At 36.9% G+C, this 72,089-nt stretch overlaps 1 protein-coding gene and 1 long non-coding RNA gene across 6 annotated transcripts; both read right to left on the bottom strand.

Annotated features, from left to right (window-relative positions):
- Positions 1 to 38,231: 38,231 nt before the first annotated feature.
- On the bottom strand, positions 38,232 to 42,139 carry LOC140855642 (uncharacterized). 4 transcript variants are annotated; one of them, XR_012138595.1, is made up of 4 exons: positions 40,554 to 42,139; positions 40,358 to 40,461; positions 39,641 to 39,831; positions 38,232 to 39,561 (listed from the first exon to the last, which is right to left on the bottom strand). It is a non-coding gene; the product is annotated as an uncharacterized lncRNA (long non-coding RNA). The 4 variants fall into 4 exon arrangements; XR_012138594.1 differs by having other exon boundaries at positions 39,918 to 40,461; XR_012138593.1 differs by having other exon boundaries at positions 40,358 to 42,139.
- A 1,522-nt stretch (positions 42,140 to 43,661) lies between these two features.
- On the bottom strand, positions 43,662 to 45,936 carry LOC105057700 (uncharacterized). 2 transcript variants are annotated; one of them, XM_010940397.3, is made up of 6 exons: positions 45,453 to 45,921; positions 45,238 to 45,366; positions 45,052 to 45,117; positions 44,800 to 44,865; positions 44,646 to 44,696; positions 43,662 to 44,531 (listed from the first exon to the last, which is right to left on the bottom strand). In XM_010940397.3, the coding sequence occupies exons 1-6, from the start codon at positions 45,741 to 45,743 to the stop codon at positions 44,370 to 44,372; spliced, it is 765 nt and encodes a 254-aa protein (XP_010938699.2). In that variant the 5' UTR covers positions 45,744 to 45,921; the 3' UTR covers positions 43,662 to 44,369. The 2 variants fall into 2 exon arrangements, with proteins under 2 accessions (XP_010938699.2, XP_073107969.1); XM_073251868.1 differs by lacking the exon at positions 43,662 to 44,531 and adding an exon at positions 44,535 to 44,576 and having other exon boundaries at positions 45,453 to 45,936.
- Positions 45,937 to 72,089: the final 26,153 nt, after the last annotated feature.

Below are 72,089 nucleotides of genomic sequence, written 5' to 3' on the forward strand. Positions count from 1 at the left end.
CGGGGCGGGCCAATGGAAGATCTTGTCTCAATTCCTTTGAATGATGGGAATGAAGAACACATGGTGAAGATCGGCTCCAACTTGGGGAAAGAGGTGCGGACGCAGCTTATCAATTTCCTACAAAAGAATGCGGATATTTTTGCTTGGGTTCCGACGGACATGCCAGGGATCGATGCGAAAGTTATGGAACACCGTCTGGCCATCGATCCCAAACTCTAGCCGATGAAGGAAAAAGTTTGAAGTCATGCACCGAAAAGACAAGTGGCAATAGCCGAGGAGGTTGATAAACTTCTGAAAGTCAGGTTCATCAGAGAGGTCAACTATCCGAGCTGGGTTTCCAATGTGGTCCTGGTTAAGAAGGTGAACGGCAAATGGAGGATGTCTATAGACTTCAAAAAACTGAATAAAGCCTGCCCGAAGGATAGTTATCCTCTGCCCATAATCGACCAACTAGTAGATGCAACCTCGGGCCACGAGCTTCTCACCTTCATGGATGCATTCTCCGGCTACCATCAGATCAAGATGGCGCCAGAAGATGAAGAAAAAATTACTTTTATTACTAACCATGGCCTTTATTGTTACAGGGTCATGCCTTTTGGTCTCAAAAATGCAGGGGCGACGTATCAGCGGCTAGTGAACAAGATCTTCAAAGAGCAGATCGGCCGCAACATGGAGGTCTACGTGGACGACATGCTCGTAAAGAGCAAATCCTCGATGAACCATGTCGCCAATCTTGAGGAGACCTTCAGCGCCCTTCGAAAATACAAGATGAAGCTGAACCCAGCCAAATACGCTTTTGGAGTAACCTCAGGAAAATTTCTGAGCTTCATGGTATCGGAGCACAAGATCAAGGCAAATTCAAAAAAAATTCACGCCATCCAGGAGACGACCGCCCCAAGGTCAATAAAGGAGGTTCAGCACCTTACCGGGAGAGTAGCAGCTCTAAATCACTTCATCTCGAGATCGGCCGAGCGAAGCCTACCTTTCTTTCGGACCCTCAAGCAGCAAAGAACTTCTGTTGGACCACTGGATGTTAGCAGGCATTTGAGGAGCTGAAGAACTACCTCGGCTCATCACCACTATTGGCAAAGCCGAGCTTGGAGAGGAATTGTTCCTATACCTAGCGGTCTCCCCTGTAGCCCTCACTGCAGTTCTGATTAAGGAAGAAGCAAAAATTCAACGGCCGATCTACTACATCAGCCGAGTATTGAGAGATACCGAAACCAGGTATACTAAGTTAGAGAAACTAACTTATGCCTTATTGATTGCAACTCGAAGGCTCCGACCTTACTTCCAAGGACACACCATAATGCTGCTCACCGACCAACCGATCAAGGCGGTTCTGCATCGAGCAGACGCCTCTGGGAGAATCACGAAATGGACAGTCGAGCTCACGGAGTTCGACATCAGCTATCGACCTCGGCCAACGATCAAAGCCCAGATATTTGCGAACTTTGTGGTGGAATGTACTATCTCAGAGGAGGCCGAACTTGGATAAGATGAAACTGATAATCCAGAGCCCCGATCGAACTCCCTCGAAGAAAGAGCCGATCTCCCTAATGGTTCTTGGGCCCTCTACGTGGATGGTTCCTCCAACATGTCAGGCGCAGGTGCGGGCCTGATCTTGGTCAATCCAGATGGAGTTATCGCGGAGTATGCACTGCACTTCGAGTTTTCCGCACAAATAACAGAGCAGAATATGAGGCTCTGATTGCAGGACTAAAAGTCACCAAAGAATTAGAAGTAGATCAGCTTCAAGCCTACAGTGATTCTCAATTAGTAGTGGGACAGGTCAGCAGAAATTATGAAGCTCGGGAGGGCAGTATGGTCAGGTATCTCGAAAGGGTAAGGGAGATCATCTCTACCTTTGGCAGCTTCAACATCAGGCAGATCCCGAGATCGAAAAATATCAGGACCGATCTTCTCTCCAAGTTGGCTACGCTAGCTCCAGCCGAACTGCCTAAAGAAGACTTCTTCGAGGTTCTGAAATGCCCAAGCATGGAAGAATCATAGTCCGTGATGGAGATCAGCTATGAACCTAGTTGGATCGACCCACTAGTTACATACCTCTGGGATGGGGTTTTTCCTCCTGATGCAAAAGAAGCTCAGAAGCTTAAGAACCAGACCGTCCGATATATCCTCTACGAAGGCAAGCTATACAAGAGGTCGTATTCCTTGCCCCTCTTGAAATGTCTCTGACCTTCGAGGCCGACTTCGCCTTGAAGGAGGTACATGAGGGAGTCTATGGAAGTCATCTAGGGGCCAGGTCTTTATCCCACAAGCTACTCCGACAAGGTTATTACTGGCCTACCTGTACCATGACTCCGTCGAATATGTCCGAAGATGTGACAGGTGTCAGAGATATGCAAATATACAAAGGCAACCTGCCTCCAAACTTACACCATTAAGTGCCCCATTGCCGTTCGCGCAATGGGGGATGGATATCCTCAGACATTTTCCCATGGCATCAGGGCAGCAGAAGTTCCTTCTGGTGGCAATAGACTATTTCACCAAGTGGATCGAAGCTGAACCTTTGGCAAAAATCACGGAAGCTAAAGTACAAGACTTCGTCTGGAAGTCAATTGTCTGTAGGTTCGGCTTACCCAGAACCCTCATTACTGATAACGGACAATAATTTGCTGGAACAAAGTTTGTCAAATTTTTGAGGGCCTAAATATCTCCCACAACTTCACTTCAGTGGCCCATCCTCAGGCAAATAGCAAGGCCGAGGTGACTAACAGGACTGTTGCAAGGCATCAAAGCGAGACTTGAAAAGGCAAAAAAACTTGGGCAGACGAGCTTTATCATGTGTTATGGGCATACCGAACTACTTATAGATTGCCCATGGGGGAGACCCCTTTGCCTTAGCTTTCGAGACAGAGGCCATGATCTCAATAGAACTCAAGCTTTCATCAGCACGAGTCATGGTATTCGACGAACAGCACAATCCACAGGATCTCAAGGCCAACCTCGACTTGTTGGAAGAAAAGCGGGAGACAGCTCAAGTTCGGATGGCGGCTTACAAATAGAAAGTAGTCCGCTACTACAACTCCCAGGTCAAAAGCAAAGCCTTCAGAGTGGGGGACTTGGTGCTGCGGCGAGCCGCTGCCTCACAACCGCAGAATCAAAAAAAACTTGCCCCAAACTAGGAAGGCCCGTATGAGGTCAAGGAGGTGGTCCGGCCCGGAATGTACTATCTAAAAGAGCTCGGAGGAGCAGAGCTTTCACGATCATGGAACTCAAAAAATCTACGAATGTATTACCAATAGCTTCGCCTTAAATAAAAGTTTCATATTTGCATATTTTTCTTTTAGCATGAACTTATAACGACAGGAAATAACTCTCTCATGCAATTAAAATTAAGCATATTAGGAACAGAAGGAGAACCTCGTCCTAACATGAGCAAAGTCGAAGGCCTAATTTTCTAAAGATCGGATGGGGGGAGAGGCCCTTACAACGGCCCTTATGTGTCCCCACAGTCTTGTTAGGAACAGGAGGAGAACCTCATCCTAACATGAGCAAAGTCGAAGGTCCGATTTCTTAAAGATCGGATGGGGGGAGAGGCCCTTACAACGGCCCTTATGTGCCCCCACAGCCTTGTTAGGAACAGGAGAAGAACCTCATCCTAACATGAGCAAAGTCGAAGGTCCGATTTCTTAAAGATCGGATGGGGGGAGAGGCCCTTATGATGGCCCTTATGTGCCTCCATAGCCTTGTTAGGAATAGGAGGAGAACCTCGTCCTAACATGAGCAAAGTCAAAGGCCCAATTTTTTAAAGACCGAATGAGGGGAGAGGCCCTTACAACGGCCCTTATGTGCCCCCACAACCTTGTTAAAAATAGGAGGAGAGCCTCGTCCTAACATGAGCAAAGTCGAAAGCCCGGTTTCTTAAAGATCGGATGGAGGGAGAGGCCCTCACAACGGCTCTTATGTGCCCCCACAGTCTGTTAGGAATAGGAGGAGAACCTCATCCTAACACAAGCTGAAACCGATTGTCGAAAATAAGGGGAGGACCTCGTCCCGACGTAAACAAAGATCCGGTTGATCAACAAGGAGGAAAGCTTGCTCAACGACTCCTCTACACTCTCACGACTCCGTCAAGAATAGAGAGAAGACCCTCACTCGAACACAGAAGAAAAGGAGATACGAGAAGAAAAAGTGATGAACTACACTGGCAATAGGTGAAAAATGAACTACATCAAAGCACCAGGGACTTCGTCTCGACGAGAGAAAATACCCTTGGCGAAAATCTCCAGTCCCTAAGGGCGAATCGACACAGCAACGATCAGGAACCCTCAAATAGCGTCGACATCAAACACGACAAAAGACAAAAGGAGTCCGGTAAACAATCGGTTAATACCAGAATGGGCGAGGTAATAAACAATTTCATTTTCATCTCATTGGTGAAGTATACATTACAAAGCTTTGAAGGCCAAAAAAAAAGAGAAGAAGAGAAAAGAAGGGACGAGGTAACAGAAAATTCCTTTTCATTTCATTGGCGAAGTGCACGTTACAAAGCCTTTAAAAAAAAAACAAACAAACAAACAACATGAATAGCTCTAAAGAGGCTCGGCTTCGTAGACTTCGAACTCCCAGCTCCGGCCATCGTCGAGAATTACCTTAAGTACCTGGCTTCTTCTTCCAGTCCCCCTTTTCGGATCAGCAATTACTCCAGCATTATCTTCAAAGTACATGTAGATGCCACCTTTTCCGTACCATGGTTTCCACTGCCTCACGATGACGGCGGGCATGACCTTCTTTCTGAGGTCAGGTTCTCCCTCACAGTGACGGCGAGCATGACCTTCTTCCTGAGGTTAGGTTTCCCCTCACGATGACGCACACCGAGAAGCACTCACGGTCGAAGATATGCCATAAGCACGGGCTTTGGGCGCTCAAGGCGAAACACGACCGGATCTGTCTCTTCTATCCTCACCTTCTTCGCCAACCCGGAAGTTGCAGCGCCTTCCCGCTCGTGGGCTTTCAGACTCTACGCTAACATCTGAGCCACGTCTGCGCCCATATCCGCAACGAAGGAAGACCAGCACAGTCTATAAACGGGGCCGCGAAAGCAGAGAAAGTTTTGGGGCTAACCCAAGCTGGTCTGAGGGATGCGGGGATACAGAGATGAGGACAACTCAACGGATGCCTAAGGTCAGGAAGGAAAGACCGAAGAAACTCCTGTGCAAAGGGAGATCCCGAAGGGAGGAGGCAGGTTTAAATAGACGACGGGGTCCGGTGCAATAATGACTGCAGGACTCCTCAGACCAGTCCATAACCGCCGCATGGCCCACTCACCATGGCAAGCGGCTGGAGGTGGCCGACAATTAGTAAAACCATTATGGCACTGTACCTAGGACTGCACTCCGACAAAAATTTCGAAAAGAAAAAATCTTTTTCGAAAAGGCTCCAGTACCAGCATGTCGAACGTCAAAATATCTGACAACCATCGAGTGTGAAAATCAGGGGAGCAGCTTCAGTCATGTGAATTTCTCTGTACTTCCTTCATTCAGAACCTGAACTCGAAAGTAGGAGGACTAGTGTTGGGTATAAAATACCCCCCGATCGAAGTTTGTAAAAGACCGATCCTTTCAGGACTCTTTCGGCTCCCGACCTTATGTGTGGCGTCTCTCCGAACCCCCTCGACTGTCCGGACTTCTCCGATAATGAACTTCTGCACTCATCCACTGGGCCACCCCAAATACCCTCTGGGCCCCACTGTTAGCCAACCTTCTACAGCAACCAACTATTTTTCGAATTTTTTCCAGACTTCGTCTGCATCCGAGCTTCTCCGACAGTGAGATTTCTACGGTAACCAGACTCCATCCAAGTTTTACGACGATCGACCGCCTTCTGGATCCCATTCAAGCTCCCGCGAGAGCCGAACTTCTACTACGAACGGTCTACTCCATACTCCTACAGCGGGCTGTCTATCCCAAACATCTACTATAAGTAAATTTCATTCAAGCCTCTACTGTAAACGAATCTCCTCCGAACTTCTATTACAAGTAGACTTCAGTCGAGCTACTCCGGCGGATGGATTCCGGACGAGCTCCAGCAGCTGGGTCCCTACGATAGCCGATTGCCTCCAAAGTCTGCCGAGCCTCCCCAGCGCTATCCGAAGTCCATCACCGGCTGACCTCCTACCAAGCTTCCCATAAAATCGGATTTCCCTGACAGACGATCTTCGGATGAGCTTCCACATCAGATAAATCCCAGACAAACTTCTCTAGCGATCGGACTTCCCCAAACTTCACCAATAGAAAATCTTCGAGCTCCTACAGCAGGTGACTCCCACCTGAGATGTCAGCACCCGAAGCATCCGACAATAGTAGATTCGTCAGCGACCTTGGAACATCCGAGCCTTTCCTAGAACGATGATGTAAAGGGCCATTCTACTCCATCAGGCATCCCAACCGAGCTTCAGCCGACGGATCCAAGCTCTCTGGCAAGCCACGACAAGGGCCACTACCTTACTCCACTCACTGCAATGGATTCCACGCGGCTCCACCACTCTCTGACAAGCCACGACAAGAACCGCACCCTGCTCCACTCTCTACAACGGATTCCACGCAGCTCCACCACTCTCTGGTAAGTCACGACAACGGACACCACTCCACTCTCCGCAACAAGCTCCACATGGCCCTAAATGACCTCTGACGCCACTACTCTCCGTAACAAACTCGCATGGCTCTGAATGGCCCACTACCAGACGGTTACAGACGTCGCTGTCAGTCAGTTACGCTCTCCATCTATAAATAAGGATCTCCAGATACATTCTTTTCTAAGCTCAAAAACTCTATCTCGAAACTCTGCCAAAATTTTTGCTCGAGCACTCCATTTCTGTTGAAGCAAAGTACTGACTTGAGCATCAGAGGGTCTTGTCGGAGCACCCCCAACTCTGATTTAGACTTTCCTTGCAGGTCCCGACGGCGGCCATGGTCTTCTCGACTCCAGCAACTCCGACTTCGGTGGAATTCTGCACCAACAGGTTTGTTCTCACTTCCTTCAACTAGCCAGGTAAGAGGTGGGATCATGGGGGTCCCCCCGTTGCTTGTCTTAGACACCAATTGAATTGGCCAGATAAACTAACGAAACCAATTAAATAACTATAAATCTACTTAGACCGAGTCTTTATAATCTCTAGCCTTAGACACAGTTTCAGGAGTGAGTCCGGACTTACTTTGCACTTGACTTGACCACAATACTCAGAACTGAACTTGATTAATACTAGGGGCCAATGTCTACTTGATTTTAGTTAGGCTAGGGTTAATGTCGGATGCTGGTTGGTTGTTTTTGGACCAAGAAAGGATGATGAAATCTCCATCTTATCTTGTTATGGGTGTTGCCCTTAAATTGATTTGAGATGAATATGCACAACTAATTTCAAACAAGAGGTTCTATGTAACTAAATTAGATAAATGAAACTAATAAAACTTGAAAGCTTATCTTGTCTCCAACGATCACCAAAAATAAATCTATAATGATGAATATTCTAAAAATTAAGTTTATACTCTTGTCATGTAATTTTTATTAAGTTTATGTGGATAAATTTTAGGTTAATTTAAAAAAAATAATTAATACTAAAAAAATAGTTAAGGCTAAGGTTAGGATTGATCTCACCAATTTGGAAGCTTTCTATCTCCTTTTTTTTTGAATTTTTGAATTTTTTTATAAAAAGATAAAAAGGTTAGTAAGCAATAGTCATAAAAAAATTAAAAAAAATAAATATTAAAATTGATGCCTTCTCTGATAATGACTCCAAAAATTGATACGATCACGATGCTGTCGTTAGGACATCGTGATTATCAATCAAATTTCAAATTCAATAAAAATTAAAAATATATGGAAAGTAGTGACTCGGATCGAATCCATAGAGAAGGTAGGATTTTGACTTGAAATTTTTGATTTTACAAAAAAAAATAAAATTTTGAAGAAAATAATTTAAGTCAAAAAATAAAAATTAAAAGTATAAAAAATAAATCAGATACTAAGATCTACTAACTAGATCCTAGCATTTACTTACGATAAAAATAAATAATAAAAATTTAAAAATATAAAATAAATCAGGTACTAAGATCTACTAACTAGATCTAGCATCTACTTATGAAAAATAAAAGATAAGAATTTAAAGTACAAAAAAATAAATTTTATATTAATTAAAATTAAAATTTAAATATAAAAAATTTAAAAAAAATAATAAAATAAAATAAAATTGTAACAAAGATCTAAGTTGATCAGTCAAGCCTCGTCGGAAAGATGGTTGATGACCTCTTCATCTTCTGTCGTACTCCGTAGAGTGAACTGGCTTCTCTCCTTCTTTTCTTTGGATCCCTAAAGCTATTTTATTTTTTTTTATTTTTTTCTTACTTTTTATTAAATTTTTCTACCCTCAAAGCTTATTCCCGGATCTCCTATTTATAGATGAATTTTTCATAATTTTTTGATAGAAAAAGGAGTCTTAAAACCCTTAGAAATCATATTAATCTTCTTAAAAATATTTTTAGCCATCGGATGAAGCTTGAACCACATAGATCTGCCCAAAATTCATAGTTTTAATCCTTATCAAAATTGGATCAACCACAGCCGTTCAATCGCATCTGGGATTGGTTCTGGACCGTCGGATCATGCTGATAATCTCTTATTCTTAGTCGGGAGCATCCTCAACAATCGGATCTCATGATGGATTCATTTTTGGCCATCCGATCATACAAAAATCCCTCTTTATAAACCGACAATGGATGCTGACCGTCGGATCTGGATCGGGATAAATTTCAGTCGTTGGATCGTGCAAAATAGCTTTCGTTGCCCGTAGACCATGCTGTGGACCACGTAGCATTTTTAATGGATCGCGCCCTGGCTCTGTGGATCGAGGACCGATCCACCGTGCATCGAAGGTAATATTTTTTATTTTTTAAGATATTTTGGCTCCATTTTTACTCTAATTTTTGCCTAAAAAATAGAAAAAAATATGTATTAAATTTTTCAAAAATTTTTCATCATTTTGGTACTTAAATTACTAATTAAATTAACATATATTTTTCATAGATATGCTCTAATTTTATTTTTTTCAAAATCACTTATTTTTTAAAAAAAATTCAATAAATTCATGAAATTAGGATTTTTAAGAAGATGTTAGCATCATAAATTACCAAAAATATCTTTAATAAATATAAAAATATACCACTTATCAAAATATAAATATCTAATTAAAATCTCTACTCTTCCAGATAAATAATGTCGACCTCTAATCCACTAGCTCTCATCCTTGAAACCAACCATTTGACTGGTACAAATTTTAAGGATTGGCTCAAAAATCTCAAGATAGTTCTAACATCTGAGAAGATTGAATGTACTCGATCAGGATGCCTCAACCTTACCAACCCATCTTACAGTAGAGCAAAAAGCTACTCTGGACAAGTGGGCAAATGATGACCTTAGAGTGAAGTGCTATATGCTAGCTTTCATGTCAAACGAGTTACAGAGTCAGCATGAGCACATGTCCACCGTCCATGCTATGATCACTCGCCTGCAAAAGTTATATAGTGAGCAGAGCTAGACCGTGTGCTTCAAATTATCTAAGTGGTTGTTCAATATGAAGATATGTGACGGGCAGTCAATCCACGATCATTGTATGACAATGATCAAGGATCTTAAGGAGCTTGAAAAGCTTGATTTTACTATACATAGGAAGTTAAAGGTTGATTTTATCCTCCAATTCCTGACTAGTTCATTTGAACAGTTTATTATAAACTACCATATGAATAATTAGACTACAACTTACCGAAGTTGATTAATATGCTGGTCACTATTGAGGATATCTTAAAAAATTTAAGAGGCTCTGTTCTTGCTGTTGAGCGGGCACCTTCCAAGAGAAAGCCTCAAGGGAAGAAAAAGAATAAGCCTACAAAGAAGCAAAAGAAAGAAAGTAAACCTAAGAAAGACACTCTGAAGAAAGCTGTGGAGAAGGAAAAGTATTTTCACTATAACTCCGACGGTCATTAGAGGAAAAACTATCCCTCTTATCTAGAGAGTCTGAAGATAAAAAAAAGTGAACAACCTTCTGAAGATATGCTTATAATAGAATCTAACCTAATGATTTCTTCTACTTCTGGTTAGGTATTAGACTCTGATTCTAGTGCTCATATATGTACTTCAATGAAGGATTTAATAGGAAGTAGAAGATTGAGAGAAAATGATATAATACTTCGGATCAGTAGTGGAGCAAAAGTTACTGCAGAAGTCATTAAAACCTATCCTCTTCTATTACCGTCAGGCTTTAGATTAGATTTAAAAGACTATTGTTTTATTTCTATAGCTAGCCAAAATTTGATTTCGATTTCTATACTAGCACAAAATAAATTTATTTTTTAATTTAATAAAGACTATTATTCTATTTATTTACAAAATAAATTGATTGTATCTGATTTTTTGATTGACAGTCTTTATCACTTACATGTTGATGCTAATATGAACCTAAATAAGTAAGTAGTCAGTACCATAGGCCAAAAGAGACTCAGAGATGAGTTTAACCATAAATACTTGTGGCACTATAGGCTTGGTCATATTAGAGAGGACAGGATAAATAGGCTGAAAAAGGATAGGATCCTTAACTTGGTTAAATCTGAATCAATTGTAGCCTGTGAATCATGCCTTCAAAAAAAAATGACTAGATTATCCTTTGTGGGACAAGAAAAAAGGGCCACTGAGTTACTAATCCTAGTATACACTGACATGTGTGGCTCATTTGATGTGCAGATCAAGGTTGGTTATAGCTACTTCATCACCTTTACTAATGATCTGTCACGATATGGATATGTGCTTCTCATGAAACATAAGTTTGAAATCTTTGAAAGATTTAGAAAATTTAGGCATGAGGTAAAGAAACAAATAGGTAAATCCATCAAAATCTTTTAATCTAATCGAAAAGGAGAGTACCTAAGTATTGAATTTCTAGAATATCTTAAAGAGAACAGCATAGTCTCTCAATGGACTCCTCTTAGCACACCTCAACTCAATGGGATATCCGAAAGGAGAAATAGGATCTTATTAGATATGGTCTGATCATGATGAGCTTCACTGATTTATCCATATTTTTTTGGGGACACGCCTTTCTTATCACGATGCATATTCTAAATAGGATTCTTTCTAAATCTATTCTTACCATATAATATGAGATATGGCATGGTAAGAAATCAAGTCTGAGTTACCTTGAGACTTACAGATGTCTAGCCTATGTCAAAAGATAGAAAGCTGATAAGTTAGAGGATAGATCTATTATAGCTTGATTTATAGGATATCTCAAGAAATCTATGAGGTACTATTCTTACTTTCCACATGATCACAATATGATTGTGAGTCGCAATGCTACATTCTTAAAAAAATAGTTTATGCAGGATGGTGATAGTGAAAGGTTAGTTAAGCTCGATGAGAATGTCTCTGAAGAGCAACGAGCTATAGATTCTTAAAAATTCATTCATAATGAGTCCGTAGTTAATGTTCCACCTCCACCTCATAGATCAAATAGAATCTTCTATCCTTCTGAAAGATACATGGATATGCTAAAAAAAGATATAGAGGAAGCATTCCTTGTGAGAGATGAGGGTCATGGTGATGATTCTAGTACTTTTGATTAGACGATGTCTGATATCAATTTTAAAAAATGATTAGATGTAATGAAATCAGAAATTGACTCAATGCACTCGAACTAGGTATGGACCTTTGTGAATCCATCTGAGAGAATTATTTTCATTAGGTGTAAATAGATCTACAAAAAAAAATTAGGTACTGATGGTAAAGTAGAGATCTATAAGGTAAGGTGAAGGATTATAGTTAGCGTGAAGATATTGATTATAATGACATGTTTTTATCTGTAGCCATACTAAAATCTATCCATATATTGCTTGCTGTTGTAGCTTACTATGATTATAAAATCTGACAGATGGATGTAAAAACTACTTTTCTGAATGGATATCTTGAGAAAGATATCTATATGGAGTAATCTCTGGATTTCACGTCTAATAATAGTGATCACCGAGTCTGCAAATTACAAAGGTCCATCTATAGACTAAAGTTGGCTTCTCGAAGTTAGAATTTTTATTTCGATGATACGATCAAATCATTTGGTTTCATCAAAAATAAAAAAAAAATTATGTTTATAAAAAAATCAGTGGGAGCACACTTATCTTTCTCGTATTGTATGTAGATAATATCCTCCTCATTAGGAATGATATTCCTACATTGATCTCAGTCAAAACTTAGGGGAAGCATTCTATATCTTTGGGATAAAAATCTATAGAGAAAGATCTAGAAGGATGCTTGGCCTGTCATAAAAGTTGTATATAAAGAAAATGCTAAAGCGATTCAGCTTGGAAAACTCAAAAAGAAGTTTGCTACCCCTTAGGTATGGTATTTGACTCTCCAAGATGATGTGTCCAACCACTTCTGAGGAGATCGAGTGCATAGATAGGATCCCTTATTCTTCGACAATAGGGAGCCTCATTTACGTCATGCTATATATTCGACCTGATATTATCCTTGCTGTGAGTGTCACGAGTAGATATGAGTCAAATTCAGACGAAGAGCACTAGATAGCTGTAAAGAACATCCTTAAGTACTTACGAAGGACTAAAGATTTATTCTTGATCTTTAGAGGAGCACCTGAATTATGGATTAAGGGTTATACAGATTCAGACTTCATGTCAGATTCTGATGATAGAAAGTCTACATCGAAGATTGTGTTTGTTTGTAATGATGGTACAGGTAGCTAAAAGTATTTCAAGCAGAGCATTATCGTAGATTTGATCACAAAGACTGAGTATGTCGCTATTTTAGATGCTGCAAAAAAAAGCTTCTGGCTCAAAAAGTTCATCATAAAACTTGGTGTAATGACATCAGATGCCATATTATTGTACTACGACAATAATAGAATCATAGTACTTGCTAAGGATCTCTGAACTTATCAAAAATCAAAACATATTGAACGGTAGTTCCATATCATACGTGACTACCTCGAGAAGCAATATGTCGACATGCGAAGAGTAAACTCCACAGATAAATGGTAGATCTACTGACAAAGCAGTTAAGCCAGCCCAAAATGAAAGCCCACTTTGAGATGATGGGGTTAGATTAATAGCCAATTGACTTTAGTCCAAGTGAAAGATTGTTAGATGTATGTCCTAGAAGTCAATTATTAGCTAACACATTATTCATTCTATGACACACATTTGTACTTTAAACTATTGATTTAATCAATAAAGGGCAAGTTTTTTTTTCATTTAAGTGTTATGTGTCTTTGAATCATCTTTAGAATTGATGTTACGATATATATTCTCAAATATTGAGAATTAGAGTTATGTATATAAATTCTTAAATTGCTCCCGATCATAGGATAGTCATAGGGACGGTGATCAATCTAAATAGATCAGTGCACGGTTCGCTTCCTTCAAAGTAGATGAGTCTCTAGTCTACAATGTAGAGACATTGAGCCACAAATACGGATAGTTGTTAGAGAATAACTAGTATTGAGCATGACCATACAAGAGATCATATAATTTTTATCTAATTGTCAGTAATAATCTCGATGCTGTAGTTGTATGACTGATCCTTTAACTTGTGGTATCACAGTTGCTCACAATAAGACTGCTGTAGTTTGACTACACATAAATATTAACTCAATTATGAATTTTTGTAGTGGATGTTGGCTTAGTTGGTTGAGCTATGAGAGCAACGTGTGTATCTAGATAGGATCTATCGATCTTGATAGAGTAGAGTAGTCCTATGAGATTTGAGAAGCTGAGTCTACAAATCTATGACTATAGCAGTGTGATTGATAGAAAAGAGTTTCTATTTAGAATCACTATTAGACTTAAGCTGATCGAATCTATCATATGACTGATGATGAGGTTTGATGATTTATCCATGACTTTTCATCTAATCAAAACTCACGATAGAGGGACTATATCATACATTAACTACACCTAGAGATTTTATTTCAGTTCTGCTGGATTGTCACTACATATTGCTAGATATCACTGATAGATTGTGAGAGCTCAATAAGATCATTTTGGATCAATGATCCTTATCGAGTTAGAGTGAAACTATTCTGATCAATTGAAAGAAGTTTCAGTGATACCTATGATAGAGATCATGGTATGTCTCACTATCAGTTAGAATTGAACTTATAGGGTCATACTTTAAGGAAGAAGAACTTGATTAGTTATAATTGGGCTTATGAAGTACTAATTTATATGGATTTAGAGAAATCCAATTAGGTTCATGTTAATCATGCTAGCACTTGGATGAACCCAATTTTTTTTGTAGTTGATTTGCCTATATGATAAGCATTAGCCAATTCCTACGCTTGATTTGAATCTAATTGATTTGATTCAATGGCCTCTAATGGTTGGATGCATAATTTATAGCTTGAATTAAATCAAGAAAGAGTTTTTTATTTTTATTCATCTTGATTTGATCAAGAATCCTTGAAGTGAATTAATGAAACCATGTGGGTTGATTTAAGAGCATTTAATTGGGTCCCATATGATGGGACGCCTAGCACTAGGTGTGGGCATGGGCAATTTATGGGTGGCACCCCATTTATTTGATCCAAGTATATTATGGCTAGGATTTCTAATATGATTAGGAGGAGGAATCCTAATTTAATTAGGACACCCTTATGATATCTATTTAAAGATCTCAGTCCTAGTTCTCAAGTAATCTCATGATCTCCCATCTTTGCCGCCACCTATTACTATACGCATGCCCCCTCTCCTCTCTCTCTAGGCATCCTCATTTTGGATTTTAGAGAGAAGTGGGTGGCATCTTTTCATTGGTGTCAAGGGTTGGCCCAAGATTGATTGGTTTCTTCCTCTTCCTCTCAAATTGTTGAGAGTTAGTTACAACCATTTCTTATTTGTCGTTCTTTTTGATTAATTGAGAGATCAAGAAAGATTCTTAGTTTCTTCAAGAATCAAGAAAGAAATATCAAAAGGGTTCACGAGTTGATCTCTATCCAGGCTTGGTTCAAGCCTATTTAGGCTTTCAGTTCAAGCGAACAAGATCCTAGAAAAAATAATTAAGGTCGGTCCTATAGATATCCGAGAGGTAGGATGCTTGTACTGCTGATTCAAAGCCTGATCAATCCCAGATCCAGAGATTGAATTAGATTTAACCTCAATTACAGATTTGAGACAAAAAGAAAAGTAATTCAGATATGTGAATTGATTACAGACTTTCTTCATTCATCCTAAACCCAGTTTGTATTAATTTTAATATATGAACTAGATCCATAGGTACCTTATATGATAAATACATGCTTAAATTAAAAGTATTTTAATCTAATTTTTCATTGTATTTTTGGATCTAAAAAAATTTTGAAATTCACATGCACTGGCACTTATAAAAAATCCAACAGTGGCCAAATACTTTAGGAAGAATGGTGAAGTAGACAATTAAGTTTAACAAGTTCGACATCAATTATCCCCCTTGGCTCTCGATGAAAGCTTAAATCTTGATGGATTTTCTTATTGAATGTACAATTTTCGAAGAGAAATCTTTCCCAAAACAATTCAAGGAGGAGAACACCGAGCTCAATTTGATATTACATATAGATGGAGCTTCCAACTTGCATGAAAGTGGTGCAGGGCTCATCCTAGCAAGCCCAAAAGATATCGTCACTAAGTACGCCCTTCAATTCAACTTCAAAGCCTCCAAAAACCAAACCAAGTACAAAGCCATGATAGCTTATCTCAACATTGCTAAGGAGCTTAGGGTGGAAAGGTTGAAGTTGTTCACTAACTCACAATTAGTGGCTGGCCAAGCTCAGGGTGAATTCGAAACTCGAGAACCGACTATGGTGAAATATCTTCAGAAGTTGAAAGATCTTTCATCAGCCTTCAAGCATTTCAAAGTGCAATAGATTTCGACGTCAAAAAATATCCACATAGATTTCCTATCCCGCTTAACCACCTTAGGTTATACTAATTTTGAAAAGAGGGGCTTCATTGAATAACTAGAGAAGACCAACATTGAAGCCCAAAAATCAATCCTACAAGTCAGTCATAAGCCAAATTGGATTGACCCCACTGTCGATTACCTGACAAATTGAGTACTACCGACTGACTCAACTAAAGCAAGGAAAATGAAGCAACAAGCACCTTAGAATGTACTTTTAAAAGAAAAATTATAAAAGAGGTCCTATTTTTTTCCATTGCTCAAGTGCCTTCAACCCTCTGAAGTGAATTACACACTTGAAGAAGTTCACAAGGATATTTATGGAAATCACCTGGAAAGCAAATCGCTAGCATATAAGGAACTCTAATAAGGATATTAGTGGCCGACCATGTAGTAGAATGTGGTCAATCTTGTCAAAAAGTATAATCAGTATAAGAAACACACCAATATTTTATTAGATGATGCCCTAGAAGTCAATTTTGACTGACGCATATTATATTTTTAAGATATATTTTTGTACTTTATGAGTATTTATATTATCATTCATAATTTATGTGTCCATGAATCATCCAAGAGATTAACAAAATGATGACACATATTCTTAAAGAGTTGAAAATTTGAGACATGTGTCATTGATGATTAATTTCTAAATTGCTCCTGATTATAGGTGTTGAGAATTGTGTCCTAAAATCAATCGTGTGATGATTGAGTTCATCTTTATATATGAATTATTGGTTATTGAATAATAGTTATTCTGATATTTTTCATCATAAAATGGCATCTTCCTTGAACTCTTATACTGTGATGAAGTCTCTAGAACTATGCTAGTATACGATAAAGAGAGGATTTATCATATAGTTCTAAAATAAGTTCGCGATCAAATGATACGTCATTACGGGATGATGATGTTTATCGAGTGAAGGTCGTTGTGTGCCATATGGATTGGTTGTCCTCTTAACCAAGGAGTGTGATGACATTGGTTGACATATAGGTGAGATATAAGGGTACATCATCACTGAATAAGTGACTCACCTGCTGAGCGTTCTGCTGTCAAGAGTTGCTCATAAAATATATGGGTATAAATATCTTTCAGACCTGAGATCACTATAGTGACTTGCAAGTAACTCACTGTGCTTTGATACCGAACTACCTAAATTTTTAATACAGTGATGAAAGGTTACTGGGTACAGTCAAGTACTTGCAAAATCTGTGTATGGATCAAGATGGAATTGATCTCTCTAGATTATTAGAGTTGATGTATCATTGTATTTTAATTAAGTAAAGCCTTGGCCAGGATAATCCATGAGATGAATTTGAAAGGTTGAAATATAATGTGGATGAAGTAATCTTGATTGACAATTAACCTGACACCATCCTAGAGCATCCAGGGTCAAAAAGATGAATTATGCGATAACCATGAGTATGGATTCTAAAATATTTTTTTATGATAATTCAACCTATCTGGACGTCAGAAACTATTGCTAGATGATATCTCGATTAGTGCAGAAATTGATTCTTGTGCTACCGGCTTAGTGTTTGAACCTATGGAGTCACGCACACAAGTCAGACAAAGTAGGAAAGTATTGACCTATGTTTATATGACCAATCTGAAAGTACTTGATATGATTGAATATATAAACCAACTTGATTGAGAATTAAGTTATGGGTCAAACGAGATTGAAGAGTTGACTATGTCTAGCTAGCACTACACATGAGGTTCAGGTTCAATCCCGGGGATGAACAATTTCTATTTATGATCCATAAAATATATGAAAGATTAGATTTAAGTACTAATTAATTTTAGATTAGATCTGAATTAATTAGACTTAAATAGATTCAAAATTCAGTTAGACTTGGTATAAAAATCTTAAAGAATTTAGGATTGACAACCTTTCGAAATTATTTCAACCAGCTTCGAATCGAATTCGAATCAAACCTATTTTGGATGAGATATGAGTATTCCTACTTGCACTGAGAATACCCACTCATGAAGCATGACCAAAAATTGATTTGATGCTTATTTGGGGTATCCCAAGTGGGTGTGGGAGTGGGTGCAAAGTAGATGTCATAAGTGATGGCAATTATATCTCATGTAGGAGTCCTTCTTTCATGAGTATTGGATCAATTCAAATCAGATTTGAATAAAGAGTCCTCCTTTCATTGGGTCATGAGAATCATCTATAAATAGAGAGGGTCTCTACCTATGGATGAGAGAAGAGAATAGAATAGCAAACAAATCAAATTGAGAAAAGAGAAAAAAAGAGAGAGACAGGCGTGTGAAGAGAGAGATCCTTCATCTTCTACATCTCTCCCTTTGTTGCCGCCTCCTCTCCTTAGGCATGGATCCTTCTTAGGCATCCTATCTACTGGTGTGAGGTGTCACATCATCACATCTCATCCCTCAATTGATTGTGTATGCAAAGCCAATTGGATTGGAGTTCATCTTGCTTTCCTACAGCATCTGACGTGCATGCAAGTAGAGGATCTGCATATCCAAACCTCCGTGAAGGTTTATATCAGATAATTTAAGATTTGATCTCTGATTTCACTATAATTCAGGTAAGGATTTAATCCTTAAATAAGTATAACATTAAAAAAAAATTTAGATGCAACCTGGGCATTCTGGAGGGAAACTGTTTCCTTCCCTTCAACTGAAATCAGAGCAGGTCTGAAATATATATATATATATATAATAAAATTTTTTATAATTATTTATATGAGATATAATTGAAATTTTTTGTATGATATTAAATCTCATTTAAATCTATTTATATAAAATTTTTTATCTGATTTTGATTAGATTAGAGGTACCTAATCAATGGTTGATTGAGGTTGTTATAAACCTATTATAACAGAATTTTGCTGTTGCTGAATTTTTGATGAAAAATAATATGAATTAAAAATTTATTTTAAATCTATTTTAATAAAATTTTAATTTTATTTTTTTTTATGAAGTGAGGATTATTTTAGATTTAAATTGGATCTGTTTCAAAGGATATTTAGATCTGAATCATATCATAATTCAGCACTACACGAAAATAGATTTTATCAGAAATTAATTCCTTATGCATTCATATATGTATCTAATTATTTTTTTATTTGATATAAAATTTAAAATTAATATTTTATAATCAGTATAAGATAATTTTTATATTTGATATGATGTATATGATACATCAAATCTAATTGGATTAAATGAAGAACATAATTGATGAGATCAAAGATATGTTCATGATATAAAATAATTTTGTCAATAATTGTATGTTGATATAATTATATATGAAATTAGATTTTAGATCTTAGTAGCCTAGTACTCAGATTAATGAGATCATCAGACCATCTGATCATAAGAGATTGAAGAGATTAATCTCTCTTTTACCTATTCGATGGGTTCTCTTATGACATGTAGGGGTGTCGTTGTGATCCAGTTTTATGAAGAAGAAAAGTGAATAGATTTTTATATATTATTTTGATCATAAATATATTTAGATTAGATCTAAAGTAATTTATGATTTATTATAATAGGATAAAATTCAGATATAAAATTATTTCAGATCTGAATTATATGTTACATATGATGTAATTGGTATTGATCTAAAAGTTGTCATGATACATGAGATGCATGAATAAAGTTTAGATTATACCTATGTATGTTTAATTATTAAACATATTATGAAAATTTATTTTCATATGTTGAAACATATGGTATGCTTCACTTGAAACCCTTGTAGAATAGTTCTACAAACTGAAACACATGTTTCATATACTTAATTTTGAATTAAGTTTGAATGATCTAGAATTGAAAATTAAAAATCATTACGACACTACATAATATAATGAGCAAAGGGTTAACATGAATTAGGTCCTTTTAATGGGTTAGACCTAGGATTAGGAACACATATAGATCAAGTAGAGAAATTAATTAAATCTAATCAAGTGTTGAATTAGATTAGGTCAGTATTTCTCTAAATCAATCTCAATAGTTGAAGTTTGATCAAGTCCATATGTTTGACCCTAATAAATGGACAATGATCATGGCTCCGTGGTTGAGTACGAATCTTCTAGTATGCCAAATTGAAATTAATTAACTAGTTAGTATCTAAGGTAAGTTTGGCAGATTCGATCAAGTGGTTTTTAATTGGGAGCTATTCACCTAGATACATCTACGGTGAGTTAAGGGCAGATCCCTCCCGCTGATCTCACTTATCTGACCAACATGGTAGATTATATTTTGATTAGGTCACTAATTGATTGGTGTAGACCCATGCCATTAAGATGAATCAGTGTGACTGATTTAGGTGTCTTTAGACCAGCTTGTGTTTAATCCTTTACATGACTTGATGAAGTCAGTGGAAGGATTTGCAACTTGCAGGTCAACTTCTTCTCTTATTCTGAGATCAATGAAATCAAATCTTCTAAATTATTAGGTCCATAAAGTGATAAAATTATGAGATAACTTGGTCATTGCCTCCCATTAAGGTGTGTGATAATGAGTCCAATATTTCAAATAGGTATTGGAGGCGCCACACGCCTGGTGTCTATTACGTATTGAAATTGTTATTCATCATATGACCATCATGATGTACCTTCTGATCAATGCTCAGATTGATCGAGCCACATTCGAGCCTGGATATCCATTTGTTGGATGCACTTGATGTGTCATGTTAATGGTTGGACCAAACCAAGATTTTTAGTGGAGGCGCCACATGCCTGCTGAAGGGATGTCTAGGGCAAAACCCAATGCCAGAAGTTGTTTGAAGAAATAATTGGTTATGAACCTATCCATAGATGTATTAGGATTAGCCAAGCTACACTCGGGTCTGAATGTAGTCCGTGTGGATTCTAGTACCCACTAAGAAATTAATGTAATTCCTCGAATTGGAGGTAGAGGCCACCAATTCGCAAAAAATAGTAGGAAGACCTTTAGACTAATGTCCATAACTTCAAGATTAAAATAATAATAATAATAATAATAATAATAATTCATATATCAATAGGCTAATATTTTTTTTTAGTTATGACCAACACACTATCCCTCCATTCGCTGTTGGACAGCGACAAGCTCACCGAACCCAACTTCGATAGCTGGTATCGAAAGTTGAAGATCGTATTAGAGCACGAGAGGATTTTGTATGTCCTTATGGATCAGACACTTGAAGAACCTACAGTCAATGCTTCTCGTGCTGCGAGAGATACTTACATGAAGTGGCTCATGATCGCACGATTGTGCGTTGCATGATGAGGGCAGCTATGAAAGATGAACTTAGTCATAAGTTCAAGGATGCATAGCCTGAGGAGATGATTCAAATGTTGAATGAGTCCTTCGACACCTCTGAGGATATGGAGAAGCATAAAACCTCCTGCGCAGTGTTCAATGTCCGTATGTGAGAGGGAGCTTCAGTCACCGATCATGTATTATACATGAATGAGCAAATTGAACACCTTAGCAAACTTGACTTTTCGTTGCATGAACAGTTAGGCCAGGATGCTATCCTCAATTCACTACTGAAATTCTACCTATCCTTTCTCAGTCATTATAGAATGATGAAGCCTGCAGTAAACTACCATGGTTTGCTAGGGTTACTACAGACTTTTGAGAAGGATCACCAGCTCCAAAAGGAGTCAGTGAATCTGCAGGGCATCGATCCTCTAGGAGAGAAAAGAAGAAAAAAATGCAAAAATCTCGTGCCGCTAATCTAAAGTAGAGAAAACCATCAAAAGTTGACAAGAGCCAGGCAAAGTGCTTCTTCTGTAAGAAGCTGGATCATTGAAAAAAAAATTATCCTACTTATATAGCCACCCTTGACCTAAACAAGCCTAAGAACAAGAGAAAGAGGCAAGTGGTTGCTTCACAAGGTATTTATATGATAACACCTTGTAATTTCTCTATTTATGATACTGCTACCTAGATATTGGATACCGAAAGTCCTATTAATATATGCAATTTGTTGTAGGGACTGTAGGTAAGTAGAAAATTTCAAGAGAGCGAGCGGTTCCTTAACGTTGGAGATGGAAGCCTTGTTCCAATTCTAGTCTTGAAAACTTTGCAACTCATCTTCGAATCCAGTAGTATCATGTAAAATGATTGTCATTATTGTCCCTCTTTTATAATAAATGTCATCTCTGTAGGCCTTTTGGCCAAACTTGATTACAAGTTTATAATAAAGGATGATTTTTATGATATCATTATGAATGATACTACAATTATACATGAACAATTAAAACATGATATATACATAATATCATGGTCTGTTAGTGTAATGTACACACCTAGTAAACATCCCAAAATAGATAATGTCAGTGAATCCTACCTTTGGCATTGTAGGCTTAGTCATGTGAACAAGAATAGAATTGACGGTTGATCAAAGAATGTGTCCTTGAGATAGATGATTGTGAATCATTACCTACCTGTGAATCTTGTCTATTTGGTAAGATGACTAAGTCACATTTTAAAGAAAAAGGTGAAAGAGCCAATGATATCCTAGGTCTAATACATACTGATATATGTGGGCCTATGAACATAAGTGCCAGAGAAGGATACTACTACTTCATTATGTTTATAGATGATCTATCGAGGTATGGGTATGTCTATCTTATGAAGCATAAGTCAGAATCATTTGAAATGTTCAAATGATTTCATGCTGAAGTAGAAAAATAAACTGAAAAGAGTATTAAGATCCTTCGATCAGATCGAGGAGGTGAATACCTCACTAGTGAGTTTCTGACATATCTAGAAGAGAATGAGATTCTCTCACAATAGATCCCTCCTGAAACACCACAACATAATGATGTGTCTGAGAGGAGGAATCGAACCTTGTTAGACATGGTCCGATCCATGATGGGTTTTTTCAGTCTGCCAATATCTTTTTGAGGATATGCTCTAGAGACTGCCTGCTATATTTTGAATAAGGTGCCCAGCAAGTCTGTCGATAAAACTCCATATGAGATATGGACTGGACGTAAGTTGGTGCTCTCACATCTTAGAGTCTGGGGGTGTCTAGCTTATGTTAAGCGTTTAAAGACATATAAGCTTGGACCGAAGTCCGATAGATGCTTGTTCGTAGGGTACCTAAAGAAAACTAAATGATACAACTTCTACCTCACTATAGAATAAAAGGTGTTTGTTAGCAGTCAGGCAGTCTTTTTGAAAAAGAAGTTTCTTGATAAAAGAGCTAATGCCTGTAAAATTTAATTTGATAAAGTTTATGAGGTGGAAGGACCGACACATACAAAATTGAGTTCGATTGGTGAATCGAATCCAAAGTTAATAGAGGCACCATTAAGAAGATCCGGTAGAGTACCGTGTCAGTCGAACAAATACTATGATTTTTTGATCCGAGACGGTGATTCTATTGAACTTGATGAGAACGATAAGGATCCAATCACCTATATGGAGGCCATGCAAAAGTCTGACTCCCAAAAATGACTTGAGGTCATGAAGTCTGAGATGGAGTCCATGGAGATCAATAGTGTCTGAACACTAGTTGATCCGCCCGAAGGGATAAAATCCATAGGGTGTAAATGGATTTTCAAGAAAAAAAGAGGAGCAGACGAGAAGGTAGAGACTTATAAAGCCCGTCTAGTTGCTAAGGGTTACCGTCAGCGTTATGGTATTGATTATGATGAGACGTTCTCTCCTGTGATAATACTCAAGTCTATCTGAATTATGCTTGCTGTCGCTACACACTTAGATTATGAGATTTGGCAGATGGATGTCAAAATCACTTTTCTTAATAGAGAGCTAGAAGAAAAGGTATATATGATACAACTTGAAGGGTTCACATCCATAGACGAGTCGAAAGTGTGCAAGCTGAAAAGGTCAATTTATGGACTTAAGCAGGCATCGAGGAGTTGGAACATTCATTTTGATAAAGTAATCAAAATATATGGCTTCGTTAGGAATGGAGAAGAGCCTTGCATCTATAAATAGGCTTGAGATTCTGTGGTCATTTTTTTATGCTGTATGTGGTGACATATTGTTACTAGAAAATGATATTCTGACTTTGCAGAGTGTGAAGTTATGGTTATCATCACAGTTCTTCATGAAGGATTTGGGAGAAGCATCCTACATCCTAGGGATGAAGATCTATAGGGATAGATCTAGAAGGTTGCTTGGATTGTCCCAATCCACGTACATTGACACCTTGTTGAAGCAGTTCAACATGGATAATTTCAAGAAAGATTATCTTTCGATAGGCCATGGAATTACTCTTTTCAAGAAGGATTATTTGACAACTCCTGAGGAGAGAGAGCACATGAGTAGAATACCATATGCTTCGATAGTGGAATCTATCATGTACACTATGACATGTACGAGGTCGAATGTGGCCTATTCACTAGGGATAATGAGTAGGTACCAGTCAGATCCAGGTGAGAAGCATTGGAAGATTGCAAAAGTAATTCTTAAGTATTTGAGAAATACTAAAGATCAATGGCTTATCTATGGAGACTCTGATCTGAAACTTATGGGATATACTAATTCTAATTTTTAATCAGATTGTGATGACAATAGAAGCGTATCGGGCTACGTATTTACCTTGAATGGAGAAGCTGTTTGCTGAAAAAATTTCAAGCAACATACTGTGGCCGATTCTGTATGCGAAGCGGAATACATTGCTGCACCGAATGCTGCAAAGGAGGCGATGTGGTTGTGAAAGTTCATTATCGAGCTGAGAATTATACTTTCCATTGTTGGTCCTATTCTGCTGTATTGTGACAGCTCCAGTTTATAGCTCAGGCGAAAAAATCTAAGTCGCACCAACGCACTAAACATGTTCTGCACCACCATCATCTAGTGTGAGAGATTGTGAACTGAGGTGACATCGAGCTTTAGAAGATCGACGGAAAGGAGAACCTAACCGACCCCTTCACTAAAGCTCTCAGGATCAAAGAGTTTAATGACTTCAAATGGAAGATGAGTATAAGATACTGCCCCGATTGGCTTTAGTCCAAGTGGGAGTTGTTGAGAATTGTATCTTAAAATCAATCATGTGACGATTGAGTTCATCTTTGTATATGAATTATTGATTATTGAATAATAGTTATTCTGATATTTTTCATCACAAAGTGACATCTTCGTTGAACTCTTGTACTGTGATGAAGTCTCTAGAATTATGCTAGTGTACGATAAAAAAAAAATTATCGTATAGTTCTTAAATAAGTTCGTGATCAAATAATACGTCATTACGGGACAATGATGTTTATCAAGTGAAGATCGTTGTGTGCCATCTGAATTGGTTGTCATCTTAACTAAGGAGTGTGGTGACACTGGTATGACATACAGGTGAGATGTAAGGGTACATCGTCACTGAATAAGTAACTCACTTGCTGAGCATTTTGCCGTCAAGAGTTACTCACGAAATACATGGATATAAATATCCTTCAGACCTGAGATCACCATAGTAACTTGCAAGTAACTCACTGTGCTTTGGTGCCGAACTACCTGAATTTTTAATACAGTGACAGAAGGCGACTGGGTACAATCAAGTACTTACGAAGTCTGTGTGTGGATCAAGATAGGATTGACCCCTCTGGATTATTGGAGTTGATGTATTGCTATATTTTAATTTAGTAAAGCCTTGACTAGGATAATCCATGAGATGGATTTAAAAGGTTGAAATACAATATGGATGAAGCAATCTCGATTGACAGTTAATCTGAGACCATCCTAAACCATCCAGGATCAAAAGAATGAATTATGTGGTAACCATGAATATGAATTTTAAATATTTCTTTACGATAATTTGACCTATCTGGATGTTAGAAACTATTGCTAGATGGTATCTCGATTAGTACAGGAATTGGTTCCTGTGCTACTGACTTAGTGTTTGAACCATGGAGTCACGCACACAAGTCAGACAAAGTAGGAAGAAATTGACATATGTTTATATGCCCAATCTGAAAGTACTTAACTTGATTGAACATATAAGCTAACTTGATTGAAATTGAGTTATGAGTCAAACAGGATTAAAGAGTTGAGTATGTCTAGCTAGCACTACACATGAGGTTCAGGTTCAATCTCGGAGATGAATAATTTCTATTTATGATCCATGGAACATATGAAAGATTGGATTTAAGTAGTAATTAATTTCAGATTAGATCTGAATTAATTAGACTTAAATAGGTCCAAAATCTAAGTTAGATTTGGTATAAAAGTCTTAAAGAGTTTAAGATTGACAGTCTTTCGAAATTGTTTCGAACCAGCTTCAAATCGGATTCGAATCGGACCTGTTTTAGATGAGATATGAGTATTCCTACTTGCACTGAGAATATCCACTCATGAAGCATGATCAAAAATTAGTTTGGTGCTTATTTGGGGCATCCCAAGTAGGTGTGAGAGTGGGTGCAAAGTAGATATCATAAGTGATGACAATTATATCTCATGTAGGAGTCCTTCTTTCATGAGTAATAGACTAATTCAAATCATATTTGAATAAAGAGTCCTCCTCTCATTGGATCATAAGAATCATCTATAAATAGAGAGGATCTTTACCTATGGATGAGAGAAGAGAATAGAATAGCAAACAAATCAAATTGAGAGAAGAGAAAAAGAGAGAGAGATAGGCGTGTGAAGAGAAAGGTCCTTCATCTTCTATATCTCTTCTTTTATTGCCGCCTCCTCTCCTTGGACGTGGATCCTTCTTGGACATCCTACCTACTGGTGTGAGGTGTCACATCATCACATCTCATCCCTCGATTGATTGTGTATACGAAGCCAACTGGATTGGAGTTCATCCTGCTTTTCTGCAGCATCTGACGTGCATGCGAAGTAGAGAGTCTGCATATCCAGACCTCCGCGAAGATTTATATCAGATAATTTAGGATTTGATCCCTGGTTTCACTGCAATTCAGGTAATGATTTGATCCTTAAACAAGTAGAATATTAAAAAAAAAATTAGATACAATCTGGATATTCTGGAGAGAAACTATTTCCTTCCTTTCAATAGGATCATCTTGAGGATGGTGATTGATCTAGATAGATCAGTGCACGAATCATTTTCTTCAGACAGATGAGTCTCGAGTCTGTGGTGTAGTGATACTGGAGTAAGAGTGCAGGTGGTTGTTAGAGAACAACTAGTACTGAGTGTGACCAACATGAGAAGTTACATGGATGTCTGCTCTCTTATAAGTAACTTTCTCGATGCTACAGTTGTATGACTGGTCCTTTGATCTGCGGTGTTACAGCTGCTCGCAGTGAGGCTACTGAAGTTTGACTACACATAAATATTAACTCAATGAGTCTTTGTAGTGGATGTTGGCGATAGTTGATCTACTGTAGGAGTAGGATGTGCACCTAGATGGGATCTATCGATCCTAGCAAAAGGAGGAGTCCTACGAGATTTAAGAAGCTGAGTCTTTAAGTCTATGACCATAGTAGTGTGATTAATGAAAAAAGATTTCTATAAGAATCACATATGGACTCGAGCTGATTGAATCTATCATATGATCGAGGATGAGGTTTGACGATTCATCCATGATCTGCCATCTGATCGAAACTTATGATAGAGAGACTGTATCATACGTTAACTGCACCTAGAGGTTCATCATCTTTTATTCTGCTGAATTGTCACTACATATTGCTAGGTGTCACTAATGGGTTGTGAGACCCATGAGGATCATCTTGATGATCAATGATCCTTGATGGACAGAGTTAGAATAGTTCCAACCCATTGAAAAGAGTTTTGATGATATTATGATAGAGATCATAATATATCTTACTACCAGACAGAATAGAACCTATGGGGTCACACACAAAAAGATTTTTCACTAATCAGATGGTTGAATTATGATTATGAATTATGATAGAATTTGATTGTCAATTTGATTGATGATTAATCCAATGCAAAAGTTGTAATTAAGTAACTCGCTAAAGAGTTAGTGAGTTATAGGAGGATTAATTAGCAATTGAATTGCTAATTGGCTCAATTTGATTCAGCTATGAGGCTTGCATCAAGTCTAATTAAATTAGATTTAATTTGACTTGATATGAATTTGATTTGATCAAACCTAATTGGGTTATGAAATAATCAAATTGCATGGGAGAATAATTTCTTATTGAATTAAGATTTGGATTTGACTTAATTTCTAATTAGAGTAGGATCTAAATAAGAATATTTAAGTTTCTATTTGGACTAAAAATTTTTATCTTCATGGATGCATCAAATCCTAATTGGATTAGGATTAAATTGAGTTTGACTCAAGCACCAAAAGAGAGTCCAAAAGGACTAGAACTCCTTCTCTAATTAGGTGATATCTAATCTAAATAGTTTGAGCTCCTAATCAGATTTAAATTTTTATCTATTTTGATCTAATCAATTTTTAATATGATTAGAATTGGTTAGAATTTTATTTGGTTTAATCTGTCACCTAAATAGGAGTCCTAAGTGGATTGGACTCCACTTCTTTTATGCGCCAAAAGAAGCCCACGCCCAACAAGTTTTTGACGCCATACCTTCTCCTCCTTTTAGCATGTAAGAAGTTCACAAAAACTCTTATTTTCATGAGAAACCTAGGTGCAAAAACATAAAGGATGGGGTGGCATAAAATTCTTAGAGTCCAAAGGAGTTTGGACTCTTATCTCCTATTTAAACTCTATCCCCTTTGCCTATTTAAACCATGCACCTTATGAGGTGTTGGATAGGCTGATTGTGAACAGATTTGAGATGCCAAAACTAGCACAATATGTGCATGGAAAATTGCAAGGGAGAGGACACGGCATGAATGTCATGGGTGTGAGGTAAGTGAGGTGGTGTCCTTTCTTTCTTACCAACAACCAAAGGTTGGTTGTTTGGGGCCTCTTCCTCTCTCTTTTGTCCATGTTTGGACATGAGTTTTTTTGCTCTTCTTTGTTCAAAAGTTAGACAAAAATTTTTATATCTCTAGCATAAAGATTTGGTGTATGAATTTTAGGAAGAAAAGAAAAGAAAGAGTTCTTCTCATGATCTCTAGCGTAGAGATCATCATCTTCTTATTTTTTTCTTCTTCTTTAAGAGTGTCTTGAGAGAAAAAAAGATTTTTCAACTATCAAGATGCGACTCTATAAGAGAGCTAGCACTCTGGTAAGATCAAGAAGCTTCTAATCAGATTGAAGTCTCGTGTGGATATCTGTAGATGCCGAACACTTATGCGACTTCAAGAGACCTTCGGATGACATCCATGATCATCAGTTTGTGGTATGGATCGACTCACATCAAGATATGAAGTTTTTTTTTTATTTAATTTTGATATCTGAATTCTATCTCACATATGTGATCCTGTTTATGATTTTAAAATTTGATCTTATACATGCTTAGATTAAATTAAATTTAATTTAAATTTTTAAATTTTTACTGCATACTCGTTTTGAAATATTTTACATGCATAAAATCTTGAAACTCTAATAGTGGTATCAGAGCCACGTCATATGCATGCGATTAAGATTTAGATCTAAAATCTGTAGAAAAAATTTCAGATCTGAAAGTTTTTGATGTCGTTCTGATATAAGGTTGTCCTGGCATAACTTGTTATGCTGAATGGTTGTCCTAAAATAATATTAAAATTTTTAATTAAATAAAATTTTAGATCTGATTTTTTTAGCACATATATAATATGTCTTATTATTTAGATCTGAAAAGAGTTTTAAGATCTATTTTGATTCATATATATGATATATAAAAGTATGTTTAGGACTGAAATTAGTTTCTATGATCTGAACTTTATTCACGCATATGATATATATTTATATGTATGATCTAAAATTATTTCAAGATCAAAACATATTATTCATGTAAAGAATTTAGATATAAAAATTTAGATTTAAGATCTAAAATTAGTATTTGTGCATGAAGGATTGGTCATGGATAGATCAAAATTAGATCATATAATTGGATTATATCTAGAATTTCTGATTTGATCATAATGGATCAAAATCATTTTAGTAGTTGATCAAACCGAGTCAAGTGTTGATTAGGATGAGATCAATAGAGCTTATGATCATATAATTATTGTTGATCGAATCGATTGAGATCCATATGTAGAATCAATTAATCTAAAGACCTAATTCGGCTCTATGACTCGAATTTGATTTACCTAAGCTAACTTATTTGGACCAATTAACTAATTGATGTCTAAAGCAAGTAATTGAAAGGTGATTATTTAATTAATTTCATTCACTGATCTATTCAATTTATTGATGTTTGAGAAAAGCAATGGAGGGATCCCCACCAATCTCTACTTATCTGGCCAATTTGAAAGATTGAGTCTCAAATATAGTTGCTTAGCGATTCAATTTAGCCCATGCCAATTAGATCAGTCATGTGATGACTGATTAGATGAGATCTAAACTCAAATCTCTTCATAAATATTAAGTCCAATGGTCTTTCACCATTGTAGATATACGGGGGTGCTACCGACGTTGATTATTCTCGGCTGGTCACAGTGGTTCAGTTACATCCGAAATACACAACCACTCTATTAGCAAAGAGTTGCTCTAGGATAAAGATGAGGTTGGGTCTAATAACTGTTAGGTGAGGGACCCAATGACAGCTTTGCATCTTCTTGTGAATGATGGGTCTGACTTAACTAAGAAGTGTGGACAATAATTGTTAGGTAAGCCTACATGACTTAGAGACCAAGTAGCTGCAACATGCTTAAAGAAATATCTGGATAAAGAGTTATCCATGCATCGATGTTCGTGTTATCAATAACTGTTAGATGAAATATACGGTATTGGTGGGACCACAGCACCCACTAAAAATTCAGTTATCATGTTAGGGTTTTCGTTTCTCCACCCGGAGAGTGTGGAAGATCTGATAAAATAGTAGGAGTCTTTTTGCATCTAAAAGTCTCTAGAGCAAATTATGAAATAAGTACAAACATCCAATTAGAATTTTTGCTCTCTGATATTTATTGTGTCAGCTTCCAACCCTCTAGCTTAGATCCTAGATATCAACCATTTAACTGAAACTAAAGACTGGCTCACAAACCTAAGAATCATTCTTAATTTTAAAAAATTAAGTAATATTTTCTATCAAATTATTCTAATATTAACAGCCTGTCCAACCTAAAATCAACGAGCTATACTTGATGAGTGGATGAATAATGATAATAAAGATAGGTACTATATGTTGAAGTCCATGTTAGATGAACTCTAACGTATGCATGAGCACATGTTCATTGCCAACGACACATTGATTCATCTACAAGTGTTGTGAGGTGATCAGAGTCGCACAGCGCATGAAATACATGATGGACAGTCAGTCTATGATCATTATTTGATGATAATCAAAGATATTAAGGAGCTTAAAAGGCTCGATATGACTATGCACAAGGAATTACTTATGGATTTGATCATGTGATTCTTGTTTAGTTTATATGGATAGTTTATGGTAAACTATCGTATAAATGACTATATTGGCATCTTATCTGAATTGGTCAAAGTGTTAATAATAAGGGAACCTTGAAAGAGTTCAGAAGTAAATACCTAGAGAGCCTAAAGAAATAAAGACATACCTTGAGTAGGCATGTCAAAATTGCTCAATACTATCCTTACGATTTTCTCTTCTTCCAGTTGAGTTTTAAACTCTAGTATTTTTATATGGAGTCTATCGGAAGATAAAGGGTAAGGAAGTAACCCTTAAAATTGACAATAGGATAAGAGTTGCTGCTGTAGTCAAGGATATCTATCCTTTGTGATTATCATTTGGATTTAGTTCTTAGAGACAGTCTCTATTATTTGCATGGTGATGCATTTGTAAACTTAATTGAGCAAGCAGTAAAAGCTATTGATCTGAAAAATCCAGAGTTGAGATAAACCTTAAGTATATGTAGAACTTTAGGCTAGATCATGTAGGAGAAAAAATGACTTACAAACTGAAGAAATATGAGCTTTTGGACTCATTGACTGTTGAGTCATATCTAGTTTGTGCATCATCTCTTTGAGAAAATATGACCAAGCTACTCTTGTAGGACAAGATGTAAGGGACCACTGAGATACTTATCCTAATACACATTTGATGTGTGTAGCCCATTTGATGTGCTAACAAAAGAAGTTATCTCTACTTCGTTATCTTTATCGATGATTGATCATGGTATGGGTAAGTATATGAGATACAAATCTAAAAATTTTAAAAGGTTCAAAAAATTTAAATATAAAGTAGAGAAGCAAATCAAAAAATTCTAAAGATACTTTGATCGGATCGAGGATGCAATACCAATGAAAAAAAAATTTTAGTTATCTCATAAAATGGCATAATTTCATATTGGACCCCTCTTAATACATCTCAGCTCAACAAGATAATTAAGAAGAGTTATGGGACTATATGATATATGGTCCGGTCCATGATGGAATTCACTGATTTATTTTGTTTCTTTAGGGACATATTTTATTTCTATGAAATTGGATTTTCTCTAAATTTGTTCGTTTCACACCATATGAGATATGGCATGGTGAGAACTGAATCTTGGTTATTAGAGATCCAAGGATGTCCAGCCTGTGTCAAGGACAACAGGTGGATATGTTAGAGGATAGATTTATAAAGCTCATCCTAAAAGAGTTTGGGATACTACTTTCTGAAAGGATCACTATGTGATTTGACCCGACATGCTATCTTCTTAAAAAATTATTTAACCAAGATGAAATAGTGGGAGGAAAGTTTAGCTCGAAAAGAGTGTCTCTGAAGAACAGCGAGCTATAGGACCTAAAGAACCTATTCATAATGAGCTAGTATACATATATTCCTCCTCCACATCGTACATACAGTAGGATTTTCGATCCTCTTGAAAGATACTTGGGTATGCTTAACAGAGAATGTAGAGAAAAATTATTTCTCATGGGAGATTAAGAACATAGAGATGATTTCAAAATCTACAATGAGGCGATGTTAGACATCGACTCCAAAAAAAAAATATGAAATAGCTTTTCTGACTAGATATCTTTTGAAGAATTTCTATATGGAGTAGCTTATGGATTTCACTTCTCGTAATAGGAGATCACAAAGTCTGAAATAATCTTAGAGTTGGAACATTCATTTTGATAAAACAATCAAATTATTTGATCAAAAATAAGAAATTATGTATTTTCAAAAGGGTCAGTGGGAGTGTCCAATACTGATATCGATTAATATATGATTGTATACAGAATTCTCCATGAAAGACCTGAAGCAAGCGTTATATATTCTGAAAATCTATAGAGATAGATACAATTGGATGCTTGTGTTTTCATAGATAAAGTATAGAGACTAGATGCTGAAAGAGTTCAGTATAAAAATCTCGTAGAGGGGTCTGCTATCTTCTCGAATATAAATGTATGCCATTAAATATACTTGAATTGATATAGTTAATACTGTAAATGTCACGAGTAGATATCAGTTGTATCCAGGCTAAGAGCACTGGATTGCTGTGAAAACATCCTTAAATTCTTGAGAAGAACTAAGGATTTGTTATTAATTTTAGAGAAGGATCAAAGCTAGGAGTAAGAGGATACATCAATTCAGATTTTATTTCTGATGTTGGTGATAGAATGTCTACATCATTGGATGTAATCATGTCGATATCTTGAAAGGATTTCAAACAATCGATCAATGAAAACTGAGTACACTGTAGATGTGTAGGATAAATTTTGGTTCTAATATTAGTTGTAGATGTCATACCACCATATGTCATGAGCCTAGATCTCATCAGATATCCAAGCATATAGAGTAGCAGAACACGCAACTATCTTAAGTAGAAATACATAGAGGTGTAGAGAGTAAACTCTACATAAGATGCGGATAACCCACTGGTAAGTCACTTGGCTAGCCAAAGACTAAAGTCTATCTTGTGAAGATGGGGCTTGGTACATGGCAGATTGGCTTTAGTGCAAGTGAAAGATTATTGGATGTATGCCCTAGAAACCAATCTTGACTGATGCATATTATATTTTTAAGACATATTTTTATACTTTATGGGTATTTATATTACCATTCATATTTTATATATCCATGAATCATCGAAGGACATAACAAGATGATGATACATATTCTCAAAGAGTTGAGAATTTGAAACATATGTCATTGATGCTTAATTTTTAAATTGCTCCTGGTCATAGGATCATTATAGGGATGGTGATTGATCTAGATAGACCAGTACACGGATCGCTTCCTTTAGACAGATGAGTCTCAAGTCTGCAGTGTAGTGACACTAGAGCGAGAGTGCAGGTGGTTGTTAGAGAATAACTAGCACTGAGCGTGACCAACACGAGAAGTCAAATGGATGTCTACTCACTCGTTAGTGACTTTCTCGATGCTGTAGTTGTATAACTGATCCTTTGACCTGCGATGTTACAGCTGTTCGCAGTGAAGTTGCTAGAGTTTGATTACACATAAATATTGACTCAATGAATTCTTGTAGTGGATGTTGGCGATAGTTGGTTTACTGTAAAAGTAGGATGTGCATCTAGATGGGATCTATCGATCCTAGCAGAAGAAAGTAGTCCTATAGGATTTAAGAAGCTGAGTCTTTAAGTCTATGGCCATAGCAGTATGATTAATGGAAAAGAATTTTCATGAGAATCACATATGGACTCGAGCTGATTGAATGTATCATATGATCGATGATGAGATTTGACGATTTATCCATAATCTGTCATTTGATCGAAACTCATCATAGAGGGATTGTATCATACGTTAACTGCACCTAGAAGTTCATCACTTTTTATTCTGCTGGATTGCCACTACATACTGTTAGGTGTCACTAATGGATTGTGAGACCTACGAGCATCATCTTGATGATCGATGATCCTTGATGGGCGGAGATGAAATGGTTTCAACCCATTGAAAAGAGTTTTGATGATATTGTGATAGGGATCATAATATATCTCACTACCAGATAGAATAGAATCTATGAAGTCACACATAAAGAGATTTTTGACTGATCAGATGGTTGAATTATAATTATGAATCGTGATAGAATTTGATTATCAATTTGATTGATGATTAATCTAATACAAAAATTATAATTAAGTAATTCACTAAAGAGTTAGTGAGTTATAGGAGGATTAATTGATAATTGGATTGCTAATTGGTTTAATTTGATTGAGCTATGGAGTTTGCGTCAAGTCTAATTAAATTAGATTTAATTTGACTTGATATGGATTTGATTTGACCAAACCTAATTGGGTTATGAGATAACCAAATTGCATGAGAGAATGATTCCTTGTTGAATTAGGATTTCAGTTTAACTTAATTTCTAATTAGACTAGGATCTAAACAAAAGTGTTTAAGTTTTTATTTGGACTAAAAATTTTCATCTTTATGGGTGCACCAAATCCTAATTGGATTAGGATTAAATTGAGTTTGACTCAAGCACCAAGAGAGAGTCCAAAAGGACTAGAACTCCTTCTCTAATTAAGTGACATCTAATATAAATAGTTTGAGCTCCTAATCAAATTTGAATTTTTATCTATTTGGATCTAATCAATTTTTAATATGATTAAAATTGGTTAGGATTTTATTTGATTTAAATCTGCCACCTAAATAAGAGTTCTAAGTGGATTGGACTACACTTCTTTCATATGCCAAAAGAAGCCCACGCCCGACCAGTTTTTGATGCCACACCTTCTCCTCCTTTTAGCATGTAAGAAGTTCACAAAAACTCCTATTTCTGTGAGAAACCTGGGCACAAAAATATAAAGGGTGGGGCGGCATAAAATTCTTAGAGTCCAAAGGAGTTTGGACTCTTATCTCCTATCTAAACTCTATCCCCTTTGCCTATTTAAACCATGCACCTTATGATGCATTGGATGGGCTGATTGTGATCAGATTTAAGATGCCAAAATCAAAGCAATATGTGGGTAGAAAATTGCAAGGGAGAGGGCACGGCATGAATGTCATGGGCGTAAGGTAAGTGAGATGATATACTTTCTTTCTTACCAACAATCAAAGGTTAGTTGTTTGAGGCCTCTTCTCTCTCTCTTTTATCTATATTTGGATATGAATTTTATCTCTCTTCTTTGTCCAAAAGTTAGACAAAAATTTTACATCTCTAGCATAGAGATTTGGTGCATGAATTTTAGGAAGAAAAGAGAAGAAAGGATTCTTCTCATGATCTCTAGCATAGAGATCATCATCTTCCTATTTTTTTTTCTTCTCTAAGAGCATTTTGAGAGAAAAGAAGATTTTTCAACCATCAAGATATGATCTCTGCAAGGGAGCTAGCATCCTAATGAGATCAAGAAGCTTTTGATCAGATCGAAGTCTCGTGTGGATATCCGTAGAGGCTGGACACTTGTGCGGCTTCAAGGGACCTTCGGATGACATCCATGATCATCAATTTGTGATGTGGATCGACTCACGTCAAGATATGAAGTTTATTTATTTTTCTATATTTGATTTTTGTATCTAAATCTTATCTCACATATGTTGATCCTATTTATGATTTTAAGATTTAATCTTATGCATGCTTAAATTAAATTAAATTTAATCTGAATTTTTAAATTTTCGCTACATACTCATTTTGAAATATTTTGTATGCATGAAATGGTGAAACTCCAACATATTTAGTACCGACCAGCAACTCAGCCTGCTCTGATCTTTGTCCTTTGGCCTTTTGCTTAATGGGGCATTAACATCCTTGAACCATTCTCCTAAGCGATTAGGCAATGGAAGTTTCTTATCATTGCAATCAACTACTTTATCAAGTAAGTTGAAGTCGAGCCAGTCGCATAGATTACCAAAAAGAAAGTCTGAGACTTTAACTAGAAATCCATAATATGTCACTTTGGATTGTCCCGAACTATAATTATCGATAATGGATGGCAATTTGATAATCCAAAGTTCAAAGAATTTTGCTCGAATCTTCACATTGACCATAAGCTTATCTCGGTTGGGTATATATAGTCCAATGGAGAGGTCGAGGTAACTAATAGAACTATTTTGTAGGGCCTCAAGGCAAGGTTGAACAAAGTGAAGGGACTCTAAGCTGAAAAACTCTATAGTATCTTATAGGTGTATCGAACTATATCTCAAACACCAATTAGAGGGGATGCCATTCAACCTTGCCTTTAGGACCGAAACAGTAATCCCTACTGAGATTGGACTACTGATGATTAGAATAAAATACTTTGATAAGCAAAGTAATCCTAATCGGCTTTATGCCAACCTTGATTTGTTGGATAAAATAAGGGAACAAGCTTGAGTCAAAATGGCATTGTACTAGTAATGAGTGGCCAGTTATTACAATGCCTACGTCAAAGATCTTCCAACCCAGCGATCTTGTTCTTTAACGAGCTAAAGTATTCAAACCCACTGAATAAGGCAAGCTGACTCTAAATTGAGAAAGACCTTATCGAGTTTCCAAAGTCATTCGCTCAGGAACCTACAAACTTGAGGATCTCCATGGTACTCCAATACCAAGGATATGGAATGCCAAGAACTTAAAGGTGCACTATCAGTAAGATCTCACTTTGTATTTGAATAATTAATAAATACATTCTTTATTTGTCTTGCAAATTTGTTCAGGCCTACTATGAAAAGCTACGATGAATACCGATTTAGCTCGGGACAAACATGATCGCTAGCTAGAAATATCTCAGCTTCTGCCAAAAATTCCAAAATTGAAGTTTGATATAAGCTAACTAAATGGAGACACCCCAACTCTAGTGGGGACCTCTATCGGCTGGAACCTCCATCCAAGTTTGAGATCGCAAAATCATTGATTTATAAAAGAAGAATATCTCCAACCGAATTTTTCAAGTGTCAAATTTGAATATGCAATGACCTCACAAGGATACCCTCCTCCAACTGGGACCTCCGAATGCAGAGGCAATTTAGTGCTAACCTTATGGAGATACTTTGGCTTTGATTAAGACCTCCACAATCAAAGCTACCGACCTCAAGTAGGCATCTCAGCTCTGGCCAAAACCTTATTACTCAAAACAGATTTTGTTTTACAATGACATACTAACCGACCCCTCGATGGAAGTACAGCCTCAATTTTGGTATCAATGCAAGTTAACTACCTACCGATAACAAGTTTGACCAACTAACTCAGCTCTGGTCAAGACCAAGATTCAATGTGTCAAGACAACAAGTGAATAAATTTGACGTCGGCCTAAAGATGATCTTAGTAGATGACCTCCCTTCGATCTCCTGCCTTGGATAACAATTGAATACTACAAAGTCTCTTGATAAGCACCTTGGTAAGAGAATGACCTTGACCAAGTAACTTCGGATTGCAAATTACCTAAGCCCAAACTAGGATATGACAAATTATCAAAAATCGAGCCAAGCTACGAGCTCCTAATTTGGCAAGATTCAAGCAAAGAATGAACACTACAAGTAAGAGTTAATCATTCATATTAAAGTATTTACAAGAGCTCGGAGTCAAGCTGAGCAAAACAAAATGAAAGATTGCAGAAAGAAAAGTAAAAGAACCTAAGTGTTAGGCTTAGGAATGATCTCGGGGATGGACTCGAGGTTGACTTTTGTGGTGGTGCCAATCTCATCTGCAACTTGCTCCTCCTCCTTGGCTTCATCTTTTGCACCCCTGACCACTAGATGTCCCACATCAACCTTAGGGAAAAACTAGGCAACTTGGGCGCTACAGTCCTCGAAGCTAATCTGGTAGGCGGTCTCCAAGCCTTTGGCGACCTCGGCTTCAAAGGCCTGAGAAGCTTCGATAGTGGCCCTCTACTCCTCGATAGAGTTGATCACCTGCTCACAAAGGTGGAGCCCCTGCTCGAGCTCGGCAACAGTTTGATGGAGGGCCCTGGCCACTACCTTTTCCTTCACATTCTGACCCTCTAACATGCCAATCCAATCATGAGAACATTGAAGCTTGGCTTCAATCCGAGCTGATTCTACTTCTGCTACCTTTGCTTGTTCCCCTCAAATGTTCCTCCACGACCATCACCCAAGTCCAATTGCTCGGGCCTTCTCCTTATTGGAGTAGCTCAATCGGCCAAAGCCGACAAGCACCTCTTGAAGGATATGTTGATGTCATTGGTCAATTGCAAAAAGGAGAAAAGTCAAGACATTGATTTAGAACTGAAACAAAAATGATGGCAGTGAAGAACCTTATCCCAAGGAGTGTTGCATGGCACGTGTTTATAATCTTGTCCAGATGATGAGATTTCTTCTTTGACTAGTCGGCCAGCAACAATAACATCTTCATCAGCTAATAAGCAAGCTGATGATTGTGGAGCTTGGAGTCACTAGCCTAGACACTCATACCCAAAGAGCCTAGACACTCATACCCAAGGAGAGGAGGTTCTCATCGGGTCTAGACAAAGGTACCTGCTCAACTGGCTCAAGCGCAGCTTACTCTGAGGTGTTCATAGGTAGTACAGATGACAATGATGTGAATATGGTTACTAAAGGCTTCAGCATCAGGGAACACTGGAGTGGTGACAAAGGGCCCTAAGTTGGGTCCATTTCAATGTGGCGAGAGGACCTGACCTGATAGGGGTTGTCTTGATGACCACAAAGTCATCATCGATCTCCACAAGGTCCACAAGGTCTCCGAGGTGGATGTGGGTGGAGGTGGGGTTGCCTTCGGCTCTAGAGTGGTCCTCAGCTTCTTTAAGGATGAAGCCCACCAAGAAGATTACCTTGATCTTTTTTTGAAAGCATTGTAGATCAATTCTAGGCCTCATTGCTGTAAAACCAAGAAAGAAAGTTAAAGCAATGAAACAATAAGAGAACAAAAATCAAAATACAAAGAAGTTGAATCATACTCTAGAGATTGGTTAGACTCAGTCCGGCATCATACAATATCTGCTCGGTCAATAATTCATGCTGTAGCAGCACCTCAACATTGAGCAATATGTATGGTAGGCCTCCTTATCCTAGAGAAAGGGATGAGGATTCTTATTCGGAGATCCACTAGGCTCACCCCAAATCCAGCTGAAGCTCCAGAGGTGATCAACTGAAATAAAAAAGAACAGTCTTTCAAACATTATTGGAGAGGGCAACCCCTTGATAAATTGATGACAGATTTGAGGAGCAAAATACCACCAGTCCCTTTGTCGAGGATGCCTCTTTAAGAAGAATAATTCTTGGAAGAGGGAGCATCTCAGCTTGATGCCAAGAGATCACAAAGAATAATGAAAAAATAAATAATCCAAAAAAAGTTGGGAGCAAAATGAGCTGGGATTATTCAGTAAAAGTCAAGGAGATTATAGATGAAAAGATGAAATAAAAATTTGAGATCGGCCAAAAAAAGACTTCTTGTATATCCCGAGGCATCTCCCCGAAGCTTGGATCACCCAATCCTTCAGACTAGGGCATCTAAGTGATATCATTTTGGAATATGGAATTAAGCATGAACCTTTCCTAGTCAGGCTCGGTAACGTTGGACTCCTCGTTTTCGATCCAAAATACCTCTCAAAATCCTAATCCAGGCTCTTAGAGTGCTGGGATGTGGAAGGTTCAGCATAGGACAACAAGCCCACCTTGGTAGAGGCGCGAGGTCCATTCTTGAGTGCAGCTCGAGGTGAGGATGACCAAGAACTCCAGTCACTTAGGCGATTTTTACCCCCAGCTTCCTTACCACGATCTGACATAAAAGGAAAAGAATAGAAAAAAGGAAAAATAAAGGAACAAAGAAAGGATAAATGGATGAAAAAAAAGAGAGAAGCGGACACTCACAGCGGTAGCAGTAGTGACCGGAATCAAGAGTTGAGAAGGTGGCCAATGCTAGACAAGATGAAGCGATGGAGGACTACAGTCATGCTTGAATGGAGATCGGCAAAATAAGTCCTTTTGTGGAAGGTAAACAAGCAAATGAAGAAGAAAAAAAAGAGAAACTCTATTTATACTATATGTCTACTACCAGATCAATGCAATGATTACTATACTTATTTTTTAGATCTTGATAAGTCACATATGTCAACGATATTAAATCGTACGATTTTTTTGGAACAAAATTTTTTTTTTTGATCGTTCCTTAAACTTCGACTAAATCAATGAAGAATCTTTCACCGAACAATCTCCATTAAGTAGACTTATGGTTGCAAGTACTGGCAACCATTCTCACCTGGTCTACCAACTGATCTCCAGGTCTACCAACTGATCTCCAGTTGTCTACGGACCATACCGCATTCCGGAGCTCAACGGCAATACTACCAAAATTGAAGAGCGGAGGATGGCTGAGAAGGACGTTACATTTTAGTGTCCGTACCATCTGCAAGCCCTTTAAATATGATATCCAGCATATGTTACTTAGAAAAAGGTTAATTTATTTATGTTTGGTATATTCTGAATATGATATCCAGCCTAACCTATAGCTTTTTTTTTCCCTTTTTTCTTTGCTTGTGTTTGTCGTACAAAACCCTTACAAAGGCTCAACTTGGGTCAAAGCCTAGTTGCTCTTTAACTAAAAAACTTTGTCCTCAGCTCAATTTTTAAATTCCAATTATGCTGTTGTAATTTATCAAGATTTGATTTTTCTGGTTATGGTTGCCACAATTCTCTAATGGAGTTGCTTCAAATGCCTTCTTTACATACATATCTACATGCATGCTGCATTCATGTGCAATACAAAAATAGAGATAGATACTCCATACAAGCATAAACAATTACCTTTTGAACTGTGATGGTTGTATTATTATTTTTTTGTTAAACATTGAAATCAGAATGCGTCAAAGTAGGGTTTTTGCGTACATAATTTTTAAGCAGCGATAGTTCCATTATTGTTTTGTTGTATCAAATATTGAAATCAGAATATGCCAAAATATGGGTCCAATTATTACTAAAAGGTGCTGGTGTGTTTGAATACTTTGTGTGCCCTAAAAGAACCATCTTTTATTCTTGTGGAGCCATGTTTATTAGGTGATAAGAATTTTTTGAGTTGCTTCTAGCTAGGATGATAAGAATACAAAACGTCATCTTGCATGATTTATTGTTGCAATAATATTAGAACGAGTTTTGCATCTAGGATGATATATCATTAGCCCAATTGTTGGTCTTGTTGATTTCTTGTCAAATAAGAAAATTTGACACGGGGCTATAAGTATCGGGCGGCGTAGATTACTGTTCTATCCTGTTTCCAGTATTGCAAAATCAAATATGGGATCCATGAAGAGGACAATATTACCTTTTTTTTCTGTTATATCTGGAATACCAGCCTAATCCTTTTTTCAATTGAGGGCAAACCTATGGACATTCTTTGATTCCACACTAATTAGTTACATATATTAACTTTTTTATTTATACCATAAATGTGCATACTTGCTTTCGTCTGCATGCCACCTATCGTCCCTTAACAACGTAATGGCAATATATATATATATATATATATATATATATATATATATATATATATATATATATATATATATATATATATATATATTATTTTTTTATTTTTTTTTTCTCATTTCAATCATGCAATTAGTTTCTAAACAAACCATAACAACTATGGGGGTATGGGACAAAACTTGAAGGCCGTTGGTGTCCTTATCCAGTGCGGACCGGCTAGGCGCATCTGGTCAATTATTGGCACATGTTGGCGTGTGTCTGGGATCCACAAGGAGTCACCCTCCTCTTTTCTTGTTCTTTGGGAGGGTCGGTCTTGTTTGGTAGGATATCTCCTTTAAAGAGCAGTGCCCCAAACTCCCTTGATATAAATGCCATTTTCCCTACTTCAGAAAGTGAGGGAAGGCAACCTTCCATGGTGCTAGGATTCTCTGCAGTACAGATTGTACCGTAGAATATTATATCAAGTTCAATAGCCACCATCGGAAGATAGATAGCATAGTAAAACTGCTTTTACGAGAGCTATATATTGTTTTGATGATGATATTGAGTGTGATACAGTACTCTATGGTGCAATACATGCACCACAGCTGATCCATATATATTCTCTTCCATGAAAACGAAGGGTTAAGATTAATCCCTCTGTACCATAAGTGGCATCCAGTCAAATCATCTGGCATCCCTTAAAGTGGATTCCACCAATCGACAGTGACTGAACTTATGGTTGGACCCGCTCTAGCATGCGTTATCTCTTTTCGACAAACAGACTGATTGATGGGAACAGTGTTCTGTGATTTTTAACTCAAGGACTTGATGGAAACTACTCTGTTCCTGGTGAAGATCCAAAACAAGAAGCCCACCAATATCCATTGCCAACTCCCTGCTGATCATACAGATTTCATGGCTATGATGTTTCTTTTTGGTGGAAAAAGCAAGGGGTTTTCACAAGGGTGCTGGTGGTGCTGGAGGGCTGATAGCTTCTAGCTGCGTCCAAATTGGAGACAGGCCATAAACCAAATCCCAATTGGCATCCGTCAGAACTCATCTCCAAGGGACAACAGATGGCTAGCCGGGCCTCGCGACCAGGTTTCGTCTCCTTTGCTGGAACGTACCACAATTCAACGACATAATCTAGCCACCCGACCCGTGTCCGAACCTCCCCTCTTTTTTTTTTTTTTAATGATTGAAGTTGTAGGCTGCGTGGCAACAGCAACTTACACTTTATCAGGAAGGTGTAAATAACCCTGGCCAAACTTCTGCCGTCTTAGTTTCGTAAGCAATCGAAGACCAAGATTTTCCCCCAACCTGGTAGTATTGCTAGTTAGCTCATAGCTCAAGCTTCCAGGTTTACACAACTACTAATTTATGTATATCAAATGCAGACAAAGGAAACCTTTTACCATCCTAAGATTGTGGCGCAACAAGTCCAACTAAGCCAACCCACGATTGTTGAAGAGCATATGATCACAAGCACTACAAAAACAAAAAAAGCAAATTACATTGAGACAATAGTCAGCCCCTAGTACCTGATCATAAAAGTAAATTACCAAACAAATGGATTAAAAAGTATGAATTCCTGCAGAAGTCTCCATGTAATGCAAGGATTTTATACAGGACAAGGGTGCATCCACGTATCTACAAGTCATACATCCTTACATGGTACGGTGTCTTTATTCACCAACCAGGAGTCAAACAGCATAAGCTGATAAGCTTAAGGCCCTTTCTTTCTAAACTTTGAAGGCGAATGACAAACCAATGCATGTGGCCATCGTAATCAGAATCCATATAACTCCAAAGCATGCATTAAAATATATATCGCTTAACAGAGCAAAGCCCACAAAAACAACGATCCTTCACTTCTTCCTAGTGTTAACATGTTCTATGCTAGAGGCATAATATATATATATATATATATATATATATATATATATATATATATATATATATATATATATATATATTGTTAAAGGATTGTCCTTTCCTTTCTACCTTTTCTTCTAAGTTACAGCCCTCTACCCCTATTCCCCTCTATTCCTCTGTAAACTTTCTTTTCTTCTGTAACTGTTCCCTTACCCAAAAAAACGAGGAAGCAGCAGCCGAAGGCCAGGGGTTGAACCCAAAAGGGTAAATATAAAAAGAAAAAGAAAAAACACAAGAAACAAAACACACAACCCAAGAAGAAACGCTTGGAAGAGAGGAAAGGATGGCCTAGTGCTTCGTTGAGGAAGAGGAAGAGTTGGTGCTTCCCATGGCTGGGGACCAGAGATCCGCACCGTTGCTGTTTGCCACGTGCTCCGTGCATGACACTGGGACCAGGCACAGCCCTCGGCTCCTTAGATCGTTTGTTCTCGTCTCCACCTCTTTCTCCTCCTTCCATTGGAATTAAGTTCATAAAAGAAAAAGATAATATAGAGACTATTGATCAGTGGAAAAAGAGAAAATAGATTTAGAGAGAGAAAGAGAGAGAGAGAGGCTTGGCCCTACATGCAGGTGGGCAGAGGATGGCAGGCGTTGCAGGTACGGAGAGCTCAGAACCTGAGACAAAAGAACAGAAGAAAGAGAGGAAGAGAAGCATGTGAGAGGAATAGTCACTGATTGAGAGAGAGAAAGAGGTGGAGAGTGATGAGCACAAACGCACCTGGACTTGGTCGTGAAGGAACCGGATGTAACCAAGGGCTTCGTGAAGAACCGAGGCCGTATCAGACTGCGTTCCCAACAGTCAAGGTCAATCAGACCAGAAAATTTTGTACCAACTAGTTCTCGCTAGCTAGCTACTACCAGTATTCTAGGAAGAAGAAATTACTATTTCTAGCATTCAATTTGAACTACAAGGAACAAGAAGAAGAGAGATGGATTATACTAAGGATAATAGATTGACGATAGCATTCACCTTTCCAAATGGTGAAACCAATTGCTGCAATGCTATAATTCTCTCTCCTATCTTCTCCTTCCTGACCTGATCCCCTCTCACCACCATGAACGTTTTATTAGTCAACACAGATTTCACTATATAATAAAATCATTAGTAATTCAAAAATCATGAATAAAAATCCAAACACAAAATTAAAGACCAAACCTTGATTGAACCATGGCTAGAGCAACCCTCAGTCCTAGGCTTCTTACTCGTAACAGAGGTGTGAGCAGTAGTATTACTAGCTGCGGTTGTCCTCCTTCCTGCTCCACCTCTACAAGCCTCAACTTTTTTCTAACAGGTAAGAGTTATTTTGCTCACCATCAGCTACATCTTCACACTTACAAAGCTAAAAACCAACAAGTCAAAGCAAAGCATACCTTTGATGACTTGGAGCTGGTGACAGTAGCAGTGGTGGTAGTAGAAGGAGGAGAAGAGGAGAGCGAGGACAAAGAGGAATCACTCGATTTCTGGGCAATCCCATGAAGGGGAACAGCCTCCTCCTCATGCCCACCAAAATAGAGCATATAGGCCGTCGTAGAAGAAGAATAACTAGAAGAAGAAGAAGATAGAGAAGAGGGCGGACCAAAAAGGTACCCCTCTTCCTCTCCCGAGCCCAACATCTCGATCAAACTCCCCTCCTCCATCTCCTCCCCCCTCATCTCTTCCATCAAACTCTGGAAGAAAAAGACCTCTAAAATAGAAAAAAACAAAGGGACGGTATGTTCTTAATTTTAACTCTCTCTCTCTCTCTCTCTCTCTCTCTCTCTCTCTCTAACGCACGCTTGTAGCACTGTGGACTCTGGAACAAACCGCTTTGGCTCCAGAAATGGGGTGGGAGTTAGAAAGAGGAAAGGCAGGTGAGCTTTTTCTTTATCAATTCCTTCTTAGCTAGTATTTTGCTTGGCTCCTCGCAAGACTTCTTTGGCCTCGCATCGCCGCGGGTGGACGAATGGACGGTGGGATATGTTGCATGGCAATGGGCGGTTTGGAAGTTTTGTTGTCTAGCTGGTGAATTTATTATACAAGAAATTTTTGGGGCCCAACTCTGGTGCCAGGACAATCTCATCGTGCCACGTTGCAAGCAAAGGATTGCTGGTTCACACGACCCCATTTGTCGAACCAATAATCTCATGTCATATGGCAGGGATCTTTTTCTGGGCACTGTGGTTGGGCCCCATAGTAGTACTTGGTTTACTGCGGGTTAGCTTTGGATGCCTCAGGGATGGCGTTGGGTTTGGTGTCTCTCCTTCCCCTAAGTCAAAACCGCCACCCCAACCCTATAGAATTAGAAACCGTGCCCCAGCGTCTCATCTAACTACATGCTCGTGGAGTTATTTCTTATTTATTTCCACTTTGTCTCGTTGTGGGTGAGGGAGTAGGAGACTGGTTTTTGTCACCGTGGTGAGCGATTCGGATCGCTCACCTCCTTAATCAAATTATTGCTTCCCAGCCCAGGATTTGACAATGGGGCTAATGGCCCGTTAATTCACCAGATTATCAGCAACTATATTGATTAGGCATCATAATTGTAGGCCCCTATCTTAGTTGTATATTATTCGATCCTCATCCTTTCCATGGTTTTTTAAAAACCTAATGGGGAGGTGACATAATTGGTTTAGTCTTTCATGGCAAATATTATACTCGAATAGATTTGATCTAATATGGTTATTTCAAACCAATTATAGTTATCCCGTGATCGCCTACGCCACAAATCACGGAATGTTTGTCCAAATCATATCGGATGGCTCGGAAGAGACTGCTACAGTAACAACATAGGGGCCACCATAACCATTAATTTATTTATTTATAATTTTAAAAATAAATAATACAAAAAATATATTGGGAGATGCCTCCCTCGAGGGTGCACGACTGCACAATACTATCGTAGTCCCGTATGTTTACGGTCATGCGCTTCATTGATATTGATACTGGTGTTAGGCACACATAATATACATTCATGGGTGTATTGATGCAAGTGATTTTCTAATAGTAATAAAATATGATAAATTCTTTTTTTTTTTTTTTAGCGGATGGATACCTTATCTTGTTTCCTTACCGAAGATGTTGAATAATAAAAGTTTATTTACTTAGCCAAGTGTATATGAAATTGTGGGCGGCAAATATTGTAAGATCCTTGAGTAGTGTCTAACACACAGAAGCTTTGTTCTATAAAAACTTAATAAGCAAAAATTATTAATAAAATATAATTAGATAGTATCACAAGATTGGTGCATATATTAAGAAAATATTTGGTTGAGAAAAATTGAAATCGGGAATCAAAATGAGAATAAGTGACTCCTATTCTAACTATTTGGTTGGAAGGATCTCATTCAAATTTTGATATTTCGAAAAAAAATAAGAATCATTTAATCCATCAAAAGCTCAAATTCTGCTCTTTTTGATGATTTAAATTTTTATTTTAATTTTGATCATAAAAAATATATATCAAGAGATTTAATCATTTCGATTTCAATTCTAATCTATTGTAATTTTTATTTCAATATCAATTTTAATTGTAAATTAAATATCTCTTAATTGCATTTCAATAAAATAGGACACTTGCATAATAAATAAATAATAAATAAAAATTAACACCATAATATAGTTTTAAGAGGAGATATGGACGCGATGTAATTATATTTATTTTTATTTTTTAATTTTTTTGAAATTTAGGAGAGATTAATCCTCATCATCTATGCTGCACTCAATTTGTCCGTGAAGAGCTGACATCAGCCAAAATCGAACTCTCATCGCTCTGTCCAAGTGGTAAGGGATGGTACCACCCATGTTTTAAATATATGATTATTCATAGGAAAATACTAAAGGCTTGGAAGCTGTGAAAGCCAATACGGTACTGACTTCTGAGTTTTGCTATCACATGTAATGGTGGATGCCGTTGACATGTGCATCACATGTGAGATTTTAATTGATAAATTGAGTTACTGGGGAGAGAAAAGTGATTTTCAATCTTTTTAAGGCACAGAGCATGCATGGAAATATCTTTAAAATCAACTATATTACGGTTAATCTCCGATTACACCTATCATCGATGAAAAATTATCTATAAAAAAAAATTATTGATCAAAATTATATCCGATAAAAATCTTCTAATGCTTAAATTAGTGGAGAATAGTCGAACAAAAAGTTGAATATAAAGTATGGCAGAGTATCTGTCCAGATTGTCATAAAATTTGTCTGTTAGTCGAATATCAGCCAATTAAATTTTAGACATAAATTTTTTTAAGTATTTAATACATGAAAGCTAGCCGAATATCCTTCGATCGATCGAAGTCCAGTCGATTTATTGTTCCGCTCGATCGTAGTTGAGTCGGCACAAGGTTCCACTTAACTATAGCGAGTCGGCATAATATTCTGCTCAGCCATAGCTGAGTCGGCATAATGTAGTTGTTCGCTTGATATCGACATATAAAGTCATTCGATCGAAGTTGAGTCAGAATATATTTTGGCTGGTTAGTCATCGGTCATATATCTAGTCGAGAGATTGTTGAGAACCGATCATTTCATTTCAAATATGTTATACATGTGAACAACTTTTTTGATAGTACATCCAAAGGTTATTAGCATTCCATGTCAAGAAATAAACACTCCATCGAATGTCTCTAGTCGATATGCATCTGGACGAAGGGTTTCGATCACTCTATAGGGTCCTTTCTAGTTTGGAGATAACTTTTCTTGATCCAAGAGTTTCGAAACTTCTGCTTTTCTCAGAACCAATTTCGTAGGATGGAATACCTTCGGTTTAATCCTTGCATTATAATATCGGGCCACTCTTTGTCTATATGTAGCCATTCTTATTTGAGCTTGTTGTCGAACTTTCGGGAGCAAGTCTAAGTCAGTTTTTCAATAGTCTAAGTTGCTTGGCTCTACATACTATTCGACCCTCATTGATAGCAGTCCGATCTTCAATGGGATCACTGCTTCTGTTCCATATGCAAGGTTGAATGGGGACTCTTCTATTAGAATGCAAGGAGTTGTTCGATAAGTCCATAAGACAGGGTATAGCTCTTCCACCCATAAGCCCTTAAATTCATTCTGTTGGATCTTGAGATTATGTAAGATTGTTCGGTTTGTCACCTCAGGCTTCACCTGACGGGCGGATGTAATTTGGCTGGTGGGAGTACTGACAGGGCTGATAAAGCAATGATCGGCTCAATGTTGGCACCTGGGATAACTACCGACGAAATGTCGGTCTGACTCACCGCTACTGATGGTATATCGGGCCGACTCTTCTTCGGTGCTTAAGACGACCCTGCATCGGCAACAGGTCTCTTCTTGACGGCGAACTGTCGGATATCAGCTACCGAAACTCGCATCAAAGATCGCATAGCTGTAAACAAAAGATAACAACTCAGTCATAAAAGAGATTGAGTAAAAAGAGGCCAAGTGAAAAGTAAAAGACTGACTAAGTTATACTTACGGCAAGCACCGAATTAAGTCCAATGTCGTAGAGAGCCTGTTTCGTCAACAACTCCCACTACGAAGGGATCTCCATGTCCTTCAATCGGAGAAAGTCTTTCCAATCGATGACTTTGACCAAACTATATTCATTTGGGCTTACTCTCGAATTTCTCAAGTGAAAGGAAAGCCCCAACGCAGGAAAGAAGAAACAAAGAAAAATTAGTTCTTTCATCTGTGAATGAAAGAAGGAAGACTGAAGATAAATGACAGAAATAGCCAACCCTTGGCCTTTGGGTGTGGACGAAAGATGAAAAAAGTACGAAAGAGTGAAGACCGAAGATTTATTGGGATCATGTGGCACAATAAAGTAAAACTGATGATTAATCGAATGGAGTTCGGAGCCAACTGAGCAGGACAAATCCCATAATAATCAAGGAGATTCCAGACAAACTCCAGAATAAAAAAATAAAGACCAATCCGAAGGTCCTCTACATTAATTGCCATCTAACCCAAAGGAGGAGAACACGTCTGACCATATGGACCCGGTGTAAAGAGCTGAAATTGCTCCAAGATGCGATATTGCTCCTGAAGCCGAATGACATTAGATTTGGACAAGGATGAAGCTTCTCCGTCCGGACCTGAAGGAGAATCATCAATCGAGTCACCCGATCGACTATCCCGAAGGGGCTCATCTACTCTAACCTTCTCCTTGCCCTTCCTACTACTACTAGCCATCAAAAATGGTGAAGAAATAAATTGAAGAAAGCAAGAAAGGGAAGAAAAGAAGGAAGGAAAAACCTAACCTGATAACTAACAGAGACTAGAGATCACAAAAATACAGGAGGAAGAAGAAAATGCCCTCAACACCCATGGGAGAACCCTCGTTTATAGGGAGCAGCGGACAAAGTAGTAGAAGGCTTAAAGTAAAGAAAGCAGTCTTATATATATAAGACCCATCGACAGTTGGGATAAATTTATTCAAATCGAGACTGTCTCAGATTTTGATACGTGGCGACGTTTGGACCGACCATCAGTCGAACTTTTCCATGCACCTATCACCTGATCATGCCATATCATCGCTATCTATGTGAACAGTTAGGAGACAATAATAATTGGACGCATGACGGTAATCGATTAGTCAAAATCAAATCGATTGGATCGTCTGGTCATCTAACTGACTCAGCATTAAATAGCTGTCCCCTCGAATCGACACCCCAATAATAATCATACAACCATCAAAACAATAAAACGGCTGAAGATCTTTCAATTTTTTAAGGAAATCATTAATGCCTGCAGCAGAATCGACTGCAGCATCAGGCTCGAGGTATAAATCTCAAAATCTAACATATCAAGCCACATGTCAAGTCACCTTAGACTTGAAAATGGAGGGCAAGTATTGGGGCAATCAAACCTGCTCCCTTCGATTCACAGTCGGTCAACCGACTATATATTGGTAACTGATGATGGGCCATCAAAATGACATGGCTGAATGAGTTTCTATTCGACTATAACACCTACGACCCATCATCCGACTTTCAATCGACCAAATGGATACGAACTGCCAACTAACAATCGATGAGCCAATTGACTGTTGGCAATTCTCAATCAACTTCTCTGACGACGATGGTCATCCGACATGTCAAAATTATCGACATACAGTCGACACACTTAGATCACTGACATACAATCGCTATATTAGAAAGTATCAGCGCAAAAAATACGTAACAGCTACATATACGATCATTAGTGGGTATTAACCACCCATCCCATAATCATATGGTGCCGGAATAAACGGGATCTACATGCTTAATGGTTACAAACGGTTACCAACAGTTTGTCTATAAAAGGGAGGTAAAGAAATAGTGATGGTAAGATACTTCTGAACTGATATTCTGCCATACTTTACATTCAACTTCTTGTTCGAATATTCTCCACTAATTTAAGCATCAGAGAGTTTTCGTCGGACACAACTCCGATCAGTGAATTTTTTTTTGCAAGTAGTTCTTCATTGACGACAAGTGCAATCAGGGATAGGCCACAATATACAGCATGACAGATTCCAAACTCAATTGGAGGGGAGGGCTTCAAAGTCTAATGTTGGCATGATAAATATAATTTCCTATTATAGGCGGTAAATAGAGATTTCAAGCATGTTCAATACATCCGTGCATGGCATTATCCAAAAATCTAAACTCATGATGTGGTCCTATCTACATAAGAATATGCTTTAAAGACTTTAAACAAAATTAAAAGCCCACACAAAATAAAAATTTAACTGAAGCAAGCATTTCAAAAAGATGGACAATTGAACATAAGTTTTACTCAAGCTATGCATAATCATAACCAATTTGAGTGAATTGTTGTGCATAAGATAAGTTGCTCAGAAACCAAGGTTATTTCTTTTTTCCATTATAAGTATGACAACATGCAATTAGCATGACTATGTAGCATCTTATGATGTGTAGGCCATGGATGGAAGTTCGAACCTTTTTCTTCACGGACATTGCCACTGCCAGAGCTAGCTTATAAAATATTAAACACCAGTGCAAAGGTTTTTAATGTATATATTTTGAATTATTAACATATCCTCAAAATGATTTGAAATCCAGCTAATTCATGAGGGGTTATAGCTTTACATTTTTTTTGCTAAATACGTACAGTATGAAGTGATTCATTCACAATCATATTTGAGTGACATGGGAGGTTAGCCCATTAGTATACTTGTATTATTATATTCAATGGATCATTTTTTTAATTTTCTTTATTCATGTTAGATATTAATGAAAAAGAAAATATTCATTACCACTATAGTCATCATCTAGTGTGGCAATTACCAGTAATGGTTCTCTTGCAATCAGATGAATCATGCCAACTCATTCCTCTCACGTGCAACTCAAATCATGCATCTGGAGGAATAGCCGGGTCAAAAAAACAAATAGAATTCAAATGACAGAAAGTGAAAATATGAATAATTAATAATAATATAACTAAAAAAATAATTAAATTGAAGAAATCCCAACTGCCATATAGTAAAATTGAACTTTAACACCGTAACAGCATTGACAATTTTCAACATGATTTATTGATATGGATATAATATAATACATATTTAGATGAATTAAAATTTAAAATATATAAATTTAGATTATAAATAAATCAATCTATTTATGACATGATAAATTTATGTCTTAAACAGTTGATCTGTGTAACTTATTTTGATCTATTTAATTAAATAAATTAATTCATTTATGACATGATAAATTCATATATCAAATGGATTGATCCATAAAATTTATTTTGATTTATTTAATTAAATGAATTAAATCAGATTAATGAATTACATAATATATTTAAATATATTTAATATATTTATTTTAAAATTATTTAAAAATAAATTAAAAAATTATTATCCTAATTTAAAACAAATAACGATAGAATTCAGATCTGTGAATTAACATAATAGATAATTAAATTATTTTTATATTATTTTAATTTTTTTAATTAAATTTTTATTATTTTAATTAAATTTTATAAATAAATTAAATAATTAAATAAATTATTAAATAAATTATATATTTATTTGATTCGTCAATATAATTATTAATTATATCGGATGGATTGTATCATATCAATTTATGTATATTTTTATCGTATTTATATTCTACGAATCAATCTGTTTGATTAAATTGGTCGTATTCGGTTTGGATTAATTTATATTATATTTTTATATCGATGTGATCCGTAAAAACGAATTATCAGCCCTATATCATAATATTATATAATTAATTAATCAATAATCCATCTCTGGTTCAAAAATATCCACACGGCCGTTATTCAGGGTCACGTTATTTGACATGTCCTGTACAAAATAAAAGCCGGGATTAGTTTTTAAATTAGTACAAATTAATGCGCAGTACATGAAGGGTAGCCAGTGCAGTGCAGCCCCTTCGACACGTGAGAGGGTGTCGATAGCTGGATTCTGTCAACAAAAGCATCTCTGGTATATCTGATGATAATTTTTTCCCCATTGCTGCTGTCATGCCAACTGGCAGTCATTGCTAGAAGGTAGTTGTCCAATTACGTAGAGCCGCGTGGAATGCCATTAATGGAAATAGTCTCGAGTCTTTCAGACTTGCAGCTATTTTCCTTTTGAGATATGGTATTACCAACGCTGGGAGGGCCTTGGCCTACTCAAATTCTGCGCTTCTCGGCAATCGCCAGCAGAAGCGGACAAAGGGAATTTATTCTTCTTCAGCTCGGTGTAGGACCGCGAGGAAAGGTAGAAGAGAACGATCGAAGCGGACCCACGTGCCACGGTCACGGTGAAAACGACGGCGGGCAGCTCTGGCGCTGACCGACACTGGTTGGGTCTAATGGGAAAGGAAAAGTCGCCGATGCCTCGTGTGGCAATGCGTGTCGCGCCCGCATGCAGGAGCTGTTGCATCGCTGAACGCTCCGTTCCAACACTCGTGTCAGATCCTGTCGCTCTCATGGGGCCCAAGGAGCTTCTGTGCGCGGGCCCCAGTTTGATTCTGAGCTCCGGTTTTGGGGCCCACATTTTCTGGCCATTAGTGGCGACTGGGGACTGTACCCTGTTTGAGATGTGATAGCTGAGGAGGAACGCATGGAGCGACCTCGCTGCGTACCTCCACGCTCACGGGAGGTAGATTGTGTGGTTCGTACGCGCTTGTGTTCTTTTTTTTCCTTACTTTTTAGAAAAAAAAAAAAATGCAGCGCAGGCACTGTTTATGTTTACATGCTTCATGGGTTAAAAATTTTCTGATTTAATTTTATTCAAAATTTATATTAATATATATTAAATTTTTTAATTAATTTAATTTAATTTTAATTTTAATTAAAAATAAAATTATGATAAAATTATAAAAAAAATATTTGATGATTATTATGATAAAATTAACATTCATATGATCATTATGGGTAATATTCATCTTATTTATTGTGATTGATTCAATATTATTATTGATGCATGTTACAAAGGATATCTTCTAGAGATTTTGCTCCAACTCATTCGGGAGTTTGTGAAATTTTTCTATCAAAAATATTTAGAATTGAAGTTAGAAATTCAAGATACTATTTGTAGAAAGCAAAAAGTATATCCAGCTCGATATCTTCTTGTGATTGCATGCAGAATAATTCTAATAAAAGGATATCAATGATTTTTTTTTAAGTAAATTTTATAATCCAAAAAAATTCTAATACTATCGAATTAGAGCCAGTATAGATTATTTTGCTTAAAACTTATAGTCTTTTTTTATATCCATAAAAATTTTTGGATAAAGACTTTTGACTAGCCATCCTAGCCAATTGCTTGTGATCAGGGTCATCCCGATCCGATCTAAAAAATTATTTTTGGATTTCATGATGATAGATGTTTTACTTATTAATTTATTAAGTATGTGATTTACTTTTAAAAGGGCTTAAATTGTAATTTAAATAAATGAATTAATAAATAAGGTAAAGGTATGGAGAGGATAGAAAACAGCAAAGGCACCAATCTATTAATCCTTAAATAATTGACTGGACTAGGCCAACTTTACAATTTAACCCCTGATATAGTGCTTAATTCTCTAAAGATCCTTCTAAAATTATATTCTGATCCCTATAATAAATTTTATTATATAAAGATCTCTATATATTAATTTTTAACCTTGTAATAAAGTTTTATTACATAAAAATCTTCTGATAATTATGATATGATCTATATCATTTGAATTTATTTCATAAAAATATAAGTTTGCATATTATATGATTAATTTATGTACCATTTAATTTGTTTATATATAAATAAAGTATCATAGACCTATTATCATATCTTAATAATGTATTCATACCATGTTTTATATGTAAAGTTTATGGACATTGTTTACAAAAAATTGAAAGTTTTTTGTGTGACTGAAGCGATGTGATCACCAAAGTGACCACGAACATGTAAAACCAAAAATTTTTCTATAATGTATAATTCTAGATTAATATAATTCATTTAATAAAGTTTTAATGATGTTATAATTACATCTTGCCATATTTTGCATATAAAGTTTATTGACACTATTTATAAAGAATTAAAAGTTTTTGATTTGATTGATTTGGTGCAATCACCAAAGTGACCATGAACACAAAATCAAAAATTTTTTATAATATATAATTTTAGATAAATATAATTAATCTAATAAAATTTTAATAGTATCATAATTACGTCTACGCTACTGAAATATTGATTCGCCCCTAAAAGAATGTCTTCATATTTGATATTTAGATGGATGGAATAATAAGACTGTATGATGGATCGAGTGATATTTTTATACTCAAAGGTATAGTATTTGCTTGTACCCAATGTGTATGTCTTATTAAGTTCACTAATGATATGATATATCATTAAATAGATATAGCCACTAGCATATTATAACACTCAACCAAAGGAGAGACATAATGATGTATTTGATTGCTTGCCAAAATTAAATATATTTTTTTTTACTTTAGATAAAGTTTAATTAGTCTCATTATTTGATGATAATATGAATATATATTATTTGTAGCATTAATTTACATAATTATTAATAGTAGCTTAGAAAAAAAAATTTCTTAATGGATCAAATTTTTTGAAATAGAAAGAAAGAATATTGCTCACATTAGGATGTACTGATCTTGATTTCAAGTGGATAAACCTTTATCATACGGATGAAAATACACAAGAATAGAAGAGTTTTTTTGAGAAATGTAAGCATTTCAATTACTTCAATTTGCTTCCAAAGAAATCTGATGTAGCACATTAGGAGATCCATCCCTTCATATGTTATAAGTCATGTAATATTTTGAATATTATGGAGTAGAAATTAGTAAGCTCAGACAAGATAAAGATCGACATCTGTGAGAATACTCTAGAGATTAGTAATATCGCAGCATGGTTAATTGATATTAATGTTTCTATACTAGATGCCTTCTTGGTCTACTTTATTTTTACTTCTCTTCCATCAGAATATGGTCTCTTTAATATTTACTATAGTATACACAATGAGAATTGGACAATTTATGAATCACTGACTAAATGTATGTAAGTAGAGAAAAGATAGAGAGAGGAGAAGATAGAGAACGCGAACTTTACTTCACATCAAGTTAGTAAAAAAAGTAGGTAAAAAAAAAGATGTACCTAAGATAAAAGTAAAAAAAGCATTAATTGTGACATCAGGTGAAGCTACTAATAAAGTTATCAAATACTTTTTCTATAAAAAGAAGAGACATGTAAAGAAAAATTGTATAAAGTATAAAAAATAACTATAAAAAAATATCATTTACTCTTGTATGTGTTTTGAATCTAATTTAGTAAATATTTTTAATTTTGCCTGGTGCATTGACTCTAGTGCATCTGTGCAGATTGCTAACAACTTATAGGACTTGCCATGCAAGAAGGCCTCTGACTGAAAGTGAATGGTCCGTTCTCATTGAAAATCAAGCACGTTTATATATTAAGATAGTTAGATGCTACAAGATAGTTTTAGATTCTAAAATTAATTTTTGTAACTCTTCTATATGGCATTGGAGGTTGGGGCATATCTCCAAAAAAAAAGATCAAAAGACTAGTGAAGGATAGAATCTTAGAATTATTAAATATTATTGACTTTGTGACCTGTAGTAACTACATAAAGGCAAAGCAAGAAGAATGTCAGGAGTGAAGGAATTTTGAAAATCATGCACACTTATATATATAGACCTTTTTTCTCATATCTAACAGGTAAAAATACTACAAAAAAATAGATTATTAATGACGGCTAACAGCAATAAACTTCCGTTGCTAAAAGTTTGTTGAAAATAAGGTTGTCACTAATTATCATTATTAGGGACGACAATAAGCCCTTCGCTAATACGTATAATTAGCGGCGGTATTAGCGACAATAAAGCCTTCGCTAATATTTTTTTATTTTAATTTTTTTAATTAAAATTTTAAAAATTTATTAGTGATGGCATTGCCGATGCTAATACTGTCGGTAATAGTCTTTACCGACGCAATTAGCATTGTTAATACCATTGCTAATAGTTTTTTATTTTTTTAAAAAAATTATAATTAAATTTTTTAAAATCTATTTTAATCATAATAACAAGCAATTATATTTTTTAAAACTTGTTATAAATAAAATAATAATTATTTACCATAATCATAAATATAAAATTAATTATATTATATTAAAAATATAAATTATATAATTTATAAATTTATATTACTTTATAAGTATCAAATTACATACATATCAAAAAAAAAATTTATGTGAGATCCTCCTTATCGTCCTCCTCATCCTTCTCCTCTTTCTGCTCCTATACATCCTCTCCAGTAGCTGATCGATGAGAGCTAGATGTCCCAACATCCTGTAATAAAAAAAATAAAATATTATTAATAAGTTTCGTTATGAAAACGTATATATCGATATGGAGGTATATATTTCGATATACTACTCTGATTCTTGAACAGATTGTTGCTACATATTTCATTCGATAATACAGAGCTATAGATATCTCCGACCCATCGATTGGATGGTTAGATTGAACTTTTATCTCTTAGATCCTCTTTTCAGACTCAAGACTAAATGTGTGAAGCTTCTAAATATAAAAATTTAAAATAAATAAAAAAATTATTAATAGATTTAACTGCTATGATGGCTGTGATAACGTGCCTAACTGAGTGCGTAGATACAGATCTCGGAGAATCTCAACAATCATACCGCAATGACGTCTCGAAAGCTTTGAGGATGCTGGCTTCAAAGCCTTTACATGACCTCCCTATATATGCATCACACCATATTTGTATCGTCGAGATCTGAAAAGAGGACGTCGAAGAGTATCAAACTGCTGAAGGATCGAAGCTATGGCTGAATCCTATGATCTAGCTCCTACTCACCCCTTCGATGGCCCTGAGCCATCTCTCGAGATCAAGGAGGGGCTAAGAGGATGGATTCTCACCGTGTCGCGATACGAGATATTTCGCATAATCTATTTATATAGTTTAAAAATTTATTAGTCCATACATATCAGTATATATAAAAATTTAATAAATAATATTTTAAGTTGTTACAGCGATCTGTCAAGATCTAGGATCTAAGTAATCACCAATCCTTCTAGACTGGTGTGTGGCCTCCCATATCTACAACTGTCCTAATGCACGATCTAGCTACCATATCTATAATAAATAAATAATAAAATTAAATTAATTAAAATATATATATAATCAATTCAATATAAAATTAATTAAGTATAAAATTTTTATCAATCTATCGGCCACAACATGTGTGTCAACGGAGCTGTCGGTGTGCTTAATCGGATCCTACTGGGCGATCCAATTCTATCATGCCCTCTATCACCTACCAGAGTACTCTTCAGTGCTCCACCAATCACAAAGAGCCTCCCATATGTCCGTCCACATCCAGTGATCTGTGTAAGATTTTCAGTTCGATGGTGACTCAGAATTGGAGTGCTCTATGGCAAACTGCCTAAGGCTATATAGCCCATCCTGGAGCCTACGTGTACCCACCTCTTCAAAGATTCGACGATTAGCCTCTTTATCTTGAGGAGTCTCAAATTGGTAGTACTCCTACAAGTAGAAGTGTGGAGAAATTCAGTGTAGGGGTAAAATAATAATTTTAAAACTTTTTCAAAATCATGATTTTACAGCAAAAAAATATTAATTAATCTAATTAATTAACATGAATTTACCTTACACTAGGATCTAAATATGATATATAGCATGCATGCATTTAAATTTGAAATTTGAATTTGAATAATAAACACTTTATTGTAATGTGTTCAGAACATAATACCTTTGTGCGGATAGTAGATCGTCGCAATCTGATCACCGTCGGGAGAGTCTGATCATCGTGATGCAGTCACACAGTATGTCTGGTCTCTGTGGATCATCCACACGAAGCTTCCGGTCTGATCGATGCCTCACGAGTGCTAGCTCGTTATAGAGCCCTTTTGACGGCCGATACTGATCGAACTTCTTCGATCGATGTCTGTCGATTCTTCGGATGCTTCAGATCGTCAACAGACATGCTTGAAGGATGTTGAAGATCTCTTTAAGATTTTGTGGGTTCACGATACTCGTAGCTCACTTTCTCACTTCCCGAACCCCAGGCTAAAACTCTAGGGAACTCACCGTAAACCTTGCACCCACTTTTCTTTCTTTTCTTTCTTTTTCTTTTGGAAGGATATGGACTTCCTTCTCACGCACAAGACTTCTCATGCCCCAGAATTTTTCTCCAAAAAACTTCTTCTTGCATGCCCCACTCTTCTCCTCCTTTTATAACAATATCAAACGTCTTATCCAAAAGAAAGGATAAAGATGAGTAATTGCACATTTGAATTCAAATCAAATTTTGAATTCAAATAGACACCAACTCATCCCTTATCCACTAAAGGCGTGAGGCATGGCTTAAATTGTGCATGGAGTGATTTCATGAGAAACTTTTTCTCATGTAATAAATGAAGCGTAAAAAAAGGGATAAGGTGCAAAGATTGATTGCCCATTCAAATTCAAACTTTATTTTGAATTTGAATGGCCAACCAATCATCTTTATCCATTCATATGGCACATTAAAGTGGGGCATGGAGAGGGCTTGACGTGAGGAAAAAATTTATGAGAAGTTCCTTCTCATGAATTCAAATGGATGCAATGGAAGTGAGGTGGCGCATGGAGATTGGGTCAAGGTGGTTTAATTATTTAAACCAACCTAATTGAACCAAATAAGTTAGGTCCAATTAGACTAATTTAAACCCAACTAAATTAGGTTTAATTAGGCTCAATAAAATCCTAATCAAATCAGGAATTGATTAAGCCCAACCCCTGATCAAATCAGGGACCAAACCATCTCGACGATTAGGTCAACTCTTAACCTAATCGGGTCAAACCTAACTGAATCCAATTCAATTGGACTTGATCCAAAAATAATTACTCAATCAAATTGAATTAATTAGTAATCAAATCACTAATTAAACCTCTCATAAATACTGAATCCAAATCTGATGGGCAATCAGGCATCAGAATTCATCGATATGTAACCCTGATCGAAAAATTCCAACCAGTGGGACTCTTGACCCTGGTACCCATAATGTGTGAAACTCATGATCAGAAAATCCTGATTCTCGATCACTGAGTCTCAAACATGGAGGATTCTACATCAGCCATCAGATCAGATAGGAACCTCTAATGTGTGTGACCCCGCAGGTTCGAACCTAAGCCGGTAGCACAGGAATCAATTTCTGTACTAATCGAAGTGACCATCTAGCAATGGTACCCGACGTCCGGATAGATCGAAGAGTCGCAATTGCAACACTCAGAACCTACATGAATATGGTTACTGTATAATTCATCCTTTTGACCCCTGTGTTTAGGACGACTCAGGGTTAAACTGTCAACCCTGATCAGATCATCCGAATCGTGCTCAACTCAAATAGTCCTGTGACTCCTCACAAGGACTACCCTGGCCAAGATTTTGCTAAATTGAAACACGACTGTACACAGCTCCTAAACTGGAGTGGTCAATCCCATCTTGACACACGCACCGACAAGTCAAGTACTTGACTACACCCAGTAGCCTTCCGTCACTGAATTAAAAATTCAGGTAGTCCAGTGCCTAAGTGCAGTGAGTTGCTTGCAAGTCACTGTGGCGGTCTTAGGTCGGAGGGATATTTATACCCATATTCTATCGGAGCAAATCTTGACAGCAGAAATAGCTCCGGAGTCGATCACGTTCATTGCAGATGTATCCTTACATCTCACCTGTATGCCATACCAGTGTCTCCACACTCATTGGTTAAGAGGACAACCAACCTATATGGTACACAACAACCTATGCTTGATAAATGTTGTCGTCCTTGATAACAACATATCATTTGGTCGCGAACAGATTTAAGGACTAAACGATAAATCCTCCTTTGTCGAGTCTAAATAGTCCTAAGGACTTCACCACAACATAGGACTTCATTAGAAGATGAAACATTTTGTGATGAAAAATATCAAAATAATTTTTATTAATTCATAATTCATGTACAAATATAAAAATGAGTACAACCATCAACAGGCTAATGATTGACTTTGGGATACTATTCCCAACAATCTTCCACTTGGCCTAAAGCCAATCGGTGTAGTATTTAATACCCATCTTCGACTTGTAGTTGTCGAACTCCTTCATCGCAATGGCTTTAGTGAATGGGTCAGCCAGGTTCTCCTTTCCGTCGATCTTCTGAAGATCGACGTCACCTCGATCCATAATTTCCCGGATGAGATGGTAGCGGCGCAGATGTGCCTTTGGTTCCTTCGCCTGAGCAATGGCTCCAGAGCTGTCATAGTAGAGCAGAACTGGACCAACAAGGGAGGGTGCTACTCCGAGCTCGGTGATGAATTTCTTCAGCCACACCGCTTCTTTGGCAGCATCTGATGCAGCGACATATTCCGCCTCGCAAACTGAATCAGCCACTGTGTGCTGCTTGAAACTTTTCCAGCAGATAGCCCCACCATTAAGGGTAAAAATAAATTCCGACATACTTTTGCTGTCATCATGATCAGACTGAAAACTAGAGTCTGTAAACCCTATAAGTCTCAAGTTCGATTCACCATAAACAAGCCACTGGTCTTTAGTATTTCTTAAATACTTCAGGATGGTTTTGACAACCTTCCAGTGATTCTCCCCTGGATCAAATTGGTATCTACTTACTATCCCTAGTGAGTATGCCACATCTGGTCGTGTACATATCATGGCGTACATGATAATTCCACTGTCGAAGCATATGGAATCCTACCCATACACTCTCTCTCTTGAGGTGTTGTCGGACAATCCTCTTCGAGAGAGAAATTCCATGGCCTATCGGAAGATAGCCTTTCTTGAAATTCTTCATGCTGAACCTCTTCAGCATAGTATCAATATACGTGGACTGAGATAAATCAAGCAACCTTTTAGATCTATCCCTATAGATCCTCATCCCTAGGATGTAGGAAGCTTCTCCCAGATCCTTCATAGAGAACTGTGACGACAGTCAAATCTTTATTCCTTGTAATGCAGGAATATCATTCTCGATTAAGAGAATGTCATCCACATACAATACAAAAAATACTACTACTGGACCATTAGCCCACTTATAAATGCATGGCTCTTCTCCGTTCTTAACGAAGCCATACGTCTTGATCATCTTATCAAAACGTATGTTCCAACTCCGTGATGCTTGCTTAAGTCCATAAATGGATCTCTGTAGCCTGCACACCTTAGACTCATCTGTGGATGTGAATCCTTCAGGTTGTATCATATACACCTCTTCATCCAGCTCTCCATTTAGAAAAGCCGTCTTCACATTCATCTACCAGATTTCATAGTCCAGATGGGCAGCTATCGTAAGCATAATCTAAATGGATTTGAGCATTGCCATAGGAGAAAATATCTCGTCATAGTCTATACCATAATGTTGACGATATCCCTTGGCAACCAGACGGGCTTTATAGGTTTCCACCTTTCCATCTGCGCCTCTCTTCCTCTTGAAGACCCACTTACACCCTATGGGTTTTACTCCTTCGGATGGGTCAACGAATGTCCACACATCGTTGACCTTCATGGACTTCATTTCAAATTTCATGGCCTCTAGCCATTTCTCAGAGTCGGATCTCTGCATTGCATCCATATAGGTGATCGAATCCTCATCGTTTTCATCAAGTTCGATAGGATCATCATCTCGGACCAAGAAACCATAGTATCTGTCCGATTGACGTGGTATTCTACCAGATCGCCTTAAGGGTGCTTGAATAATGGGCTCCGGATCTGATCTAACCAAATTCGATTCAGGTTCAGCAACTTGTGTCGGTTTTTTCACCTGCCGAACTTCGTCAAGTTCGATCTTAGAGGTAACAGTCCCTTCACCAAGGAACTCCTTTTCCAAAAAGATTATCTTAAGGCTGACAAACACTTTTTGCTCATCAGCTAGGTAGAAGTAATATCCTTTGGTCTCTTTTGGGTACCCTATAAAATTACACTTGTTAGACCTAGGTCCAAGCTTGTCCGTAATTAAACGTTTAATATAAGCCAGACACCCCCAAATCCTAAGGTGCGAGAGTACTGGCTTACGTCCTATCCATATCTCATATAGCATTTTGGTTACAGACTTACTCGAAAATCTATTTAGAAGGTAATAAGCCGATTCGAGTGCATATCCCCAGAGGAAGATCGGCAGACCAACAAACCCCATCATGGATCGAACCATGTCCAACAAGGTCCGATTCCTCCTTTCAGATACACTATTATGCTATGATGTTTCAGGAGGTGTCCACTGAGAGAGAATCCCATTCTCCTCAAGATATGTCAGAAAATCATTGGAAAGGTATTCACCTCCTCGATCAGATCGAAGAGTTTTAATACACTTTTCAGTTTATTTTTCTACCTCATTTCGGAATAGTTTGAACATTTCAAATGACTCCGACTTATGCTTCATTAAATAGACATACCCATACCTCGATAGGTCGTCTGTGAAGGTTATGAAGTAGAAATATCCACCTCTTGCACTTAAGCTCATGGGTCTACATACATCAGAATGTATCAGACCCAAGAGTTCACTGGCTCGCTCACCTTTTCCAGTAAAAGATGATTTGATCATTTTACTAAGAAGACAGGACTCACAGGTTGAAAGTGATTCACAATCACCTACTTCAAGAATTCCTTCTTGAGCCAACCTGTTTATCCTGTTCTTATTGATATGACCTAGCCTACAGTGCCAAAGGTAGACTTCTGACACATTATCTATTTTAGGACGTTTACCGGAGGTTTGAACCACATTAATAGGTTGTGATAGAAAGTAAATTCCATTATTAAGTTGTCCAACAAACATTGCAATACCATTCAAAATGATATTGCAAATATTTTCTTTTATTAAAAATTGATAACCGTTCATGGCCAAAAGGCCTACAGAAATAATATTTAATAAAAAGCTTGGACAATAGTGACATTCACTCAGAATTACATATCGAGAATTAATTACAAGGTTCATGATTCCTAATGCTAGAACTGAAACTTTGCTTCCATCTACAACGTTCAGGAACCTCTCATCTTCATCAAATCTCCTACTGACCTGCAGACCCTGCATCAAATTGCAAATATGATAAGGGCTTCCGGTATCCAATACCCAGGCAGTAGTATCACAAATAGAAAAGTTGCAAGGTGTTATCATATAAGTACCTTGCTTCTTCTTCGGCCTGTTCGGATCCAAGGAGGTAATGTATAGAGGACAGTTCCTCTTCTAGTGCCCCTACTTCTTGCAAAAGAAGCACTCCGCCTAGCTCTGGTCGGGCTTGCGCTTCTTGGTCTGACCCTGTGCAGATGTCCCAACATGCAGCTGCACCTTCTTATTCTTCTTCTTCTTGTTCTTCTTCTTCTCTTTCTTAAAGGATCGACAACTAGAAGAAGACCCTCCCACAACATTCACTGACTCCTTATGGAGCTGGTGATCCTTCTCAAAGTTCTATAGCAACCCCAACAAGCTGTGGTAGTTTACTGCAGGCTTTGTCATCCGAAAATGAGTAAGGAAGGGGAGGAAGGACTTGGGCAATGAATTAAGGATCGCATCCTTACCGAGCTGCTCGTGCGAAGGAAAGCCCAGTTTACTTAGGCGCTCAATCATTTCGATCATGTACAGTACATGATCAGTGACTGAGGCTCCATCTCTCATCCAAGCATTAAAAATGGCACAACTAGTTTTGTGCCTTTCAACATCGTCAGGCGTGCCAAAGGAGTCGTTCAATATTTGAAGCATCTCCTGTGGTTGGACATTCTCAAACCTGCAGCTGAACTCATCATTCATTGCCGCCAGCATAATGCACCGAATGGTGGTACAGTCGTTGAGCCACTTCTGGTAAGTGTCTCAGACCGTTTCTCGAGCGTTCGAGGCTGGCTCCTCAGGTGCAGGATCCGTTACCACATAAAGGATCCATTCATGCTCAAGGATGATTTTTAATTTTTGATACCAGCTATCGAAATTAGGTCCCATGAGCTTGTCATTATCTAATAATGATCGGAGCGACAGGGTAGTGGCCATAGCTGCATAAAGAAAAACCAGATCTCAATTAGTACATAAATTATAAATACTAAAGACTTAGACTTTAGTCTAAAGTTTCTCCCAGTATTTTTACGAACTGGTAGCCTCAACCTCCAATTCGAGGAATTACTTTAATTCCTTAGTGGGTACTAGAATCCACACAGACTACACACGAGTCCAACTTTGGTTGGTCAACCCATGTGCATCTATGGGTAAGTTCATAACCAGTTGTTTCTCTAAACAACTTCTAGTAATTGATTTTGCCCCAGAACCTAATCAGTAGGCTTTGGCCTCCACTAAAAAGATCTGGTTAGGTCCAACCATTAACATGATTTGATTTGGTGAATCGAACCAATAAATGATCAGGCCTGACTTTGGCCAGCCAACCTGATCACCATCAGAAAGACTCAAACCAAATTATCATATTATGAATGATAATTCCATTAGTCAATAAGCACCAGGCCTTTGGGCCTCCAATGATTATTAAACTAATGGACTTATTATCACTCACTTAATAGGAGGTTATGACTTAGTTATCAATATAACTTAATCATTTTTAGGACCTAATAATTTTTGAGGATTTTATTAAAGAATAGATGAGAAGATAAATTACTAGCCAATTTCAATCCTCCCACTGACTTCACCAAGTCAGATTAAAAAGGATTTAATTAAGCCAGCATTAGGAGCACCTAAATCAGTCAAACTGATTTACCTAATGACATGGGTGAGCCCTAATCACAAAGTGATCTAATCAAAACCTAATTCACCAGGTTGGCCAGGTAAGTGAGATCAGTGGTGGGGATATGCCATTAACTCGTCAGAGATCGAATCACTGCGAGTAGCTCTCACTTAAAAATCACTGATCAAACTGCCAAACTTACCTTAGATACCAATCGGTTCATTAGTTTTAATTTGATCCACTTAGTAAATTGGGTTCCACCGCGTAGCCATGAATTAAGTCCATCTTGGTCTAGTTAAAGACATGGACCCATTCAACTACAACTATTGGAGTTGAGTCTAGAGTATCCTTGACCTAATCTAATTCAATTTTTGATTAGATTTGATCAATTACTCTAATTTAGTCCATTTCTTTAAGCTAACCTTAGGTCTAACCCAATTATGAACCTAATCCATCTAACTCATTGACCACAAGTTTACGCAATTGTTTTAGGTCTTAATTCACAATTCTAGACCTACTAGACAATACTTAATTTTTTTAATTAAGTATTTGGGCTGATGGGTCCGGATTTGATATTTCAAAAATAATTTTCAAATTTGAAAGGTTTTATTTTCTGTTCACCAAATATGTTGACTCATTTCACAAATAGATCAGCACATTTCATAAATAGCAATCCTATTGCTAATTACATAACAAAAAATAACTCAATCAAAATAAATCATGAATATTCCTTTAGATCTAATCTAACACATTCATGATAAATTTTACAATTGAACCTTTACAATTAATTCCTTTCGCTGCTTCATCTGCATAGGATATAATTACAGCGGCACCCCTACCGCCATAGGAGACCCTATCGAATGGGAGGAGAGGGCCTTTAAACCCTACTTTTCTCCTATGACCGGATGGCCATGGCAACCAACCCAATTCGATTACCTGCTACTTGGATCAAGTATATCTAAATATATCAATTTTAAAATTTAAATTTTAAATTTTAAAATTTAAATTTTAAATTTTGAATTTCAAATTTCAAATAAATTTCAAATTTCAAATTTCAAATTTTTGAATTTCAAATTTTGAATTTTAAATTTTGAATTTTAAATTTTGAATTTCAAATTTGAAATTTCTACCAAATTTTAAATTTTAAATTTAAATTTTGAATTTCAAATTTTTAAAATTTGAATTTCAAATTTTAAATTTCAAAATTCAAATTTTAAATTTTGAATTTCAATTTTTAAATTTTGAATTTCGAACAACATTCAAAATTTAAATTTTAAATTTTAAATTTTAAATTTTAAATTTTAACTTTTAGATTACAACTTAATCTACGCATGCAAATATATATATCATATCTAAGAACCCGCTCTGATATCATTTGTTGGAAAAATTCAGTGTAGGGATAAAATGATAATTTTAAATTTTTTTTAAAATCATGATTTTATAGTGAAAAAATATTAATTAATCTAATTAATTAATATAAATTTATCCTACATTAGGATCTAAATATGATATATAGCATGCATGCATTTAAATTTGAAATTCGAATTTGAATAATAAATACTTTATTGTAATGTATTCAGAACACAATACCTTTGTGCGGGTAGTAGATCACCGCAATCTGATCACCGTCGGGAGAGTCTGATCATCGTGATGCAACCACACAGTATGTCTAGCCTCTGTGGATCATCCACACGAAGCTTCCGGTCTGATCGACTCCTCACGAGTGCTAGCTCGTTGTAGAGCCCTTTTGACGGTCGATGCTGATCGAACTCCTTCGATCGATGTCTGTCGATTCTTCGGATGCTCTAAATCATCAACAGACATGCTTGAGAGGATGTTGAAGATCTCCTTGAGATTTTGTGGGCTCACGACACTCGTAGCTCACTTTCTCACTTCCCGAACCCCAGGCTAAAACTCTAGGAAACTCACCGTAAACTTTGCACCCACTTTTCTTTCTTTTCTTTCTTTTTCTTTTGGAAGGATATGGACTTCCTTCTCATGCACAAGACTTTTCACACCCCAGAATTTTTCTCCAAAAAACTTCTTCTTGCATGCCCCACTCTTCTCCTCCTTTTATAACAATGTCAAACGTTTTATCCAAAAGAAAGGATAAAGATGAGTAATTACACATTTGAATTCAAATCAAATTTTGAATTCAAATAGACACCAACTCATCCCTTATCCACTAAAGGTGTGAGGCATGGCTTAAATTGTGCATGGAATGATTTCATGAGAAACCTTTTCTTATGTAATAAATGGGACGTAAAAAAAGGGATAAGGTGCAAAGATTGATTGCCCATTCAAATTCAAACTTTATTTTGAATTTGAATGGCCAACCAATCATACTTATCCATTCATATGGCACATTAAAGTGGGGCATGAAGAGGGCTTGGCGTGAGAAAAAAATTCATGGGAAGTTCCTTCTCATGAATTCAAATGGGTGCAATGGAAGTGAGGTGGCGCATGGAGATTGGGTCAAGGTGGTTTAATGATTGGGTCAAGGTGGTTTAATTATTTAAACCAACCTAATTGAACCAAATAAGTTAGGTCCAATTAGACTAATTTAAATCCAACTAAATTAGACTTAATTAGGCTCAATAAAATTCTAATCAAATCAGGAATTGATTAAGCCCAACCTTTGATCAAATTAGGGACCAAACCATCTCGACGATTAGGTCAACTCTTAACTTAATTGGGTCAAATCCAACTGAATCCAATTCAATTGGACTTGATCCAAAAATAATTACTCAATCAAATTGAGTTAATTAATGATCAAATCACTAATTAAACCTCTCATAAATACTGAGTCCAAATTCGATAGGCAATCAAGCATCAGAATTCATCGATATGTAACCCTGATCGAAAAATCCCAACCAGTGGGACTCTTGACCCCGGTACCCATAATGTGTGGAACTCGTGATCAGAGAATCCTGATTCTCGATCACTGAGTTTCAAACATGTAGAATTTTACATCAGCCATCAGATCAGATAGGAACCTCTAATGTGTGTGACCCTGCAGGTTCGAACCTAAGTCGGTAGCATAGGAACCAATTTCTGTACTAATTGAAGTGACCATCTAGTAATGGTACCCGACGTCTGGATAGGTCAAAGAGTCACAATCGCAACACTCAGAACCTACATGAATATGGTTACTGTATAATTCATCCTTTTAACCCCTGTGTTTAGGACGACTCAGGGTTAAACTGTCAACCCTGATCAGATCATCCGAATCGTGCTCAACTCAAACAGTCCTATGACTCCTCACAAGGACTACCCTAGCCAAGATATTGCTAAATTGAAACACGACTGTACACAGCTTCTAAACTGGAGTGGTCAATCTCATCTTGACACACGCACCGACAAGTCAAGTACTTGACTACACTCAGCAGCCTTCCATCACTGAATTAAAAATTCAGATAGCACAGTGCCTAAGTGCAGTGAGTTGCTTGTAAGTCATCATGGCGGTCTCAGGTCGATGGGATATTTATACCCATATTCCATCGGAGTAAATCTTGACAGCAGAAATAGCTCCGGAGTCAGTCATGTTCAGTGTAGATGTACCCTTACATCTCACCTGTATGCCATACCAGTGTCTCCACACTCATTGGTTAAGAGGACAACCAACCTATATGGCACACAACGACCTATGCTTGATAAACATTATCGTCCTTGGTAACAACGTATCATTTGATCGCGAACAGATTTAAGGACTAAACGAAAAATCCTCTTTTGTCGAGTCTAAATGGTCCTAAGGACTTTACCACAACATAGGAGTTCATTAGAAGATGAAATATTTTGTGATGAAAAATATTAAAATAATTTTTATTAATTCATAATTCATGTATAAATACAAAAATGAGCACAACCGTCAACAGACTGACGATTGGCTTTGGGACACTATTTCCAACAGTAAATGTGTATCAATAAATGGAATACAAACCTATCGCAAATTTAAAAATTAAACACCTTTGAGCTATCAATGGCCAACTAGAGAACTCATTCACCAGCCTTGACATCAATCATCAGATGATCCCAATAATCACATGAGGTACTCCAGGCTCTCTAAATGTGCTGCAAAATTGATTTTGAACAATAAATATTAGACTCTAAAATGATTAAATTTTAAATATATTCAGTGAAGATATAGTACTTACGAGCAGCTCTGAATGTGAATGAGCTCTGTATCCTCTGACCGAGTCGGAGGTGCTGCGAGCTGGAGGGTCCTCTACCATACTACTGACTTTGAAAATCAGATGCTGCTCTGCATGATGTGGGGTCACTGATGACCCTACGTCTTCCGATCCTGAGAGTATCAAGATATCATAAAAAATATTATATTAGATAATAAAAGATAAAATAACATAAAAAAATATCTAAAGTACTAGAGTTTATCGCATGATATATATGATGTAGAACCATACGAGCTGGTTGCATGAGAGCTTTCTCCTTGAGTGTGACAGCTCTGATCTCTGAAAGATATGATCTATAATCTCTGAAAATAAAAATAAATAGATTCATAGATTAATTATACAATTATGGGTGGCAATGTAAGATTTAAAATGATGCAAGATAAGTATTTAAAATGATTCAAGGCAATGCAAGAAATAAAATAATACCAAAAGGCTGTGATGATTTTGAGTTCATGAGAGAAATTCCTCAAAGTCGAGATCGGGAGAATGAGAGCGACCGAAATTGGCATTCTGAAATTTCTTTCGAACCTTTAACATATTATTTGATTACTGTAATTATCTATAGAATTAATTATAATTCTCAAACTATACAAACTGGACAGTCAATTGTCTAATATACATAATTCTCCAATCTATATAAAAATATATAAATATATGAATGCCTTAAAATATGTACATTAATCAAAAGATGAGTTTATGATTATATGCAGTGTAATATTTTTAAAATTTTTAAATTAGTGAGTTTCTAAGTAAAGAGTATCATTGCAAATGGAGACAGTCGGGATGCGCATCCTGTGCACGTAGACTTGGAGCATGCCAGATGACTAAGCCGTACGAGCATACCAGCATGACATCCAAACAAATCTCATTCTGGAGGTTCTAAAGTATCGAGCGGTATTGCAAATAGGGTTGAAAATAGGCTAGACTGGGCCAGACCACATCCCTCATTGAATTCGATTCAAATTTTTTTTCAAACTTCGAGCCAGATCTAGGGCCTAGATCCAATCATCGAGCTATTCTGATCACTATCAAAATAGATGAGTGGCCTAGAGCCAGTCGATGATGGTCTGACCTTGAATTTCTATCGTCGAAGGCAGTTGGGCTACTCTCATCGAAGAGCTTTCTAAAGTGGTTCCATCTCTTGAAAATAATATTAAAAATCATATTATTAATAATGGGGATGGGGTTCAAGGGCTCCGATGGTAGGGTGGGGGAAATGGAGACCGAAGGTGGGAGAAGAGAGGGGAGGCGGCAGTTGATAGAATCGAGCCCATCGTGAATTTGTTAGAATGTGCTTTGGTTCGTACGTATAATTTAAAAATTTTATGCAGTAAAAGTAAATAAATTAAAATATTTTTAATATAATATACATACCAGATTAGATCTAAAAACTATGCATAGGATCTTGACATGAACAAGAGACCTTAATCTGAAATCTGAAAAGAAAAAATAAACATCAATAAAATAAAATCAGAGATCAGATCTTCATACCTTTGGATCCTGCGGATGTCTAGAATTTTGATCGTAGCTGCGCATGCATTCGACCTCTACTGGTATCCACACAGAGATGTCTGATTGAAGCACCGAGATCATCGATGCACCAGCACCTTGTAAATCTTGCTTCTCAGCCTTGGATCTGCATCTCTTCTTCTAGA

This window comes from Elaeis guineensis, chromosome 2, assembly GCF_000442705.2.
Source record: "Elaeis guineensis isolate ETL-2024a chromosome 2, EG11, whole genome shotgun sequence".
NCBI lineage: Eukaryota > Viridiplantae > Streptophyta > Magnoliopsida > Arecales > Arecaceae > Elaeis > Elaeis guineensis.

Coding starts and splice junctions, on each gene's coding strand:
- LOC105057700 (XM_010940397.3), bottom strand. CDS start 45,743: ATGGAAGAGATGAGGGGGGAGGAGATGGAGGAGGGGAGTTTGATCGAG. Junction 45,367..45,452: donor CCAGCTCCAAGTCATCAAAG/GTATGCTTTGCT, acceptor CTTACCTGTTAG/AAAAAAGTTGAGGCTTGTAG. Junction 45,118..45,237: donor CTAGCCATGGTTCAATCAAG/GTTTGGTCTTTA, acceptor AGAGGGGATCAG/GTCAGGAAGGAGAAGATAGG.